The sequence below is a fragment of the Impatiens glandulifera genome, chromosome 8, assembly GCF_907164915.1.
Source record: "Impatiens glandulifera chromosome 8, dImpGla2.1, whole genome shotgun sequence".
Taxonomy (NCBI): Eukaryota; Viridiplantae; Streptophyta; class Magnoliopsida; order Ericales; family Balsaminaceae; genus Impatiens; species Impatiens glandulifera.
Window position 1 is genome coordinate 25624367 of NC_061869.1, and position 72089 is coordinate 25696455.

Genomic DNA, 72089 nt, shown 5'->3' on the forward strand with positions numbered 1-72089 from the left:
AGATTACAAAAATTTTCATACAAAATTCTTCTTCAAATAATGTTCTCCTTAAACCAAACTGTTTTTCCAAAAAAAAAAAACCGGCCAAACAAACATAAGATTTTTAAACCGGCCAAACAAACATAAGATTTTTAAACCGGCCTACTTCTTACTTCTTGCATGGTTTTGAATATTTATTCTAAATAATCAAAAAGGGAGAAATTGTTAGAAAAATTAAGTAAGTTAATTTTTAAACCGGCCTACTTCTTACTTCTTGCATTGTTTTGAATATTTATTCTAAATAATCAAAAAGAGAGAAATTGTTAGAAAAATTAAGTAAGTTAATTTTAAACCGGCCAACGATTACAAGTTTTGAATATTTATTCTAAATAATCAAAAAGGGAGAAATTGTTAGAAAATAAACCGTTAAGTCATATCAAGTATATTAATTGATTTAAATATAAAAATAGGTGTTGTAGCATAGTGGTAAACACTCATGCCTGTCACACATGTGACCAGGGATCAAATCTCACCGACAGCAAATAGTATTTAAAGTTTTGCTATTTCAGGGAAGCTGATCAAAATACCGAAATTTACCTGTAGGAAAGATCGGCTCGGCCGTGGATACCTGTTAGGATTCAGCAAATAGAAGGATAAATCAGAAAGACAATCTTCCAAGTACAGACAACTGTCTAACTAACAGTTACCACATTAAGTAAAAGACAAACCCAGCCGGTTTGTCCTATACACTGGAAGAACAGACTATCAACTCTGTGAGGTTGACCGCCAGGTCTGAAAAGTTGACCGTCAGGTCTGAATCACTGAATCTCTACTCCACCAATCAAATTCAAGGAAATGAAATATGACCGTTGGCATATTTCACCTATAAAAGGAGCAGCTGAAGAGGAGTAAATGCGGGACACAAGTGACACAGTGAGCAATTAATTTACAAGTGATAAGATTGTGTTCTCTCTCTAGAAAAGACCTAAGTGCTAAAGTTGAAGTGTGTATTTACCACTATACTAGAGCACCTTCTTGTTATATTTAAACCAATTAATATACTTGATATGACTTAGCGGTTTAACATATATATTTATTTGAAATTAATTTTATCTATTCATTAAATTTTTCATAAGTTCTAACAATTATATTCTAACAATTTCTTCCTTTTTGATTATTTAGAATAAATATTCAAAACTCGTAATTGTTGGCCGGTTTAAAGAGCTTATATTATTTGTTTGGTTTGTTGAAAAAGTTGAGGAAAATTATAAACGGTTTTGTATGTTCTAACACTAACTTATGTTAAAATATATTTTATATGTTATATCTTATAGTACTCTTACCAAACTCCTTATTAAAGACTCTACAATTAAAGAGCAACACACTTAGTCTCTTGATTTTCATATTTCATCTATTAAATGTACTTAAAATCTTTAAATATTCTAACCTTTTAGTTTCTCTTATTTTTGTATAAATTCATACTCTTGTAATTTTAATAACACACAGAAATACATTCTTAATCTACATCAAGTTCTTGTTTACTTATCTTTTATAACTTAGTATAGAGTCATTATTCGTTTTAACAAACCTTTGTATTCATGGCCTTTTCTTCATCTTTTTTTCGCTTCAACGACTCATCTCTTTCAAAATCTCACATCCATTAAACTCGATCATAAAAACTTTTCTTATTTGGAAATGTCAAATCTTACCTACCTAAAAGGTTATGGCCTATATCTATATGTTACTTGAACTAATTATTCCCCTGAAGCCTTTTTCCAAGCCGATACTGCTGATGGATCTAGTGTCCTCATTCCAAAACTTGCTTTTACAATTTGGGAGGAACAAGATCAGAGGATACTTTCATGGCTTCTTTCTACTTTTTAAGAATCCATCTTAGCCTAAGTGGTTGGTGAATCATGCACTAAATCTAAAGCCCTTTGGTCTACTTTAGAATGCACATTCGCGTCTCAAGTTCGTTTAATACAGCTTCGTCTTCAACTTCAGATAGTAAAGAAGGACTCACTCCCGATGGCCAAATATTTATTGAAAATAAAATTAATCATCGATAGTCTCGCTGATGCTGAGAAAAACATATCTCTAGAAGATTTCATCCTTTATTCTTTGGGAGGACTTGGTCCTGAATACGAATCTCTCACTATAGCTGTAACCACTCGCACTGATCTCATCGCCATCGAAGACGTCCAAGGAATTCTTCTTACACATGAGATTCGCCTTTAATCACTCCACTCTAACTCTTAAACCGTTAATCTTGCTTTTGGATCGAGATGGATTTCGAAACCATCTCACTTCCAATGATCGCGACTTTCGGTATCCTTTACGAGTGATTATAGTGTATAAAATGAAACTGTCAATAAATTAAGCTCCAATAATTCTAATGGATATCAAATAAAAAGGTCTTCAAGTTCATCTAAATTTTCACACTCTGATCAGACTTCTACTATCGGGTTAGGGTGTCCTTCTACTAATAGGCCTTTTACTTTGGGTCATGGGCCTCGTAGGCCCAATAGAAATAAAATGCAATGTCAATTGTGTAATCGTTTTGGTTATGCGATTAATGTTTTTCGATCGGGTCTATTTTGTAAGATTTGCAACTTTACATGTCTTTTGATTGAAACTTGCCGACGTCGTTAGAATCAAAATTCAACGACACACTCTGTTATAATGGATACACCTCCTCCTGTTTATTACTCGGTCTGGTATCCCGACTATGGTGTTACTGACTATCTCACAATGAATCTTGACAATTTTAGCATCTCAACTCCATATAATGGTACATAAACTATTAAAATAGGAGATAGTAACCCTCTTCATATTTTTAATATTGGGAAAGAATTCATTCCATGTTCTAATAAAAACCTTCATCTATGTAATATATTACATGTCCCATTAATAACCAAAAATCTTCTAAGTGTTTCCAAATTTTATGTCGATAATAATATATTTTTTGAATTTCATCCAAATTATTGTATTGTCAAGGATCAGGTCACGAAGAGGGAACTCTTTCGCGACACACTTAAAAAGGGTTATATCGCCTAAACTCAATCGTCAACCCTCCGTCCACTCATCAAGCTCTTATTAGAACTCGTTCATCTGCCAACTCTTGGCATCATTGTCTTGGACACCCTTCATCATTAACATAAACCTTTATCATGTCTTCTTTTCATTTACCTATTATTGGCAACAAGAAATTAAGTTTTTGTGAATCTTGCCAATATGGAAAAGCACAAAAAATTCATTTTTCTGTTTCTCAATCTCGTTGTAAGTCTCCATTAAATTAATACATTCTGACGTTTAGGGTCCAGCTCCTCTTTTCTCTACTAATGATTTTCGATATTTTTTCCATTTTATTGATGACTACAACCGCTTTACTTGGCTATATCCTATTTATAGAAAATCTTATGTCTTGTCAACTTTTATGAAATTTAAGACACTTGTTGAAAATCAATTCAACACATCTATCAAAGCTCTACAATCTAATTGAGGAGCCGAATATAAGAGTCTGAAATATTATCTTGAAACTCATGGCATCATCCAACACCGTCTATCATGCCCTTATATAAGTGAATAAAATGGTGTTGCTGAATGCAATATTTTACACCTTACAAAAATGAGTGTAAATCTTCTTGCTCATGCTTTTATTCCCCTATCGTATTGGGATGATGTAATTTTGACAAGTATGTATCTCATTATTTTCTTCCTTCAAATGGTAAGCCTCGTTAATCTCCCTTTGAAATTCTTTTTAATCGTCCTCCTACCTATCTATTCCATAAAATTTTATGGATGTTCTTGCTTTCCGCTCACTCGATCATATAACTCTCACAAAATGATCTTCGAACTCTAAAATGTATTTTTCTTGGCTATAGTCCAAATCACAAAGGTTATCGTTACCTACACCTTCCTTCCGACATAACATCTCTCTCGTCACGTCACTTTTGAAGAACAAACATTTCCATTTATAAGTACATTATTAGATTCTACCAATCTTTCTACACCATCGGTCTCTCCAACACCGCACTTTCATTTTATTCCACTTTCATCACCTTCAATCTCCCCAATTTTAACATCACAAATCCCTGAAGTACCATCTTCTCAAATATTTGAACACTCATCATCATCATCAAACTCCAACCATCCATCTTCACCAACCAACTCGCAAACATCAAACTCCTATCAACCATCATCAATAACCAACTCATCTCATACATGAACTTTCCGTCGTTATACATGCTCCTGAATGTTCCTCTCATCATATGATCACACGTGCCAAAACTCGTGCCCTTCACAATGCCAACATTGCCACCATCTCCACCTCTCTCCATCCACATGTTTCTCCACCACCAATAAAGATACTCAATGGCGTTCTGCCATGGCAAATGAGTTTAATGCTCTAATTCAAAACAAGACGTGGTCTCTTATTCCTCGATCCTCACAGAATATCGTGGGTTGTAAATGAGTTTTCAAAATCAAACAAAGAGCTGATGGTTCCATTAAACGTCACAAGGCTCGTTTTTATTGAGATTTCATCAATAAGAAGACACTAACTATCTTGACACATTCATCCAGCTGTCAAACATACTACCATCCAAACCATCCTCTCACTTTCCATCACTCATTGATGGCCTATACATCAACTCGAAGTTAACAATGCCTTTCTACATGGAACTCTACACGAAGAAGTTTTAATGTCTCAACCGCCTGAGTTCACTCATCCAAATTATCTTAATAATGTGTGAAAACATCACAAAGTACTCTATGGACTCAAACAAGCTCCCCATAAATGGTATATTACCTTGAAATCTGCTCTTCTTTCCATTGGTTTTCAAGAAACCAAAAATGATTCTTCTTTATTCATGGACCACTCTCCACAAATTACATCGTTATTTTTTATCAACGTGGATGATATTATATTCACTAGTAATTCTTCCTTTCACATCTCCTCAATCATCTCTCAACTTAACCATATTTCCACTCTTAATGATTTAGGTCCACTACACTATTTTTTGGAGATTGAAGCTCATATATCTACCTCCGACATTTTTCTCTCTCAATCAAAATATATCAATGACATTCATATCTGAGCCAATATGAGTGAGTCAAAACCTCTTAATACTCCAATCTCTTCCGGGTCATCTTTATCTCGCCTTGATGGCGACACTCTTTCTGAACCAATTTTGTACGGCAACATTATTGGTGCTCTCCAATATTTGGTGCATACTTGACTTGAACTAGCATTTGGTTTCAACCGTGTATGCCAATTCATGCAGTCTCCTACCACCACTCATTGGTCTATAATAAAAAGAATACTCCGCTACCTTCGTCATACTCCTCATCATGAACTCCTCATTCGTCCAATATCTTCTCTCGATATATCTTCCTTTTCTAACTCCGACTGGACTAGTTGTCCGGACAATCATCACTCCACAACTAAGGACATAATCGACAACCTTCTGGTTGTTCAAGATTTTGGAAGAGGAGTGAAACCCGTGACCAGGTTCATCAAAGACATCAAAGGAATGCGCAAAGAGGAGCATCATAACGGAAGATCTTCTTCTGGGAGCAGATCATTTTGACCAGGTTGTTGAAGAGGAATTTCGACCAGTTGATGGCTACACCCCTTGTGATGACCACCATTATTTAAAAGACATTCGTACAATAGATGTAGGAGGAGTCTTTTGCAAGAAAGGATTTGGAGATAATGTCGTTGAGTAGGCCATACTAAACTCTCAAGAAGTTACTCTTCCCGTGATACTCAACAGGAAGAGTTTCCTCTTCGGAGGTTTGATCTGAAAAGACATTCATCATTTCAGACAGAATCTTATTTGAGGAAGGAGGAAACTCATGGATTCCTTTGGTTGGGAGTCTAAATAACAAGCCAAATGTTTCTTCAGAGAAGTAGATGTCTTTGCCAAGAATATTCGCACAAATGTATTTAATGTGGTAAAAGCTAGCAGATTCGAAGAACTCACGAACAACTTGTTCGTGATAAATGCAGTGAGGGCGAAGAAACTTTTTCAACCTAGAGGCTTTCAATGATTCAAACATTTGAATCATTCCAAGAATCGTCAGAGTAGAAATAGATTTGAAATCTACTTGCAAGAATTTTGGAGTAAAAGAAGTCATTTTGTTAGGATGAACACAAGAATTTGATGATTCAAATTCTAGAGAGAGAGACAAGGATTTAGGAGTACTTAACCATTTGAGTGACACTATTCATTAAATATTAGAGAGCTAACGTGAAACAATTAATATTTAATGATTATACCAACCGTCAAAAAATTTAGAAACCTATTCCCAAGGGACACGTCTATCAATTAATATTAATCATGAAACTGCACAGTCAGTATTAGACGTATAGAAGAACGTTATCAGAAATTTTAGTCACTTTTGAAAGGTTGAGAGACACTTGTCTTCAATCTATTTGAGAAGTGACTGGTTTATTTTTGGCGGAAAAATAGTACATAGACAGATACCTTTGCAGATGACAGCTGTCCAGATAGCCAGAAGATGAAAAGTCTAAGTACACAAGTAGTTAGACATTTAATCTACTTTTCACATTCTTCACTTTTAATTGGGAAATCTGTCTATTAGACGCATAAGTCTATTAAACGCAAGCGTCTAATCACGTGTCTTATAAACATCTAACGTCTATTAGACGTAGACATCTAATTATGCATGAACAACACGTATTAGACGTGTGTTTGGTTAGATGTGAGCATCCAATTGCTCTTGTCATAAAAACGTCTAACATCTATTAGACATATATGTCTATCCACGCGGGTTAATTAATCAAGATGTGAGTTCCCGAGAGAAGATAAAAACTTCTTGAGTAGACGTACGTCTAAGTGGTTATGATTCTTAAACTTCTAGTCCATTGGACGTATTGAGACCTCTGTCTTCATGTCTGTCCATTTACGTTTGACCTAATTTACCCCTCAATTTATGCACATAACAACATCAATCAAGATCAATAAGTCCTAAAATGCTTCTAAAGTGAGAAAACTTAGCTTCAGGTAGAGGCTTCGTGAAGATGTCTGCCATTTGTTGATTTATTGGGATGTATTCAAGACGAATCTATTTCTGATTGACATGCTCTCTGATAAAGTGATGCCTGATTTCGATGTGCTTTGTCCGAGAATGCTAAACTGGATTATAGGTGATTGCGATAACACTTGTGTTGTCGCAGAAAATTGGGGATTCTTCAACTTTAATCTCATAGTCCTTAAGCTGTTGTTGAATCCACAGAACCTGGGAGCAACAACTGCCAGCAGCAAAGTACTCTGCTTCAGCTGTAGACGTGGCAACCGACGTCTGCTTCTTACTGAACCATGAGATAAGACGATCTCCAAGCAACTGGAAAGTTCCACTCGTGCTTTTTCTATCAATTTTGCACCCTGCATAAACTACATCTGAAAAACTAGTCAAATTAAAACTGGAATCTTTCGGATACTACAGTCCCACATTTTGAGTTCCCTTTAAATATTTTAGAATGCGTTTAGCAGTAGTAAAGTGAGAAAGTTTAGGATTAGTCTGGAATCTTCCATAGACACCAAAATTAAATTGGATATCTGGTCTACTAGCAGTAACATATAGTAGTGACCCAATAAGACCTCTATAGGTTGTGACATCTACACTTTCACCACTATCATCTTTGTCCAATTTACTAGAGGATCTCATTGGAGTGGCTGCAGCAAAGCAGTTCTCCATCCCAAACTTCTTTAGTAACTCTTTGGTACACTTGGCCTGATTGATGAACGTTCCCTTCTCCAGCTGACGAACTTGGAGACCGAGGAAGAAAGTTAATTCTCCCATAATACTCATTTCAAATTTGTCATGCATCCATTAATTGTATGGTTCCTTTCTCCAACTGAGAAATAAATGCAGAATTGGCCATTTCACCCATTAATTGATGTCTTGTCCTTCGAGGAGAGAAAGGATTTCTAATGATCAATTTTGGTGGATGATTCTTGTTCCATCTGAAGTTGAATCCAAAGGGATTGTTCATCTGACCATGTGACTCCACAACGTAAGAACTCTCAACAATTTGTTGAACTAGATTTTATACGTCTTGTTAGATTTCAACCGTATCAGCCACAGGATCAGACAATGACATCCGTTTATCTAGAGTTTCTTCCTCACTTATAGTCTCAAGACTAATCGCTTCTAATCTATTAGAAATGTCAATGGGATCAATGGAGTTACTCTCAACAGGCTCATCAAATATAACATGAAGGGATTCCTCAACAGTTTGAATTATGTTGTTAAATACTCTTTAATCCTTGCTTACCGAGGAATATCCCAACATGAATCCAGCATCTGCATTGGCATCAAAAGCGGTCAAATAAACCATTCTATTGTTATGAATAAAACATTTACACCCGAATACTTTGAAGTATGAAACTATGGGAATTCTCCCATAATATAGTTCATAGAGAGTTTTATCAAAACATTTTTTAATTATTGACCAATTTTGTGTGTAGCAAGCTGTGTTTATGACTTCTTCCCAGAACCTCTAAGATACGTCTGATTCAGCTAGCATAGATCTCGCAGCTTCCTTCAGAGTCCTCACTCTTCTCTCAGCAATGCCATTCTGCTGTGGAGTTCTGGCACTAGACAACTCGTACCTAATCCCAGACTCCTCGAGATAAGAGGAAAGGTATCTGTTTGTGAACTCAGTTCCCTGATCACTTCTAATGCAAGCAATATTCAAAGATTTCTGATTCTGAATTCTTTTAAATATTCTAATCAAGTTTTCAGCAGTTTTATCCTTTGATTGTAAAAATGCTACCCATGTAAACCGTGAAAAATCATCAATAACAATTAGGGAAAATCTCATTCCTCCTAAGCTCTTTATAGGAATTGGACCAAACAAATCCATGTGTAACAATTCTAAGCAACGATTGGATTGAGATTTCCCTTTACTTTTGAACGATGATCTGCCCTGTTTGCCTATCTAGCAAACATAACATATCTTGTCCTTAGAAAACTATAATTTAGGTAATCCAATAACTAAATTGTTTGAACAAACATTGTTGATGGTTTTAAAATTCAAATGGTTTAATCTTTTATGACATAACCATTTCTGGTCATTCTTGGCAATCATGCACATAGGATCAGATGATTCTTTTTGCCAATTCATTTTATATGGGTTTCCTACTCTACTACCAGTTAATAAAGTTTTTCCATGTTGATCCTTAACTAAACATGCATGAGGTTGAAAATTAACTGACAAACCATTATCACACAATTGACTAATACTAATCAGGTTATAGCACAAATTGTCAACAAGTAACACGTCATTAATGGTTAGATTACCATGGATAATCTTACCCTTACCCATGGTCTTACCCTTCTTGTTGTCACCAAAACTAATCTTAGGTCCAAAACAATCTGCTATATCAGTGCTGTCTGTTTCCTATCATATGCCTGGAACAACTGCTATCAAGATACCATACAGATTCCTCGAGACCATCATTCACTTGTACCTACATAAAATAATATTTACAATTTTTTGGTACCCACATTCAATTGTGTCCTCGGTAAATCAGTCCCTTAGGATTCCATATTTGAGTTATTTTGATGGATTTCCCATTTTGTGTTGTGATTAATGCGTATGATTTTGACATAGAAGACGTCTTTCTTCTAGCCACTAATCCCTTAGTCTTTGAAGATGATTTTCTTTTAGAAATTCTTGACTTCTTGCCAAGTTTTAGATTGCCAGACTTACTACATGCTTCTAACTTATTTTTCAACCAATTAATAGTCGGCAGAACATAAGTTATTTCATTCTTCAAAGCTTCCTCTTCATGAATGGGATCAGATTCAATATCAGTTAAACTCCCTTTTACAAAGCTTATTGGCTTAAGCTTGTTAACTGCTGAGTTTGACTTTTTGCAGGATCGGTTTGGGTCATTGCCATCAAATCCTAAACCGGATCTAGATCCAGCAGGATTCAACAGACTAATCTGATGTTTGACAGCTTCTTCAGACCTTGACAAAGCACTAACAACATAGTTTAACATTTTGCTTTCAGAGGAAAGAGTTTGAATCTGTTAGGATCTAGGTCACGGCTTGCGGACTGAGGTCTGGCCGGTTAGCGCGTCTCACTCAAAGGTTGGTGATTAATCCGGTTAGAGATTAACACCGGGGTTTCAATACTACACAAACTGTCACAAACCCTTGAACTGAGTTCAAGTGCGGAAGTGGTTTGTTTTAGGTTGAAGCAGCACACACACTGGATGGACAGAACCAGATTTAGATGAGGTCGGTTTGGGGTTTGCTGGGTCGGTTTTGGGATTCAATAAGTCGGTTTAGGCAGAGTCGGTTAGAGAACAAGACCGGTAGAAAGTAAATAACAAGACAAAATTTTATGGATATTCGGAGATAAACTCCTACGTCACCCCTTCCTCTCGATACCGCGAGAAGGATATTCACTAAGGAATACACAAACACAATCCGATCGAGACTTATTTTCTGCTCGATAAACACTCGTACAATTCTCACCGAAATTGTAATCACACTTCAAATATGCACTTAAGCTCTAAATCTTGTAGAGAGATAAACTTGCAATAAATCTTAGAGCTTATAGTTGGTAGAACTTATGACCGTTTTTCACTTGTTGTTGGAGCTACATTTATTCCTCTTGAGCTCCTTCTTTTATAGGTGAAATGTGTCAACGGTCACATTTCATTTCCTTGAATTTGATTGGTTGAGCATAGGTTCAGTGATTCAGACCTGGCGGTCTAGGCTTCAGACCTGGCGGTCTAGGCTTCCAGTGTGTAGGTCAAACCGGCTAGATTTGTCTTTTACTCAATATGGCAACTGTCGGTTCGACAATTGCCTGTACTTGGAGAATTGCGTCTCTGATTTATCCTGGAGTGGAAAGATCCTGTCGGACGATCTTCTGCAGCCTGCAGCTTTTCTTCAGACTTGTATGAATATGGCAATACTAAATTCTGTCCCTTCGGTATCATCCTCAACAGATACTCGAAGTATCTATTTGTACTGGTCGGTTGTTTATGTTACCCGGATGACTTCCAGTTTTTCCATGACTTCAGATTGACCGAATGTTCAATGATTTTGGCCTTCTGATTTGACCGGTTTTATCTTCTTGTTCGGTCAGGTTTTTGTTCAATTGGGTTGCTTGACCGGTTGAGCAACTTGACCGGTTGAATTCTTTAACTATTCCTGCACAAGAGATTTGTTTTTGTTAAGTTATTTTAACCGATCTAATTTTATCTAACAATTTCTCCCTTTTTGATTATTTTATTTAAAATATTCAAAACTCTGTAAGAATGCAAATGTAGGCCGGTTGTTTTTAAAAGTTTATTTGGCCGTATTTTTGGAAACTGACTTGGAAGAATTTTTCGAAAAATTTTGGAAAATTTTTATATTTTATCTAACAAGGAAATTTTTTATATTTTATCTAACAATTTTCCCTTTTTGATTATTTTATTTAAAATATTCAAAACTTTGTAAGCCGGTTTCCAAAAATACTTGATATATATATGAAATATACTAAGGTAAAAATACTTGATATATATATAAAGTTAAGCTAAAGTAAACATAGGAAATATAAGTAAAGAAAACCCCTATTTCTTCGATCTGGGCGGCAGAATCTGTTCCTTGAGCATCTCATTCTCGGATGAGATCTCTACTAATTTCTTTTCAAAAACATTTGATTCAGACGTTTTATGTGAAAAAGAAATATTGGCCTCATATTTTACTTTCATTTCATAAAAAGAATCTGATAACTTCTTGTACTCAATGGCCATTTCATTGAGTGCAGTAGTTAACTCTTCGTTGGTAAATTCTGGTGTAGAGACATCATTTACTTTGGATTGATCGTTTTCCATCAAGCATGTTATAGTTTCAGTATCCTTTTCAACAGGAGAGTCCTCTAAATCTCTGTCGGCCCATTTGAATTTGTTTTCAACGCACATGAAAACTTTCTGGTCCTTTTGATTTTAATTGGCTTGAACATTTCGACCATAGATCTGAGTCAGCTTCTCCCATATTTCTTTAGCAGAGGCACAAGACTTGATCTCGTAGAATATTTTTATGTTGATCGATTGATACAAAATATTTTTGGCCACGTTGTCCAAGTTATTGGTCATCTTATCTTCAGTAGTCCACTCACATATTGACTTCGAAATTTTTATGTTCCATCAGTAATTACGCTCCACATATCACAATCAAGAGCAACCAAGGAGCTTGCATTCTCATCATTCAATATTCGCAGTTATCTCTTGCCAAAATAGGGATCTCATTGATGATAAACATGATTTAGGTTTTTGATGCCTGAGAATATAAACATAGCTTTGATACCAATTGAAAGGATCGACGTAATCGATAAAGACGGGGGTTTGACTATTGATGACGGCTTCAGATAAACGGTTTGATAGAAATCCTATTAGGGATTTAAATTACTTTGTATTCTTCACAAACCCTTGTAAACTCTTGAACGATTCAAGAGCGGAAACTTTTTCTCAGGTTTGAAGCAAAGAATCAAAGAATGAGAAGATGACAGAATGTAAATAACACAGAAGTTTGTTTATGGATGTTCGGAGCAAACTCTCATACGTCACCCCTTCTTCTAATCACCAGAAGAATTCACTATATGTTTCTTAGAATCAAATACAGTTGCACGACTAGCTCTCTGTTGAACAAAATAAACTCTATTCAACTTACAATATATTGAAGTATATCACTCAACTAAACAATGCTTTGATTCTAACTCTCTCTTGATAAACACACAGTAAAGCAAGAAAGCAACTCTTTTGTATATTAGTTTGTAAGTTTGCGTATGATTCTCTGAGTATCGATAGATCGATGATTCATCCATTGTCCTTGAAGATCTTAAATAGAGAGCAAGTACCAACGGTCGAATCTTCTATAATGACACGTGGCTAACTTCCATTGGAACGCTTCCATAGTACACAACAGAGTCTGAGCACCAGGATCGTGGTCGTACCAATATGGTAGTGCGCCAAATATTCTTTTAGGATATTCCTGCAAGAAACAAGTAGTGGGAAGAATATTTGCTTACGTAGCATTAATCAATTGGTTGCAACTAGCTGTCGTACTAATCTTCATTGGAAAGTGGAGCAGAAGTAGCATATAGCTAGTTGAGCGTGAGTAGATGGATGATAGCTTCAATCAACTACTTAAGCATGGCATTAGATGTTTTTCACTTAGACGACCTCGTCTAATGAAATTAGACGCTCCTGTCTAATAGCAGGATCCATTAAACCACATGGTCTAATGGGATTAGACGACACGTCTAATTACTGTTCCTTTCAGACTAATCTGAAGGAGTTAGACTGTACGTCTAACTCTCATCTGTTAGACGACACGTATAACTATGTCTCCCTTCAGACTAATCTGATGATTAAAGGTCAAGGGTACAATCAATACATTTTGATGATTTCAACATGAATTTAAGTCTGATGTTCTTATGTTAGAATATAATAATGACCTTCTATATATAAGAAATGAGTGATAGGTCTAGACTCCAATAAATGGTCTAAGGGTGTTAGGTTTGAAATGAATTTGATGTTTGAAAATCAAGTATGATACTTGATAGATTTGCAAGATGAGATAAAACAAATGAAACAAATGTTTTTAAACTCAAAACTAACAAGAATAAAAATATATATGTCTACAAGGCAATGATAGTTGTCATATTCAAATTCATAGTATATAGTAGCTATTATGATATTAGATAGCTACTTTCACTAGTTTTTATAATTAAATATATTATGATATTTTTAGCTATTGTGACTGTATGATATGGAAAATAAATATCAAAACATTTTCCTAAATGTTTTTGGGAAGAGGATGTGTACATGACACAAATTGAATGTTTTAAAGATTCAAATGATGCTCGAATGATATACACGCATCAGAAGTCCATTTATAGACTAGAGGAAACTTCAAGGAGTTGACACTTTTGAAAATTTGTCACACATAACAATCAATGTTTTGCAGAAACATAGTGAAACACATATAAGAATATCATGAAGTACTTGAAAAAAAACAATAATGATATCTTAATATTTGGAGATATGGAAATTTGATCGTATAAGACTATATTGATGCAAACTTTTAGAATTAAAGTCTCAAATCGTGTTATGTCTTCATCCTTAATAGAGGAACTATGAGCTGAAAGAGTCCCATTTAGTATAAATTAGATTCTACAATAGAGACTTAGTACATTGCTGCTAGTGTAGCAATAAATGAGACCGTACGGATGAGAAAGTTCCTAGATGAATATTGTGTTGTTCCTAGCATTTCAGTATCTATTGACATTTATTTTGAAAATAATGATGTCATAGCCTATACAAAGGATCCAACTTCGAACTCTAAATATATACACATTATGAAGAAATGTCAGCTTATAGGACACATCATCACTATAAGTGAAATTAAGAAGGTATATATTAATGACAAGATTACAGCTTAGGCACTGAAGTGAGAGTCATCATTATCTGAGTCAAGCGAGAGCTTCTTCTTCTCAAGTGAAGAACTAAGGGTCTCAAATGCATTGGAGAATGTCTTGGAGTTTGTTTTTATATTATGTGTGTTAGACACTAATTTTATATTTGACTTGATGGTTTTGTGATATGATATTTCATCCTGTTAGAGTATAATATAATTTATTTATAAGATATTATCACAATATTATTAATTATGATAATATCAATATTATATTATTTAGTTTCTTATATGTCAATTATAATGTTTATATAAGAGACATAATTTATGTAACCATGTATAACAATTCAATACAATATTTCTTTCTTTAGTTTAACATGGTATCAGAGCCTTGTTATCGTTCTTGAGTCAATATAGTGATAGTCCTCTGTTGCTTCCATCAATGGCTACTTTAGCCATTGATGGAAGGCTTTAATCATTTATTATTAATATTATTTTTGTCGGTGGTCTTAAGCATCTTATCTCATGTTTTGGATTTCATTTGAGTGAATTTGTTTCGTCTAGTTGGATTTAGATTTTGGTTTCTTGGTGGAAATGAGTTTGATTGTTTTGTTCTTAAGTGAGGAGGGTAACTTGGACGGATTGAAGGTTGGTTTGGTTGAATTAGCTAGTTTAGAAGAATGTTGATTTTATTATTTGTCTTGGAGGAGAGGAAATAAGAAGTGAGTTTTTGAAGTTTGGTTTGATTGGTCTTTGTTTGATAGTCTTTGTTTGATTGGTTTTGGTTGTTTTGTTGAGTATAGGGAGTTGAATTTGGTTTGGAGTTTCCCTATGTTTGTGAAATTTGATTTGATTGGTTTGGTTTTGGATGTTGTTGAAAATAGTGAGTTGAACTTGGTTTGGGTTTTTCCTAAGTTTGTAAAGTTTGGTTTGATTGGTCTCTGTTTGATTAGTCTTTGTTTGATTGGTTTTGATTGTTTTATTGAGTATAGAGAGTTCAGTTTGGTTTGGTGTTTCCCTATGTTTGTGAAACTTGGTTTGATTGGTTTGGTTTTGTTTGTTGTTGAAAATACTGAGTTGAATTTGGTTTGGGTTTTTCCTTAGTTTGTAAAGTTTGATTTGATTGATTTGTGGGTTGTTGATTTTAGTTTGGTTTTTTGGAGGAGTTGTGAAACTTGGTTAGATTGGTTTTGGTTTGGTTGTTAATTTTGTTTGGTCTGAATGGAATAAGAGCTGTTTTTTGGGCACAAAATAGAAGAGAAAGAAGAGATGAAGATTAAGAATGATGCGTAACTTCTTATCGTCCGTGCTTTCGTTTTCTGACTGTCAAACTCTCAATGCTTATTGTTATTGCATCATGAATTTGAGTGAGGATGTTAGAGTATAGTATAATATATTTGTAAGATATGATCACAATATTATAATTTATGATAATATGAATATTATATTATACTTTAACACATCCTTATTTATTATTTGTTGGATATTAAATAATATATCCAAATAATTCATTATTAACAAATGTGATAATTTTAAATGTTCTAGTGAATAAAACCCCATTAAATGAATTGAAGTTGTTATTATTAAAAGTTTATAGTCACCATATCATCAAATAAGATATTAAGAGACAAATGTATTTGCACAACTATATATATATAATGATGATGCTTAATTTTTAAAGTGTTCGGATTGTCGGGTCGAGAGCTGTGGTTAATTTGAATATATATGTGAGAGTAAATGGATACTTGTGTAGGATTGTGGGTTGACCCACCCATAAACTTAAAACGGTTTAAAATAAAATTAAAAACAAATACAACCTTTTAACGAACTAAACTAATAGCACTTTATATTTTAAATTAAACACCAAATTAGATGAACATGAGACATTTTAACAATATAAGTACAACTTTTTAACTATCTAATCTATATATATAACTAACTAATTAGATGAGAGCGTTCTTTTTTTTATTTTAATATATTATTCGTGATTTATTAAAATTTTAAACATTGAATTTTTTGTGATTGATTAAAAATTTAAAAATTGAATAAATATTATTAATATTATTTTATTTTATTTATATTTTTATCCTTGTGCAATCATACGAGGATTTTCCTAGTTTGTTTAATGACAAGTGAGAGATTGAAGGAATTGTCTCTTTTAATTTAATGTGTGAGGAATAGTTTTGGATATAACAATTATTGAAAATATTTTAATTTAATTATTTTAGGACTTGTAATGTTTTTTCTAGAAAACAAATACAATAAGGTAAAAATCTATAACTATTATAATTGAGTTTATTGAGGTCACACTAAGAATTGACATATTAGATCAAAGCAAATAATGATTTATTATTAACAAATATATTAGATATTATTAATAATAAATATATTATTTATTTAAGAAACAAAACAATATATATAATTTAATGGGTTTAATTATACAATTAAGATTTTAATAGAATATTATTTATCTATAAAATAAATAATATATAATTAAATAGTTTAATTATAGTGTTAAAATTTTAAAAAATATATTTACTATTTATGTAATAAAATAATATATATAATCAAAAGGTAATTAAAGAAAAATTTCATTATTTTGAATATTCTCTCTTTAAATATTCTATGACCTATTTAATAATTCAAAACCTTGTGACGATGCGAGATCAATTAAAAGTGGGATTCAACACAATTACTTGAAGTTGTTGTAAAATACATGTATAATCACTTTTCTTAAAAATGATTGTAAGTTATATGAGATTACCATCTTTTCAATTAAACAATAATAGTGAGTGTTACCCCTGTTCATTCGTTTAAGGAGTCGTAAGAAATTATAACATTGGCTATTATCTCCTTCGGTATCCATAGGGCTGAACCAGTTCATACATTAACATTGATTTTCTAATAACAATATGCATTAACGATCTTATCAATTTAGCATATAAATCACGAGATTGGATCTGAAATTCCACTTAAAACCTAATAATCCAAATATATAACTTGAATCAAACTTTATGATGCATTCATTAGTTACTTAAACACAAATGTATGCCTTCTTACAAAATGTAAATAACTTGTTTCAAAGTGTAAATAACTTGTTTCAAAGTATTAAAGGGTATGATTAAGGGTAGGTTATTAAGATATACTTTATTTATTATACATATCTTATATCTTATCGAAAGTTTCGGTATAGAAATATGTATAAATTATTTTACCTGAATTTTGGTATACCTTAATTTCGGTACGATATTATATTATACATTTCATATTTGAAAAAACATAATAACTTAAACAAAAAAACAATTTAATATAGTTACTAAACAAACGTTACACAAAATCAAAAATTAAAGTTATTTATTACAAAATAAAACATTCTTTTTTAAATCTAACATTTCTAAACACTAGCTGACGTTAAAAACTAAATATAAAAACTGAAATTATCAATAATAAATATAAGTGTATAGTATTTCTTTTTGAAAAACGACTTAGCCTAATTTCATTAAAAATTCTCAAAAATGGGAAAAAACCACAAGTTTAAGAGATCATTCTAGACAGGCCTATAATTAGTTTGAAGTCATAATATTCTGAATAAAAGCTCAAATGCTAAAAATGTAAATGAATTATCTGATTACAATGTTTTCAATTCTAGTGAGTTTAAAAAATAGTAAATTTCAGTTCTTATAGATATTCTAGTTCTACTCTGTGCTTGGAATTCTTCTCCATGTTCCTGCGAGGGCGCTGCGATCCGATATAATATCTTTCCATAACTTTTCAACGCTCCTGCGGGTTCTGTCATATACCCTTCCATTCCATTCTTTTCAAATGTTATACACCACTGCTCCAAAGCCGTACTTGAACACGCTTGTTGCAAATTTATTTCCCTTGGATTTGAGTAGTGTCGCTTCTTTGATTTCATTCCATTTGCTCGGGAAACTGATCAGCTCCAAGATTTTATAGAATCTGTCTCAAAGCTCTCGAATAGGTGATCTATGGTTTTCATTTCCTCTGTATAGAAGACAGCTCGCGGCCGGGATGCTCATATACTTGTTGATATGATCACGAGTGCCGAGTCTTTCCTAGAATGCGAGCCATAGGATTAACTGATGTATAGTATTTAAGTTAGACTAAAGTGGATAGAGATTCAGAACGGTCTTCAATCACATTTGTATCTACAATTTGTTTTATAAATTAATAATACAATTCATGTTAGATAATAATAATTATAATAATAATAAATATTAGTTAATTTAGACTTAATTAATAAAAATTTCTCACTTTTTTTAATTTGTTCATTTTAATTGAACAATTCAAGTTCATCGTATGTAAGATCCTTTCTTATGTTGAATTCATCACTTTTAGTCCATTTATGCACACCAATTCCTCCACCATTTTAAGACTCAAATTACTCTTAAAAATATCAACTATCATTTTACCCAAGTTAAAAGCAGACTCACTAGCATCACTAGCAACCATTGAGGATGAAATTGTAAAAATATCCTTGACAATAATTAAAAGGATTGAGTACTTAGTTTCACTCCTTTCCACCGCTCTAAAATATTGAAAATTTGATTGAATATTTGTTCAATTTTATCGTTAAGGTATATATAACATATATTGAATAATAATAATACATTATAATTATATTTTAATTTCATTTTTAAAGTTTATGTTTCTTTAATTAAATTTATATTAAATTTATTTCCTCATAAGTATTATATATATATTAATTGATAAATATTATTTTGGTATATCTCAATATACAAAAAAATTAAAAAATTTCTTACATTTACCATACAAATAATTTTATATCGGTACCATACCTTATATTTTTTCGATATGATCTTATGGTACCATATTTTTGATACTTATAATATCGTAATTCTCCTCCTATGCATGATCCTTACATAAGATAACTGATGTTAACATGAAAAACAGTTAGTTCGCATCTAAAAAATCATTAGTCTTATGATCATGAGACTAGTCATAATTGATTCTAGACATTTACTTTATATTATTTGATTTGAACAAATAAAAAATAATTTTATAAGTAGTTAGTATAACAATTACCAAAACAAAATTATGAATAATTTATTAAGAGAACAAATCATGAAGTGCTAGCAATAATGAATAATTGTTTTATGACATCAATTATAAATGCCTTAATACTATTTAAATATCACAAACATTTTTACAAAGAAGAGTTCACATAAAATATATAAACTAAGGAAAATGTCATATTAATTTTTAAAACAATAAATTTAAATATATTATGTGAAAAAGAGACTCATTTAAGTATCATTTAATCATCTCACTTTATATACTCATAGTTAAATTTTGGGTCACACTAATTCAAGTCTTCATTTTCACGAATTAGAGATTTACACTAGTATAATTAAAAAAAAGTATATCAACACTAGTTTTAGATGGGACTTTAATGAGGGGTTATACATGTAAAATGATTGTAGGTCTAAAACTAGGCTTAAAGTTTCTTTTTTTTTATAGTTACTAATTAGACTACATCGAAATAAGCCCATAAAAATCTTGTATCCCTAACATAAATGGGTTTTGACACGCGTGTATTCGTGACATTAGTCGCTTTCGACTTTTTAACTGTAATACATGTATTTCAAATAAATGTAGTATGCCGTAAATAAAAATATGATTGAAAGACTTCTCTTTTAAACAATAAAAGGCATGTGTATGATCTAAAACGACAGAATTTTCTTTGAAGTGTATCTTGCATTCAATTTGTATATATATATATATATATAATTACTCTAAATAAATAAAATTTAGAAGAAGACGTTGCGACATGAATCAAGTTACATATGTAGAGAGTAAAGGCGTCGATGGATTCTATAAATGGCGGCATCGACGCGAGGTTAATGACTGGATGTCTATCGGTAATCCCTATTTCTTCCCCTTCCTTTTTTTATTTTCATTTTGAGCCAAAAATAACTTTAGCCCATGAAAATGTAATATGTTAATTGTTTAGGTAAAGTATTAGCTATGATCTAAGGTCTCGTGTACAATTGTGCGTATATATAATTTTTTCTAAATAAATAATATTTTTTTTGTGAATTATCATGATTCTAATTCTAAAATGATGGAATATCGATTTTAGTTATATATATATATATATTGGTCGTCATCAAGATTTCAATAGTCAACCACATGACGATGCATTGAGATGAATGTCTATCAGTAATCCTACTTCTCTCATTCCCATTTTCTTTTTCATTTTAAAGAAAAAAATGAAGCCAATTGTGATAGATTAATTATTTACCAATATGGAAGAGCTAGCTTTGATATTAAAACAGTTTATTTGAATTAGATCTTGCATTTACTTTGTATATATATAAACCTAATTAAAAGTTCTTTAGTCAAATTTCAATCTTTTTTTTATTATAAAATATTTTAAACTTTTATTTTATGTTTGAATTCAAAGATTTTGGTTTGGAAGAGTTAGATCCTATGTTTTTAGATTTGTTTTTTTTTGTTTTTTTTAACATGTTTATTTAAAAAGTTACAAGGGTTGATAAATTTATTATTGTGATGAATCTCTTAGTTCATTTTTATAAAATTTAGGTTAATATATTGTACATCTTATTATATTTTATCTATAATTATTTTGAATTAAAATGGTCTTTGATTTAAATGATTAATTTATAGTTATACAAAAATAATTTAATTTATTATTTTAATTAAAAATCATTTCTTAAATTTAAAATATGCATGAAATTTAAATTATATTATATATATATATATATATATTCTAAATATGATAATTTAAAATATGATCTTAAATATATTTTTTAATCTATTTTTGTCTCTTAAACTTATTCCAACAAATTTATAACTCCTAAAATAGTTTCTTACGTATGATATGCTTCTCAAAAAATAAAGATTTTGTAGATTTGCTTTAAAAAAATGTATATTAAGAAACATAAATGGAAAATAGTCATGTTAAAACGATTCTGCAAAATATTTCATTTTTGTGTTTATCTTGATTAGTTTCAAATTTATATTTATATGAGTTAAATAAGTCATTCCTTAAATTAAAATATGCATAAAATATGAATCATATCTACATGTATTACTAGACAATTGAAATCTTATCTCTTTACTAAAATGTAACATCTTATTCATATCTTTCTTATCTCTTAAATTTTATCACTATAAATCTACTTTAAGTATTTTTTTTGTGTGGATATTCATAAATTTAAGATTGTGTTAAATTTGCTTGTTTTAAAAAAAGTATACTAAAGTTCTTAAAGTAACATAAATGAAAAATAATTAAATTTATATAAAAATGTTTCTACAATATATATATATTTTTTATCGTTGTATCTCCACATTTATATAAATTATAAATGTATTTATTTATCAAAATTAATCGATAATTATATTTACACACAATTGTAGCTATAAATTAATTAAAAATATTGTTTCTAAATAATTATTTTGTCAATTCTCATAAAAAGAACATAATAATATGGATGATTTAGGGTTATTTCCAATTTTGTTTTAAATTGTTTAAGAGTTTAAGTTATAAATAATATTATTTAAGTGTTTATTTATGTTTATGTATAATTAAGTTTAAAAAAAAATAGGAAAAGAAACATCAAAACATTATAAACCATATTCTTAATGCATAAAATTTATAAATATATGGTAAATTTAAATTAGAATATTCACCTATTAATTATAAATAATATTAATTAATCATATATAATTTTTAGATTTTAAACTTTGCAAATTAATAAACGAATATTTCCTTGCTATACACACAGATAAAAATATAAACAAAAAAATTAATAATAAAAGTATAATAATATTTATTATTTAAATTTTTTTAAATAAATCACGAATAATATATTAAAATAAAACTCTCTCATTTCACATTTTATTTATTTCGATAAAACAACTAATCTTCTCTCATGAACCTCTTATCTCTTGAACATACACTTTCACTTTGGTCAATCAAATATTTGATTCATATTTTTTAACATTTAACGTCGTACCCTCACAATTTGATCAATCAAATATTTGTTCATATTTTTTAATCACTTTCAATTGTTACCAGACTATTAATCACCGGCAAATCATAAATTAATCACATTTGGTTAAAGTGTTGTACTTGTTTTTGTTAGGTTGCAAGTTAAAACATACATATATAATCTTTTATTTTATTTTAAACCGTTTAAAATTTATGGGCGGGTCAACCCACAATCCGACCCAAATATCAATTTACTCTCACATATATATCCAAAATAACTACAACATTCGACCCAGTTTTCTACACTTTGAAATTAAACATTATTATATATATATATGTATATTAGTTACATAAAAAGTCGAATTTATATTTGTTAAGAATGTCCCACTATCATTAAATTTAGTGTTCATTTTGAAATATAAAGTCTTATTATTAGCCTAATTAGTTATTGAGTTGTACTTGGTTTCGTTAGGTTTTAAGTATTAAACATAAATATAACATTTTTAATCATTTTATGTTTATGGGCAGTTCTACCCATAATTCAACTCAAATATTTATTTACTCTTTTTATATATATATATATATATATATATATATATATATATATATATATATATATATATATATATATATATATATATATATATATATATATATATATATATATATATATATATATATATATATATATATATATATATATATATGAAGTTGAGTATAAAATCTCTTAGTAAATTTTTTTTAAGATATAAGTAGTAGTCTTCAACCTAACATGGTTATACGTGACAATAATTAAATTGTTCAATTAATATATTAAATTATTCAAATAAAATAGTTGATAAAATGTTTCGAAGTTAAATCTACTATTTTTAATATATATATTTATAATCTTGAAAACTAATTTAATTTCATATATTTTTATTAATAAAAATTGAACTCATAAACTTCATTATCTTAATAACAGAACGATTCTTATCCGTTCATTTATGAATTCAATTTTATTATTATATATATATATATTAATTAAAAATCAACCAAAAATATTTATTTTGTTGACTCTTAAAATAAATTCACTTTGATAAATATTGTACTCTTAATAAAATTCAATTTTTCTTATCAAACATAGTGAAATATCTAATTTTGAATAAATTTAAATGAATATTTTTACTTAAAAATAAAATCAAAATGATTATTACTGGCGGCACAGGCTAGCTATTCTAAAACATAAATTCGAATAAAAAAACTCAAAGTAGTTGATTTCAAAATAATTTACAAAATAGTTTGTTTTAAGCAAAATCTTAAATAATTATCTATCCTCTTCTATTTCGCATTAAATTTGAACCCATCAAAAAATAAAGTGTTTTGAAGCAAAATCTCAACTTGCTATCCTTCTTTTTCATGTTATTCTCTAACTCATGAGTTTGCCCTATAAATATAACAACAAATATATGTTTTAAGCATATGTAGATCAGAGATATCGAAAGAGAAATACATTTGGTCTAATGGAGGATGGAATAGATTCTTCAAACATGACAGTGGTATGCAATTATAAATATCATTTGTCCACACTTCCTTTTATTTTAGTATTTAATAAATACATTTACATTTTTTTGGAGGGCTCCGGACATAACATGGAATTGGGTATCAATGAAGTACATTTCCTGGAAAAGTTCGAAATGCCCAAATCAACCCAAGAAAAGTATAAAGCTACCAATTTTCCAATAATATTGCTCAAGATTGGCACTTGGGAGGTGAGGTTTTTGTTGGATCACAAAATCTTGTTCTCCATTGACTATGTTGTTGTGTTTAGTTATATTTGATTTCTTTTAGACCATTTACATTTTTTTGACAATTTGTTATAATAGTTATTGGGTTAAAACAAAAGAATGACTCTCGTTAAGAGGTTGATCATATAATCGTTTCTTTAGATAATATTTGGAATTACACTAATACTAATTAACTTAAATTAATGATTATGCAGAAACTTTTAAGATACGAAGGTGAGTTGAAGGCCAAATGTTACTATTCAACTAAGAAAATCGCATGGGAAATTTTGGAAAATAACTTAAAAAGTAAGATGGAGATTCATTTTAGTGACATCGATGCAATGAGGGCGACTATGATTGAGAATCAACCCGGAACTATAGAATTATTGGTTAGAGCTACCATTCCATTCTTTATTTTTTAATATGCTCCATTTGATAGTTTCATTAATTATCAAAATAAATCTAAACTTGAAACATGATTTGATTGAAAAGGTGAGATTTTATGATAATATGCCTTTTATTTTTTAGTTGAACAAATCTCCTCTATTCTTTCGAGAGCGTGACCCAGTACCGATGAGGAAAACAACTTGGGAGGAATCATTTGATTTCACACAAGGTCAAGCATCCATTTTCAGGTAAATTTAGTTTTAATTAAAAAAACGAATGTACCTTATACAAAGAATATTGTAACAAAAGTGGAATGATGTCTCATTTCATATTTGTTATACATATTTAATATCAACTTATTATTTCATAGTCAAGGATTGAGCTTCAAATCCCATGCAAAATTGGGTTAATTAAGATACATCAATTTTATCTTTATCAAATTTTGTTTTCTAGGATTCATCATGTCACGTTTCCTCCTGGAACACTTGATAAACACTATGAGACGCTCTTGCAAAGTGATTCTCGTTTGATGGATATTAGTAAAAATGTGTTTCCCGTGATAGAATTTCCGTACTTCCAACCCAACAATTCGAATACTTCAAATATCCAATTTGGTATGGGAATATTGCCCCAATCTGTACCCTCTCTAGAGATGTCAGATCCATTACCCCAAATGTTAGCTCCACAATATGACCCATTGCCCCAAATGTTTCCTCCACAATATGACCAGACTAACTACAACCTACATTCGATGCATTCGAACTCTATTCAGATGCATGATCACTCGAACTCTATTCAGATACATGACTCATCATTACAAAATCCAGGTAACTTATTACTCATATATGAAATAAACGGAACTATGATTTGCTTATTTTGTTTCTTCTATTACTTGTAGGTATGCATTACCAACAAAGTTCCACTGTCAATAATTTCGGTGATACAATAGAAACATATGGTGCACCTAACACCCTACCAATGAGCGACCAAATTCCATTAATGTCAAATGTTATGCCTTCTATACAAGAGGAAAATGTACAATTCAATGGGGCAGTAAACAACAACAATGAAATACTACGAAACATTGAGCAACACTTATTTAGTGACGAGTCACCAATGGTAGACTTTAGTGACAATTCACTTCCTCACAATCAAGTGTCTCACAACCAAGATAGTTATGTTAATAACACCTTTGACGATGATCATATTCCTCATGAATGTTTTAACCATTAATGCCCTCAGACAATGACGTGATTAAGGATACAACAATTGCAGTACAATCACATCTAATATTAAATATTTTATTATAATGTAACTTTATTTTCGTTTATAAAGATACCCGACTTTGATAATATTATATATTTATGAATTTTATAAATTGCAAGTCAATAATTATATATACTATATATAATATAATATCTATATTTCAATGTTACTTTTGAGATGGATTGATGAAATTTAGTTTACTCAAATATTTTGTGTGTTTGTATATTAATATTTTTTATTTAAAAATTAAATATTATTTATGAATTATAAATTTATAGAAATGTCTTAAATAGTATTGAAGCATAACAAATTAATTGTGATTACATTTTTTACTAAATGAAATAAATTAGACAGCATTATGTTTTTTTTTCATTTGACATTTTTCTTTTATTTAAGTTGTATTTTTTTTGTTCTTCAATGACCTTTATATTCAATGTATTTTTAAAAAAAAGTTCTAATTATAAGGTTCAAAAATATTCTCTAGAACTAAAAGAAATGTTAAAGTTGTACATTATTCACATTCATTTGGTTTGAAATAGATATTCAATTGCTGCATTATTTGTTTCTCTCTCATGATGTGTTTGCTTCATTATACTAAATCTCATTTGTTTTTATGCATAAAGTATTGTTTGTTTTGGATATATTCTCAATATAAATAATTGTTCCAAAATTTGTTTTGTAACTAAATTGTTCTTCCAATAAATTATAAAATTAACTTGTTCTTTTAAAAAGTTTTTAAAATTTATCTTTAATCTAGGGACCATTTTACATGTATCTTTTAATACTGTAAGCATGAAAATTTGACTTACCCTATTTTCAAAATAATATTATTATGTTTAATAATATTAAAATAATATTTTGGATTTTTATATTCAAAATAACTTGAAAGAAGGAATTAAAACGTAATTAAGGATTAATTATTGTGATAATTAAACATTAATTAAGAGAACTTTTCAAAATTCCAAAAATAAGTTGAGGATAAAATATTTGTATATATTTTACCCAAATTAGACCAATGAAGGGGTTAAAAATATTCAATTAGGATTTATTCATGATTTATGTTTAATTCATGACTTAAACTAATTAAATAAAATACCCCAAAATTCCCAAAAATTCCCAAAAAAATAAAATATGATCATAATTGTTATTATGAATCTAGAAATATTTTTTGTGAAATTTTTGGTAAAAAAATAGATTTAAAAGGAATTAAATTCGATTTTTTAATAACCTTTTAAATAAAATTAAAAATGCATAATCCTGTGTGGCTGATTTTATGTTTAATTCATGACTTAAACTAATTAAATAAAATACCCAAAAATTCCCCAAAAAATAAAATATGATCATAATTGTTATTATGAATCTAGAAATATTTTTTGTGAAACTTTTGGTAAAAAAATAGATTTAAAAGGAATTAAATTCGATTTTTTAATAACCTTTTAAATAAAATTAAAAATGCATAATCCTGTGTGGCTGACTTTGCAGCAGGATTCTGGACCATCAGATGAGCGCCCAAATCTCATCCGACAGCTCAGAGCGCGCCAGAAATCTAGCTGTAGCAGAACCACGTGCGCGCGCCCGCACCGGATCAACTAACGGGATGGACTAACCCCATTAGTCAAGACCGTTGACCGCGGACGGAACGCTGACGGCGTCAGGCGAAACGCAGGGTTCGCCGGAATCACGACCTCGCCAGCGAGTTTCTTCCAGAAGCTCTAACTTCGGCTACAGGCGATCAAATCCGTTGATTTTTTCGCTCACGTGATCCTATCGTCAGCGCCTACGTTTTCCCCTTATCTAGAAGCCTTATCTTCCCCGGGATAAGGCTGCCACGAATTAGGGATAAGAATGCCAACGATCAAAGAAAACTCAAATTGGCTTTCTACAGCCGACCTTCGAGCACTATAAATACTCCCCTACCCCTCTACTACCAATCCATCAAACAATAACCAGGAATTACACATCAATTCAATCCGATTGAAGACCTGCAAAATCCGGCGAAGAACAATTTTTTTCAAAACTTTCTCCAGCGAGCCAAGCTTCTATCCAGGCTTCTGGATCACTTCCAGCAACTCCCAGGAATGTTTTCCAGCTGTTGGTATGATTCCAGAAGCTTTGAATATTGATTTGTAATTGAAAATTTTGAATTTCTTCAAAATTTCTTGTTTGATCACTTTGGTCGTGTTCTTATGCTTGTATATATGATTTCTTTGTATAGAATCATTATATATATCATGTGTAAGCTTTTTGTTGAAAGAAAACCGATCAAATCAACCTAGAACAGAATTTTGCAAAAATCAGTTTGAAAATTTGATTTTTTGAAATGTTGTGTTCTTGGTTTAAACTTGGATTTGTTGATCCAGATTGTTGTTATATATGTTTATAAACATGTTTGAATCATTTCCAAACAACTGTAATCAAGTTTTGATCATGTTTGATAAAAATTGAAATTTGAGAAAAAAGCTTGAAAATTTGAATTTCAAAACTTTGTGTTCTTGCTTTTAATCTGATTTTGTTGGTTCAATTAGTTGTATTACATGTTTGTATACATGATTAGATGATTCATAAGTAACTGTAATCATGTTTTTATCATGTTTGATCAAATTGAAATTTTGGAAAAAAGGTTAAAATTCTGGATTTTTGAAATTTCATTTTCTTGCTTCTAAGTTGGATTTGTTGATTCAATTAGTAGCTATACATGATTCCTAACATGTAGGGATGAATTTCAAGTAACTATTTCACCCTTTTGATCATGTTTGATCAAATTTGGTATTTGAAAAAAGTTAGATTTTGATTCAATCTTCAAAAACCATTTTAATGATGTAATGATGTTCTTGTTTTGGTATGGATTAACTATATTCATCATTTCAAAGCTAATGGAACAAAAATCAGGCCTTGAAATGGCCTAATTTAAAACATCCCACAATTTGACCTAGAAATGATGTTTTAAAATTGTTTCTCTTATTATCTTCAAAATCGTGATTTATGTTAGGACTTTTGTTCTTCATGATCATATGAACCTACTTCAACTTACGGATTATGATTTGGACATCCCAATTAAAAGTTATGGCCTTCTGAAGTTTCGGACCAAAACAAGAACACCAGGCCCTGAAATTTTGCCTTCGGGCCGAGAAAAACAGGCCAGGACCGAGCCGCGCGACCGAGGAAACCGCCCAGAACTGTGCCACCCGAACGAGAAAGTTGTCTTAAGACCGACGAAACTAGCCTAGACCTAATTAACCTAGGACAAACCTTTCTACTTGACCTAGGATTGACCTTGACACCTAACCTAGGACTAACAACTAAACCTAGTCTCATCTTAGCCTAGGACAAACCCTAGCCCTAGCCTAGTATCAATCCCCCACTTAACCTAAGACTGTTATAGCCCTAGGCCTAAGTCCGAACCCTTCCTCAAAATTGAACCTCTTCAACCTTACTAAGCCCAAATTGACCAGATCGGACTCGAACCTAGGGTTTAATCCTTAGGCCCGTTTGGTTCCAATTTTCAAAAAAATCCAAAACAATTTTGGAACCAAGCCCCCATTTTCTACAAAATTGTATTTTCAAGGTCATAAAGTAACTCTCAAGATTCTCTAGGATGTGTCCCAAAGCAATTTTCTTTTGCTAAGTCTTGTTTGGTTATACTCTCTAACATCTTTTTCTGATATTTTCAGGTTTTGTTAAATCTGAACCCCAACGCAACAGGTACACACCTCCTTTAAATAATCTTGTACAATTATTTAAAGTCTATCCTCATTTAGGACCCCTGAACTACTAATTAAAGATAAGGAATGTTATAACTAGATTTATAGAAGCCAGACTTTGTCTATTTTAGAAGGATTTTGAAAACCGTCCTTAGGCGGGCACAAAGAACATAGCGCGAAAGCCCTTTCTCGAGCGTAAATAGACAACGAACCACTTTTTTTCAGAAACTTTGACTTTCAAATGATTAATCTTTAAATTGATTATGTTTAATTGATTTAAATCGGACCAGGTTAAATTGTTATTCAGCCTCCTAGATTATTAATGTTTGAACAAAAGATTAATTATTTTACATAATTAATTTATTACTGCTCCAGGTATTCTCAAAATCTTTTAAAAATTAAATGTTTCATTTTAAAAGATGCCTGGTACGCAAACCAAGGTTGAAATCATTGAACCTCGAGCTGTCTCGCGGTAGTCCTTCCATATTGCCACGTGTCTCACAAACACGTGATAAGCTATGGAACGGGACATAGACCGAGGGGAATAAAACGGTGATACAAATACTATTTTTGATCATACACTACAAAAAACTGCTCATTTGTAACAGGTGCACCGCAACTATCTTTGCATTAAAAACGGTCTTTAACATTTGTCTTAGACTATAGACAATCGGAAAGTATGAGAAGCAAACGACCCACCGATGATTGAAAGTATTATTCAGACTACAAAAATCCGAGACGAAAAATTCGATTCGGCTAAATAGGATGCCAAGTCGAACAAAACGCAACATTAACTCAACACTACGTGATAAAAAGGAAAACAAGGCACCCTCCAATACTAAAAAGGCCATCGGAGTGAAAAAGATTTAAAAGACAACTTAAGTTTAGACATTGAGATATAGAAATGGAAAAAATGGAAACCACTTAAACTACCTCCTAAATAACATAATGAGTTAAGAGCTAACTTTTTTATATAAGGAATTTTTATCTTTTTAAATAACCTTACAACTTCAAACAAGCTCTCAAACCTTTCAAACTTAAAAATAATATCACCTTCAAATTTTAATCTCCATTATTATTATAGTATTTCAAATAAAATGACAATTAATATTTACTCTTGTAAGGATCAGGATCGCTGATAGAGGACCGGGGTCTAGCCAAAGGAGACCTCTTAAAACACACAAAACTGTTGGCACTAATTCGGTTAAGAATTAACATCGGTCTTAACACCACACAAACTGTCACAAACTCTTAAACTGGGTTCAAGTGACAAAATAGATTGTTTCAGCTTGAAGCAACGCACAAAGATCAGTTAAAGAAGAGAATGGAGAAGAATTGGTTAGAATGTTAGGAAAACTGGTCCGGTTGGTTTAAGGGAAAACCGGTTCAGTTGGTTTAAGGAAAAACTGGTTCGGTTGGTTTGTGAGAAAACCGGTTCAGTTGGTTTGGTGACCAAAAATAAATGAAGAACACAAAACACATATTTTATGGATGTTCGGAGATAAAACTCTTACTTCACCCCCTTCTTCTCAAATAGTGAGAACGATATTCATTAAGGATTATTCCAAAACACAATCGAGTCTTATTTACTGCTCGATGTTCACTTTACAATACTTGTACAGTATTGTAATACACTTTTACAAATATGTAAATACATATAACTTTTCAGTTCGTTCTTATCACTCAATAACTTGGTAGATTTCTCAAGGTATGTTCGCAAGAGTGAAATGATCGCGCAAGGAGTTTTTCTCTCTTTAACTTTGTAATCTGATAGTCCTCTTTTTATAATGGAAATATGACAACGATCATATTTCTCTCTCATCCGGTGATTGGTCAAAAGGAGTCGTGCTGGTCTGGATTAGGTAACTTGCACGCTTTGTCTTTGTACACATGACATTTGTGCAGTGGGCAGCGCCTGCCTCTTAAAGGTTATTTGTGGACATCGGTAAGGTCAGATAATCATTATTCTGCCTCATGCCTGGTTCATAACCTTCTTTTACATATTATCAAGGAATATTTTTTTTGTCTTAACACGTTATATTTAATGTATTCATTATCGTTTGGATGATCTGCCCGTTGGAGATATATGGTAGCTTTACGTTTTTCAAGAGGTTGAACCAGTCGGATATGTCGAACCGTATATTTTCAGTTTGTAGTTCATTTAATAACTGGAGCTGAAAGAATTTAATTAACCGAAGCTCATTTAATAACCAAAGATCATTTATGACCGAAGTCACTCCTCATTTAATGCCAAAGTATTTAATTAGCCGACCATGCTTCATTATAAAACCGGTTTATCGATCTTCACTTCAGGAGCATTAAGTGTCGGTTGACCGATCTCCTCTTCGGGAGCATTAAGTGCCGGTTGATCGATCTTTATAGAGCCGAAGTCGGACTACCGGTCAAGCTACCAAACCGTTTTCCACGGCCGAGCCGATCTCGCCTACAGGTAAATTTCGGTATTTTAATTAGCTTCCCTGAAATAGCAAAACTTTATTTGTAGTCGGTGAGATTCGATCACTGGTAGGGGTGTTCATCGGTTCGGTTTTCAGGTTATTCGAGTTTTCGGTTCGGGTTCTTCGAATTTTTATTTTTAAGCAAATTCGAAAACCGAACCAATTTGAATAAATTCGAATTCGGTTTATTTGAATTCGGTGAATTCAATTTCGGTTCGAATTCGGTCGGATATTCGGTTTAGACCAAATATAGAACATCACCTACCCATAAGATAATTTTTTTAAAAAGAGTTAACAAAATAAATAATTTGTTAAAGAGATCTTATATACTTAAATTATAAAAAAATATAAATCACGCAAACTTACTGACTAACGCTAATATATATTCGATAACTAAACGACGAAAATAAAACAGTGTCGACGACGACAATATATGGCGGTTGAGAGGTGTGGACAACTAGAGAAATGGGAAAATGAAATAGGAATTATGGATTTAATGTAGGGATCTAATAGGAGGCACATGATAATTTAATATATAATATGTAATAAGTTATATAATATATAATAAAAATAAATAATAAAAATGAATTCAGTTTTCGGTTTGGTTTTCGAGTTAAAACCTAAACTCGAAAACCAAACCGAAAACCGTATTTGAATTCGAATCGGTTTAAAATTCGATTCGAAAATGTAATTCGAATTCGGTTTATTCGAATTCGGTGAATTCGAATTCGGTCGGATATTCGGTTCAGACCAAATATTGAACACCCTAATCACTAGTCACCTGTGTGACAGGCAGGAGTGTTTACCACTACACTAGAGCACATTCTTGCTATATTTAAACCAATTGATATACTTGATATGACTTAGCGGTTTAACATATATATTTATTTGAAATTAGTTTTATCTATTCATTAAACTTTTCATAAGGTCTAACAATTATATTCTAACAATTTATTCCTTTTTGATTATTTAGAATAAATATTCAAAACTTGTAATTGTTGGCCGGTTTAAAGAGCTTATATTATTTGTTAGGATCTAGGTCGCGGCTGGAGAATCGGGGTCTGACCGATTAATGCGTTTCACTTAACGATTGGTGATTAATCCGGTTAGAGATTAACACCAGGGTTTCAATACTACACAAACTGTCACAAACCCTTGAAACGAGTTAAAGTGCGGAAGTGGTTTGTTTCAGGTTGAAGCAGCACATACATAGGATGAATAGAACCGGATTTGGACAAGGTCGGTTTGGAGTTTGGTGGGTCGGTTTTCGGATTCAGTAAGTCGGTTTAGGTAGGGTCGGTTAGTATGTAAAGCCGACAGAAAGTAAATAACAAGACAGGTTTTTATGGATGTTCGGAGATAAAACTCCTACGTCACCCCTTCCTCTCGAAACCGCGAGAAGGATATTCACTAAGGAATACACAAACACAATCCGATCGAGACTTATTGTAACACTCGTAAAATTTTCACCGAAATTGTAATCTCACTTCAAGTACACACTTAAGCTCTTTTAATTTAAAAAGATAAAGGCCACTTATAACTTAGGTTGGTACAACTCTTAAATGTTTTCTCTTGTGACTTATTGCTTGTTAGAACTTAGAACTCAGAACTGCATTTACTCCTCTTCAGCTCATTCTTTTATAGGTGAAATGTGCCAACGGTCACATTTCATCTCCTTGAATCTGATTGGTTGAGCAGAAGTTCAGTGATTCAGACCTGGCGGTCTAAGCTTTCAGTATATAGGTCAAACCGGCTAGGTTTGTCTTTTACTTAATATGGCAACTATCGGTTGGACAGTTGCCTGCACTTGGAGGGTTGCGCCTCTGATTTATCCTGGATTGGAAAGATCTTGTCGGACGGTCTTCTGCAGCCTGCAGATTGTCCTCAGACTTGTATGAATATGGTAATACTATGGTCTGTCCCTTTGTTATCATCTTCAACAGATACTCAAAATATCTATTTGCACCGATAAGTTAAACGGATGACTTCCGGTTTTTCATAGTTTCAGGTTAACCGGATGACCAACGGTTTTGGCTTTCTCTTCTTGACCAGTCTTGTCTTCCTGATTGGTCAGGTTCTTGGCCGGTTGTGTTGCTTGACCGGTTGAATTATTTGACCGATCCTGATTCTTTAACCGTTCTCCTGCACAGGAAGTTTGTTTTGTTAGGTTCTTATTTTAACCGGTCTAATTTATCTAACAATTTCTCCCTTTTTGATTATTTTATTTAAAATATTCAACACCATGTAAGAATGAAGATGTAGGCTGGTTTCTTTAGAAGTTCATTTGGCTGGATTTTTGGAAAATGACTTAGAAAATTTTTTTCGAAAAATTGTCTTTTGAAAATTTTTTATCTTATCAATTTCTCCCTTTTTGATTATTTTAATTAAAATATTCAAAACCATGTAAAAATGAAGATGTAGGCCGGTTTACAAAAATACTTGATATATGTATATATAAAATTATACTAAGTTAAACATATGCCATATATAATTAAAGAAAACTTCTATCTCTTTTTCTTGGGCATGTATTTATCCAGCATTTGCTCAGTCATCTTTCCCTTGCCCGGATTGTAAGGATTGGCGCCAGGTCTAGAGGAGGATCCTTAACCACCTGAAGTACCGGTGAAAGGTGAAGCCGGTGGAGCAAACGATCTAAGTGGAATTACTTCAAGGCCTCACGGTCTTTTGATCTGCGGTATGGTTTCGTCATCGAGTTCGTCATCTACTTGTGAAACCGGGTTGGTTGGAGAATCAATAACCGTTTCAGCAACGTTGTCCAATAGCTTTGAAATTGCCGCCCTCTTGGAAGATGCTTTTCTTTTTCTGGTAGTCGGTCCGGATGGGGAAGTAGCCGCCTTTGATTTCTTATGAGCGTCGGCGAACTCATCGAATGCTAGTTGTTGGCCTATTAGTCTAGCCGCATCCTCATTTTGCTAAATCGCTATGGCCGGTGCAATGTTTTCTATCGTTTGCATATGTCCGGCCGGGTCCGCATCCGCCTGTGCCGTTTCCTTTTGAAGCCGAATTTTGCTCATCCAGGGCATCTTGAATCTTTTGAGCCGCGATTTCATTCGCTTCTTCAAGTGCTTTGTCGGCTGCCAGCTTTGCCGCAACCAACTCCGTCAGTTGTTCGATGACCGCCTTTAGATCGGCTTCGGTCTTGGCATGCTTCTCTTTAAGCGTTGCCATTTCTTCGAGTATGGATCCGGCCTGGACACCGGATTGAGACTGATCCCCTTCAATCTTATTCAGCCTTTGATCGGTTGTTATGAGGTGTAGTTCTATCAAACCGACCCTTTGGTTGGTATGAGAGATATCGGTTTCCATCTTCTTAGTTGTGGCTTCCAATGACTTAGTTCTGTCAGTTGTGTCGCTGAACAAAAGATCGGTAAGACCGTATTTGTCCTCAATGGACGTAATCCGTCCAACCGCGGCTTCCAGCTGTTTATTTGTAGACTCAATCATCTCGATGGATTTAGTCGTGGTTTCTTTTATCTTCTTTTGCCACATAAAGATGGCTCTGTTGACAAATTCTTCGATTATGTCCTTGACCCTTTCTTCCGTTACAGCCGGTACCGATGCATTGTCGATTTGCGGAGATGCATGTTGATCAGCGGGTGGTGTACCCGTTCCGAGTTCGGTGTTGTTGATGACGGGTTCCTGTTGAGGGGAGATATGCTCGGTTTCGTTCGGATTCGGACTGCCATCATCCTCAGGATTAGATCTGGAGAAGAGCGACGCCTCTTGGTGCTCGGGTTCCGCTTCCAACCGTGCAAGCTCATCAGTCAGTTCTTGTTCTTTAATGGTAAGCATATCCAGCACCAAGATCTCGAATTGAGAATCCTCCGTCCCTGGGATGTGTTTTTCACAAAGGTGTTGAATATGTTCGGTGAGACCTAGTAACTGGGCATGCGGTTCGACCATCTTACTTATTCGAAGAGCGGTCAAGACGCTCTTAGCCTTTGTAAGGTTGATGACCTCCGTTTCCATCTCGACCAGTTTTTTGTATCTTCGGTCAGCGGGATGTTCCGGTAGCATGTTGGTGTAGAAGATTTCATGCCGGTTCACGGCCCATTGAAAGTAGACGTCTCTTGCATCGTGAGCCTGAACGTAAATTTCGTTCATGATTTGTTTGACGAGATCTTCTCCCATTTGCCGGATGATATCATCCGCGGTTTCATTTTCTCCCGGTTGTCTACCCGAACCGGCATAAATATTATCAGTTCTGGCCGATTGTTCTTCGACCACCGTCTCATTCCCTTTGCCAGACCGATCCTCCTCGGTGTGGTGTGAAAAAGTTCGGCCAGAGCTGGATGCCGAATTTTTTGTGTTGAGGGTGTCGGACTACGGATTAGCGGATCCGGTCGGTTGCTGATCCGCCTTGCTTCCGAAATTTTCTTTAGCCAGAGCCTTTTTCTTTTTAGCTTGTGACTTCATTCGGCCACTCGTATTGTCGGAGACCTTTGTTTTGCCCTGTTTGTCCTCCAGTCTGATAAAATGATGGGATTTTGTGATTTTGCTGGGGGGAATGAAGACACCTGGGCCGGTTTCAGTGTTGAAATGGCGCATCAGTTTGCCGAGTGGAACGACGTATCCCCATGACTGTTTAGATGATGGATCCACCATCTCACATAAGTTGGTGAAAATTACCTTTGCCTAGTTAATTTTAGTGCCGTGAACTAAACCGGTAATCATATCGATCTTTATTTAGGTGAGGCTATCATAGTTGCCTCCCCGTGCTTGAACCGACTTAGATAGAATCTCGCATAGAGGTCTATGTTCCGGTTTGAGGGAGGTTTTCTTACCGGACACTACTATTGGTACCACAATATCTGAAACATCCCGACAAACCGCTTTGAATGTATCCTCGTCTGTAACCACAGAGAAGTCGCTCTCCTCAGTTGGTAGATGGAGGACCTCAGCAACCGACTCCATGGTGAGTTTGAACAGATTTCCGCCTATTGTTGCGGTTATCGTTCCTTCGCTGAGTACGGCGGTTTCGAAGAATTCGGTAACCGCTTCTTGATACAAGATGAACGGTTCTTCCTTTTCCATGCCTTTTCGAACCACTCATAGAACGAGTCGGCAACTTTCCTGGTTATGACCTGGACCTGGTTTATCCCTTCGCCCGGATAGAGCGGAACCCCGAGTTCCATGAGTAGGCAGCTGATTTGGGGAATGAGGCCGGTATGGCGAGTGGTGATCATCCAGATCAAGACATCAAACAACACCCTAGACCACTTGACCGGCGTATCTGTTGTGATAGTAGTCATCATGTTGAAAACTGTAGCACAGTAAGTATTGGTCACATCCTTATCTAGGATGCCTCGACCGATGATATCATTGAGAAGCTGGTATTCAGCCCTCAATGATGACCTAGCACCGTGGTCACTGACCGGACGGTTCGACCTAGAGAAATTCAGAGAGATTTCGGCCTTAAGTTCGGCCGGAACGTGTAGATCGGTAAGCCCTTGCTTCGGAAGGTCGAAGCACCGGGAAAAATCACTTTCCGAAAAGTCAAACACGGTTCCCCCAACCCTTGATTGAATATGGGTGTCAAAGTACGGAGTACCGCGGAAGACCTTTGCGTTGTAGAAGAATTCCAGAACGGTTTCAGGGAAGATGACATGTTTGTCATCTAAAAAGGATTTTAGACCGGTGTCTTCAAGGGACTTGATCATTTTGAATATCTCGTAATGTTCAGTTCCTTAAGCAGAGTTGAAATCAACTTGGAGAATGTTTTGAAACTGAGACATTTTTGGCTTAGTGAGATGATAAGTTTGATATTTGTGAATATTTTGTCTGATGTTTTCCTAACTTATATATAAGTTAAAGGATGACAGTATTATCCAGTAGGTAGGAGTTAATGTAGTTTATTGACCATAGGATAAAATAAATTGCATGAATTAGGTGTATCTACAGCCTAGGAAGTGAGTCATAGGCCTGGACGGTAAAAGATATCGTATCTTCACGTCTTTTAAGGTATGACTATTTTGCTTAGAAAATGTATCTTTTCAGAACAAATACATCTAAATCCAGACAGTTGTTCCACTTTTGTTCGGAGACCAAATCATTCGGGGTATATTATTTCCAAACTGGTCGGTTTTCAGTCATTGGTCTCGATGCGATTAATTAGTGCATGCACTAAGTAACTGGTCGGTTTATTGTGACTGATAGACAAAGCGGTTCTTCAATAAGTACCTTGGTGAATTCGGTTCCTGACAGTTTAGGAAGAGCTGCCGGTTTTGTCTGTCCGAACCAACTTTCCCTTTAGAGATTGAAGGTTTAAGAAATGAGTTGATTAATATCGGTTAAACCGAGTATGTTTCTGAAGTAAGAAAACTTAGCTTCCTGTAGAGGCTTTGTGAAGATATCAGCTACTTGTTGTTCTGTTGATATGTATTCCAGCCGGATATGCTTCAACATGACATGTTCCCGAATAAAGTGATGCCTGATGTCGATGTGCTTGGTTCTAGAGTGTAAAATCGGATTGTACATGATTTCTATGGCACTTGTGTTATCACAGAATATCGGAGACTCTTCGGCGGTGATACAGAAGTACTTCAGTTGTTGTTGGATCCATAAAAGTTGTGAACAGCAACTTCCGGCTGCCAGATATTCAGCTTCTGCAGTTGATGTGACAACCGATGTTTGCTTCTTGCTGTGTCATGAAACAAGCCGATCACCTAGGAATTGGCATGTTCCGCTGGTACTTTTTCTGTCAACTTTACAACCTGCATAGTCTACATCCGAGTAACTTGTGAGGTTGAAGGATGAGTCCTTTCGATACCACAGACCGACTTCAGGGGTTCCCTTTAGGTATTTCATGATTCGCTTAGCGGCTGTGTAGTGAGACTGCTTTGGATTAGCCTAGAATCTTCCACTCACTCCGACTGCAAATAGTATATCCGGTCTACTTGCTGTCAGGTATAGGAGTGAACCAATGATTCCACGATAGGCCGTCAGGTCTACTGCCTGTCCGTCATCATCTTTGTCCAGCTTAATTGATGAGCTCATTGGAGTAGCCGCGGAGGAGCATGTGTCCATTCCAAATTTTTTAGAAGTTCCTTTATGTATTTGGGTTGACTTATGAAAGTTCCTCCTTCGAGTTGTTTAACCTGAAGACCTAGGAAGAAGCTTAATTCTCCCATCATACTAATCTCAAATTTGTTAGTCATCAGGGTTGAGAATTTATCACATAGCTTAGGATCGGTTGATCCGAAAATGATATCATCCACATATATTTGAACAAGCAGGATATGCTCCCTTTTCTCAAATTTAAATAGTGTTTTATCCACCGAACCTATAGTGAAATCATGTTTTAACAGAAATGTGATTAGTGTATCATACCAAGCTCTAAGAGCTTGTTTTAAACCGTACAATGCTTTATTTAAGCGGTATACATGATTAGGTAGGTCAGCATTTTTAAAACCGGGTGATTGTTCAACATATACTTACTCATGTAGGTCACCATTCAAAAATGCACTTTTAACATCCATTTGAAAAACTTTAAAGTTTTTTAAAGCAACAAAGGCCAGAAAAATCCTAATGGCTTAAATCCTAGCTATAAGGGCAAATGATTCCTCAAAATCAATGCCTTCTTCCTATTTGTATCCTTGTGCCACTAATCTAGCTTTATTCCTCGTGACCAAACCGTCTTCATTGAGTTTATTTCTGAATACCCATCTTGTTCGTATGACCGGTTGATCTTTCGGTCTAGGGACTAGGTACCAGACTTTATTACTCTCAAACTGGTTTAACTCTTCTTGCATTCCAAAAATCTAATCCGGATCTGACAATGCTTCATCCACCCTTTTCGGCTCAATCTGGGATATGAAAGTGGAATTAAAGTATTTCTCCAGAATTTGTTGCCTAGTTTGGACAGGTTTTGAAGGATCACCTATAATAAGCCCAGGAGGATGATTTGTGTTCCTTTTGAGATTCGGATCAGAAGTGTCTACCAAATCACCGTTTATTTGATCAAGGCTAGACATATCGGTAGTCTGAACAATGATGTCAGACCGACCGATTTTCTCCGTTTGAACTGAGGTGTCAGCTTCCTGCTGTGTGGCAGCTTGATCCGTCTGGGTTTCACCATCACCCATTTGGTCATGGATAAACTGTCTGAAAACCGGAACCTCATCTTCACTATCAGAATAGATATTGTTGTTTTCCAATCTGTTGTGTAGATCAAAGGATGCTGCAGTGTTACTTTCAACCGATTCATCGAATACAACATGAAGAGATTCCTCCACGGTTAAAGTTCTAGTGTTATATACTTTATAAGCTTTATTGACTGCTGAGTAACCTAGCATGATCCCAATATCGGATTTTTGCATCAAAGGCAGATAGATAATTTTTTCCATTTATGTGAATGTAACATTTACAACCAAAAATTTTATGATACCTAAGGTTAGGGATCCTATCAAAGTATACTTCATACTGTGTTTTGTTGTGAAACTTGTTAATCAGAGACCAGTTTTGTGTGTAACATGCAGTACTGATAGCCTCAGCCCAGAATATTTGAGTAACACCCGAATCGGCTATCATGGACCTTGCGGTTTCCTTAAGAGTTCGGTTTCTTCTCTCGGCCAGACCGTTCTGTTGAGGAGTCCTAGCACTAGACAACTCGTGTCTGGTACCGGATTCATCAAGAAATGCATTTAAAGTACTATTAGTAAATTTGGTTCCTCTATCACTCTTAATGTTATTTATGCGTGTTGATTTTTAATTTTGTAAACGCTTAAGAAATGTAATTAAATTTGATACGGTTTCACGTTTGGATGCCAAAAATATTACCCAAGTATACCTAGAATAATCATCAACAACTACCATAGTATAGAGCATACTACCTAGGCTGACGACCCTAATCGGTCCAAATAAGTCCATGTGAAGGAGATCTAAGCATCGGTTAGACTGAATGTGTCCTTTACTTTTAAAGGTTGACTTAGTTCTTTTACCCATTTGACACGCTGAACAAACCTTATCCTTATTGAATACTATATCAGGAATTTCTTCAACTAGCTTTTACCGCGGATATAGTTTAAGGTTTTGAGGTTTAGATGATTTAACCGTTTATGCCACAGCCAGGTTTGATCGGTTTTAGCCTCCATGCAAACAGGGTGTTCTACTTTATTTTTCCAATCTACCTTGTATATATTTCCTAACCTATTTCCGGTTAGTAGTATGTTCCCCTGAGAGTTTTTAACTAAGCATGCATGTTTAAGAAATTCTACAGTGTATCCAGCATCACACATCTGACTAATGCTTAGCAGGTTAAAATATAAGTTTTCAACTAAAAGTACATTGTCAATTGTTAAATTATCATGGACAATCTTACCCTTGCCCACAGTTTTACCTCTTGAGTTATCACCGAAGACAATCATTGCATCGGTTTCAATTTTGATGTTGGTTAAAAGGTTGTTGTTTCCAGTCATGTGTCTAGAGCAACCGCTATCCAGGTATCACTCAGAATTTCCTAGCCGTTTCTTCATATCCTGCAAAATATACATATTTACAACTATTTGGTACCCACATTTACTTGGGTCCACAAATGATTAGTCCCTTAGGTATCCAAACTTTAATAAGTCGGACAACTTTCCCGGTTATGGTTCTAACTAGTTTTCCTGTATTCGGTTTGGCGTCTTTTTGTTTTTCTAAGAGTTCCTTATTCGGAGGTGGCCTTTGGTTTATCCTATGTGGATCGGCTTTCTTACCTTTAGGTCGGTTGGCTTTCCTTTTCTCAGGATGAAGCCATTTTTCGGAGTCAGTTGGACTTATATAAGTTATTTCGTCGTTCGGTTTTGAATCACCTTGTTCCTCATCATCGGTTAACGAGCTCTTGAAAAATATTACAAAGCGAAGGTTGTCTTTTGTAAGCTTCATTTTGTCCGAATGGTTCCGGTTGGCGGATTTGTTGTCTTTGAATCCAAGATCAAATTTGCATTTGGGATGTCTTTTATACTTAGACAACTGATTCACCATTTCACTGGATCTTTTCCATGCGGCTATTCGATACTAAGTTCGGGCATCTTCTTCTTCGGTCAACTCTTGAACTGACTCCTTGGGCTGTTCGGTCTCAGAGGATAGTTCAGGTGCTATCTCGGTTTCTAGGATTTTATCAGGTTGGATGGTCTTTGGTTCGGTTAAGGTTGGGGCTATGGGGTCGGTTCTAAAGTTGAGTTGGGTTGGTATTAAAGTTAGTAGGTTCTTATACTCTGCTACCATGTCATTTAGTGCATTAAATAGTTCATCTTTAGTAAATTCTTCACAGGGAGAGTCAAATACATGTTCCTCATTTGCCATAAGACATGTGAGCTTATCATCATTGTCATTGTGAGCCCATAAGCTTCCTCCGTCATCGGCTATCAGTGCTTTCTGAACTTCACTTCCTTCACCAGTTTGTTGATAGTTATTTCGGTGATTCTGATCATCCGTTTCCGGTCATCCCGCCTTGGTTTTCTGCATTCCCACCTGAAATATCCCAAACAATTGCAATTATAACATCTAACATCAGATTTATCACCGTAGTTGTTGTTTGTCGGTTGGCTTCTCTTCATGAATCTGCCAAATTTCTGTGCAAGCGTTGCCATTGCATCCTCGGTAAACTGTTCAGCGGTTCTGACCGGTGCAGGAGCAACCGGTTCCGTGGATGTGACTAAGGCTTTTGTAGAGGTTGAGGCTGAAACTTCATCTTCAATCCTAGATCTCATCTCAAACTCATATGCCTTAAGATCTTCATTTACATCGTGTAGCTTCATCTTACTTAGACAGTTTGATTCCCTCATCACCATTGTCTTTATGTCCCATGCACTTGGAAGAGACCTTAACGCTTTCATGATGATTTCCTTGTTGTCATACTTCTTTCCAAGAGTTGATAGCTCGTCTATCACATTTGTAAACCAGTCATTGTACTCCCTCATTGTTTCTCCCGGTTTCATCTTAATGTTTTCAAACTTTTGGGTAGCCACCATTATCTTGTTTTCCTTAGTTCTTTCATTTCCCTCATGAATTTGAATCACCGTTTCCCATATTTTCTTTGCGGTTTTGCAATCTCTGACCTTACAGAAGGTATTCCTGTCCAAACCGTTGATGATGCGGTTTCTAGCATTGTTGTCCAGATTGTTTCTTCTCCTATCTTCTTTTGTCCATTCCTCCCTATCCTTATCAATCTTTATCGATCCTTCAGTCAGGATGAACTGCATCTCGTCATCCATGGTGATTAAGTGCAGGTGCATGCGTGCCTTCCAGTTGACAAAATCGTCACCTTCTAGCATTGGAGGCTTATCGAAAGACATGCTTGCTTGAGTATTAAAACTAACTACTCTGATATCAATTGTTAGGATTTAGGTTACGGCTGGGGAACCGGGGTCTTACCGGTTAATGCGTTTCACTTAACGGTTGGTGATTAATCTAGTTAGAGATTAACATCGGGGTTTCAATACTACACAAACTGTCACAAACCCTTGAACCGAGTTCAAGTGCGGAAGTGGTTTGTTTCAGGTTGAAGCAGCACATACACATGATGAATAGAACCGAATTTGGACAAGGTCGGTTTGGAGTTTGGTGGGTCGGTTTTGGGATTCAGTAAGTCGGTTTAGGTAGGGTTGGTTAGTATGTAAAGCCGGCAGAAAGTAAATAACAAGATAGGTTTTTATGGATGTTCGGAGATAAAACTCCTACGTCACCCCCTCTTCTCGAAACCGCGAGAAAGATATTCACTAATGAATACACAAACACAATCCAATCGAGACTTATTTGCTGCTCGATAACACTCGTACAATTTTCACCGAAATTGTAATCTCACTTCAAGTACACACTTAAGCTCTTTTAATTTAGAAAGATAAAGGCCACTTATAACTTAGGTTGGTGCAGCTCTTAAATGTTTTCTCTTGTGACTTATTGCTTGTTAGAACTTAGAACTCAGAACTGCATTTACTCCTCTTCAGCTCCTTCTTTTATAGGTGAAATGTGCCAACGGTCACATTTCATCTCCTTGAATTTGATTGGTTGAGCAGAAGTTCAGTGATTCAGACCTGGCGGTCTAAGCTTTCAGTGTATAGGTCAAACCGGTTAGGTTTGTCATATGGCAACTGTCGGTTGGACAGTTGCCTGCACGTGGAGGGTTGCGCCTCTGATTTATCATGTATTGGAAAGATCTTGTCGGACGGTCTTCTGCAGCCTGCAGATTGTCCTCAGACTTGTATGACTATGGTAATACTATGGTCTGTCCCTTTGATATCATCTTCAACAGATACTCAAAATATCTATTTGTATCGATAAGTTAACCGGATGACTTCTGGTTTTTTCATAGTTTTAGGTTAACCGAATGACCAACGGTTTTGTCTTTCTCTTCTTGACCGGTCTTGTCTTCCTGATCGGTCAGGTTCTTGGCCGGTTGTGCTGCTTGACCGGTTGAATTATTTGACCGATCCTGATTCTTTAACCATTCTCCTGCACAGGAAGTTTGTTTTGTTATGTTCTTATTTTAACCGGTCTAATTTATCTAACATTATTTGTTTGGCCTGTTGAAAAAGTTGAGGAAAATTATAAACAGTTTTGTATGTTCTAACACTAACTTATGTTTAAATAAATTTTATGTTATATCTTATAGTACTCTTACCAAACTCCTTATTAAAGACTCTACAACTAAAGAGCAACACACTTAGTCTCTTGATTTTTATATTTCATCTATTAAGTGTACTTAAAATCTTTACATATTCTAACCCTTTAGTTTCTCTTATTTTTGTATATATTCATTGTCTTGTAATTTTAATAACACACAGAAATACATTCTTAATCTACATCAAGTTCTTGTTTACTTATCTTTTCTAACTTAGTATTAGAGACATTATTCGTTTTAACAAACCTCTGTATTCATGGCCTTTTCTTCATCTTTTTTTCGCTTCAACGACTCATCTCTTTCACAATCTCACATCCATTAAACTCGATCATAAAAACTTTTCTTATCTGGAAATCTAAAATCTTACCTACCTAAAAGGTTATGGCCTATATCTATATGTTACTTGAACTAATTCTGCCCCTGAAGCCTTTTTCCAAGCCGATACTGCTGATGGATCTAGTGTCCTCATTCCAAATCTTTGTTTTACAATTTGGGAGGAACAAGATCAAAGTATCCTTTCATGGCTTCTCTCTACTTTTTCAGAATCTATCCTAGCCTAAGTGGTAGGTGAAACATGCACTAAATCTAAAGCCCTTTGGTCTACTTTAGAATGCACATTCGCCTCTCAAGTTCGTTTATTGACGCTTCGTCTTCAACTTCAGATGGTAAAGAAGGACTCACTCCCGATGGCCGAATATTTATTGAAAATAAAATTAATCATCGATAGTCTCGCTGGTGCTGAGAAAAACATATCTCCAGAAGATTTCATCCTTTATCCTTTATGAGGACTTGGTCCTGAATACGAATCTCTCACTATAGCTGAAACCACTCGCACCGACCTCATTGCCATCGGAGACGTCCAAAGAATTCTTCTTACACATGAGATTCGCCTTGAATCACTCCACTCTAACTCTCAAACCGTTAATCTTGCTTTTGGATTGGGAATGATTTCGAAACCATCTCACTTCCAATGAAACTATCAATAAATTAAGATCCGATAATTCTAATGGATATCAAATAAATGGGTCTTCAAGTTCATCTAAATTTTCACACTCTGATCGGGCTTCTACTATCGGGTTAGGTTGTCCTTCTACTAATGGGCCTTTTACTTTGGGTCATGGGCCTCGTAGGCCCAATAGAAATAAAATGCAATGTCAATTGTGTAATCATTTTGGTTATGCGATTAATGTTTGTCGATCGGGTCTGTTTTGTAAGATTTGCAACTTTACAGGTCATTTGATTAAAACTTGCCGACGTCGTTAGAATCAAAATTCAACGACACACTCTGTTATGATGGCTACATCTCCTCCTGTTTATGACTCGGTCTGGTATCCCGACTATGGTGCTACTGACTATCTCACAACGAATCTTGACAATTTTAACATCTCAACTCCATATAATGGTACATAAACTATTAAAATAGGAGACGGTAACCCTCTTCATATTTCTAATATTGGGCAATCATTCATTCCATGTTCTAATAAAAAACTTCATCTATGTAATATATTACATGTCCCATTAATAACCAAAAATCTTCTATGTGTTTCTAAATTTTATGTCGATAATAATATATTTTTTGAATTTCATCCAAATTATTGTATTGTCAAGGATCAGGTCACGAAGAGGGAACTCTTTTGCGACACACTTAAAAAGGGCTATATCGCCTAAACTCAATCGTCAACCCTCCGTCCACTCATCAATCTCTTATTGGAAATCGTTCATCTGCCAACTCTTGGCATCATTGTCTTGGACACCCTTCATCATTAACATAAACCTTTATTATGTCTTCTTTTCATTTACCTATTATTGACAACAAGAAATTAAGTTTTTGTGAATCTTGTCAATATGGAAAAGCACAAAAAAATCATTTTTCTGTTTCTCAATCTCGTTATAAGTCTCTATTAGAATTAATACATTGTGACATTTAGGGTCCAGCTCCTCTTTTCTCTACTAACGATTTTCGATATTTTGTTCATTTTATCGATGACTACAGCCGCTTTACTTGGCTATATCCTATCTATAGAAAATATGATGTCTTGCCAGCTTTTATTAAATTTAAGACACTTGTTGAAACTCAATTCTACACATCTATCAAAGCTCTACAATCTAATATAGGAAGCATAAATAAGAGTCTGAAATATTATCTTGAAACTTATGGCATCATCCAACACCGTCTATCATGCCCTTATACAAGTGAATAAAATGGTGTTGCTGAACGCAAGATTCTACACCTTACAAAAATGAGTCTCACTCTTCTTGCTCATGCTTTTATTCCCCTATCGTATTGGGATGATGTAATTTTGACAAGTATGTATCTCATTATTTTCTTCCTTCAAATGGTAAGCCTCGTTAATCTCCCTTTGAAATTCTTTTTAATCGTCCTCCTAACTATCTATTTCATAAAAAATTTGGATGTTCTTGCTTTCGCTCACTCGATCATATAACTCTCACAAAATGATCTTCAAACTCTAAAATGTATTTTCCTTGGCTATAGTCCAAATCACAAAGGCTATCGTTACTTACACCTTCCTTCCGACATATCTCTCTCGTCACGTCACTTTTGATGAACACACATTTTCATTTAAAAGTACATTATACATTCTACAAATCTTTCTACACCATCGGTGTCTCCAACACCGCACTTTCATTTTCTAGCACTTTCATCACCTCCAATCTCCCCAATTTTAACATCACAAATCCTTGAAGTACCATCTTCTCAAATATTTGAACACTCATCATCATCATCAAACTCCAACCATCCATCTTCACCAACCAACTCGCAAACATCAAACTCCTATCAACCATCATCAATAACCAACTCATCTTAAATCAATCCTTCTACTCTCATACATGAACTTTCCCCCGTTATACATGCTCCTGAATGTTCCTCTCATCATATGATCACACGTGCCAAAACTCGTTCCCTTCACAATGCGAACATTGCCACCATATCCACCACCAATAAAGATACTCAATGGAGTTCTTCCATGGAAAATGAGTTTAATGCTCTAATTCAAAACAAGACATGGTCTCTTATTCCTTTATCCTCACAGAATATCGTGGGTTGTAAATGAGTTTTCAAAATCAAACAAAGAGTTGATGGTTCCATTAAACGTCACAAGGCTCGTTTTATTAGGATTTCATCAATAAGAAGACACTAACTATCTTGAAACATTCATCCAACTGTCAAACATACTACCATCCAGACCATCCTCTCACTTTCCATCACTCATTGATGGCCTATTCATCAACTCGATGTTAACAATGCATTTCTACACGGAACTCTACACGAAGAAGTTTTTATGTCTCAACCGCCTGAGTTCACTCATCCAAATTATCTTAATAATGCGTGCAAACTTCACAAAATACTCTATGGACTCAAACAAGCTCCCCGTAAATGGTATACTACCTTGAAATCTGGTCTTCTTTCCATTGGTTTTCAAGAAACCAAAAATGATTCTTCTTTATTCATGGACCACTCTCCACAAATTACATCGTTATTTCTTATCTACGTGGATGATATTATATTCACTAGTAATTCTTCCTCTTACATCTCCTCAATTATCTCTCAACTTAACCATATTTCCACTCTTAAAGATTTAAGTCCACTACACTATTTTTTCGAGATTGAAGCTCATATATCTACCTCTGGAATTTTTCTCTCTCAATCAAAATATATCAATGATATTCATATCTGAGCAAATATGAGTGAGTCAAAACCTCTTAATACTCCAATCTCTTCTGGGTCATCTTTATCTCGCCATGATGGCGACACTCTTTCTAAACGAATTTTGTACCGCAACATTATTGGTGCTCTCTAATATTTGGTGCATACTCGACTTGAACTAGCATTTGGTTTCAACCGTGTATACCAATTCATGCAGTCTTCTACCACCACTCATTGGTCTATAGTAAAAAGAATACTCCGCTACCTTCGTCATACTCCTCATCATGAACTCCTCATTTGTCCAATATCTTCTATCGATATATCTTCCTTTTCTAACTCTGACTGGACTGGTTGTCCGGACAATCATCGCTCCAAAACTAAGGACATAATCGACAACCATCTGGTTGTTCAAGATTTTGGAAGAGGAGTGAAACCCGTGACCAGGTTCATCAAGAAAACATCAAAGGAATGCGCAAAGAGGAGCATCATAACCGAAGATCTTCTTCAGGGAGCAGATCATTTTGACCAGGTTGTTGAAGAGGAATTTCGACCAGTTGATGGCTACACCCCTTGTGATGGCCACCATCATTTAAAAGACTTTCGTACAGTAGATGTAGGAGGAGTCTTTTTCAATAAAGGATTTGGAGATAATGTCGTTGAGTAGGGCATACTAAACTTTCAAGCAGTTACTCTTCCCGTGATACTCAACAGGAAGAGTTTCATATTCGGAGGTTTGATCTGAAAAGACATTCATCATTTCAGATAGAATCTCATTTGAGGAAGAAGGAAACTCATGGATTCCCTTGGTTGGGAGTCTTAAGAACAAGCCAAATGTTTCTTCAGAGAAGTAGATGTCTTTGCCAAGAATATTCGCACGAAAGTATTTGTTGTGGTAAAAGCTAGCGGATTCGAAGAACACACGAACAACTTGTTCGTGATAAATGTAGTGAGGGCGAAGAAACTTCTTCAACCTAGAGGCTTTCAATGATTCAAACATTTGAATCATTCCAGGAATCGTCAGAGTAGAAACCGATTTGAAATTTACTTGTAGGGATTTTGGAGTGAAAGAAGTCATTTTGTCAAGATGAACACAAGAATTTGACGATTCAAATTCTAGAGAGAGAGACAAGTATTTAGGAGTACTCAACCATTTGAGTGACACCATTCATTAAATATCAGAGAGCTAACGTGAAACAATTCATATTTAATGATTATACCATCCGTCAAAAATTTTAGAAACCTATTCCCAAGGGACACGTCTATCAATTAATATTAATCATGAAACTGCACAGTCAGTATTAGACGTATAGAAGAACGTTATCAGAAATTTTAGTCATTTTTGAAAAATTGAGAAACACTTGTCTTCAATCTATTTGAGAAGTGACTAGTTTATTTTTTGCGGGAAAATAGTACATAGTTAGATACCTTTGCAGATGATAGCTGTCCAGATAGCTAGAAGATGAAAAGTCTAAGTACACAAGTAGTTAGACATTTAATCTACTTTTCACATTCTTCACTTCTTATTGGGAAATCCGTCTATTAGACGCATGGGTCTATTAGACGCAAACGTCTAATCACGTGTATTATAAACATCTAACGTCTATTAGACGTAGACATCTAATTATGCATGACAACAATTATTAGACGTGTGTTTGATTAGACGTGAACATCCAATTGCTCTTGTCATAAAAACGTCTAACGTCTATTAGACGTATACGTCTAACCACGTGGGTTAATTAACCAAGATGTGAGTTCCCGAGAGAAGATAAAAACTGCTTGAGTAGACGTACGTCTAAGTGGTTATGCTTCTTAAACTTCTAGTCCATTGGACGTATTGAGACCTCTGTCTTCATGTCTGTCCATTTACGTTTGAACCAATTTTCCCCCTCAATTTATTTACATAACAACATCAATCAAGATCAATAAGCCCTAAAATGCTTCTAAAGTGAGAAAACTTAGCTTCAGGTAGAGGCTTCGTGAAGATGTCTGTCGTTTGTTGATTTGTTGGAATGTATTCAAGACGAATCTGTTTCTGATTGACATGCTCTCGGATAATGTGATGCCTGATTTCGATGTGCTTTGTCCGACTGGATTATAGGTGATTGCGATAGCACATGTGTTGTCGTAGAAAATTGGGGATTCTTCAACTTCAATCTCATAGTCCTTAAGCTGTTGTTGAATCTATAGAACCTGAGAGCAACAACTGCCAGCAGCAAGGTACTCTGCTTCAGCTGTAGACGTGGCAACCGACGTCTGCTTCTTGCTGAACCATGAGATAAGACGATCTCCAAGCAACTGGTAAGTTCCACTCGTGCTTTTTCTATCAATTTTGCACCCTGCATAAACTACATCTGAAATACTAGTCAAATTGAAAGTGGAATCCTTCGGATACCACAGTCCCACATTGTGAGTTCCCTTTAAATATTTTAGAATGCGTTTAGCAGTAGTAAAGTGAGAAAGTTTAGGATTAACCTGGAATCTTCCACAGACACCAACAGTAAATTGGATATCTGGTCTACTAGCAGTAACATATAGGAGTGACCCAATAAGACCTCTATTGGTTGTGACATCTACATTTTGACCACTATCATCTTTGTCCAATTTACTAGAGGAGCTCATTGGAGTGGCTGCAGCAGAGCGGTTCTCCATCCCAAACTTCTTTAGTAACTCTTTGGTATATTGGCCTGATTGATGAAGGTTCCTTTCTCCAGCTGACGAACTTGGAGACCGAGGAAGAAAGTTAATTCTCCCATAATACTCATTACAAATTTGTCATGAATCCATTAATTGTATGGTTCCTTTCTCCAGTTGAGAAATAAATGCAGAATTGGCCATTTCACCCATTAATTGACGTCTTGTCCTTCGAGGAGAGAAAGGATTTCTGATGATCAATTTTGGTGGATGATTCTTATTCCATCTGAAGTTGGATCCAAAGGGATTGGTCATCTGACCATGTGACTCCACAACGTCCGAACTCTCAACAGTTTGTTGAACAAGATTTTGTACGTCTGGTTGGATTTCAACCGGATTAGCCACAGGATCAGGAAATGACATCCGTTTATCTAGAGTTTCTTTCTCACTTACAGTCTCAAGACTAATCGCTTCTAATCTATTAGAAATGTCAATGGGATCAATGTAGTTACTCTCAACAGGCTCATCAAATATAACATGAAGGGATTCCTCAACAGTTTGAGTTCTGTTGTTAAATACTCTTTAAGCCTTGCTTACTGAGGAATATCCCAGCATGAATTCAGCATCTGCATTGGCATCAAAAGCAGTCAAATAAACCATTCCATTGTTATGAATAAAACATTTACACCCGAATAATTTGAAGTATGAAACTGTGGGAATTCTCCCATAATACAGTTCATAGAGAGTTTTATCAAAACGTTTTTTAATTGTTGACCAATTTTGTGTGTAGCAAGCTGTGTTTATGGCTTCTGCCCAGAACCTCTAAGGTACGTCTGATTCAGCTAGCATAGATCTCGCAGCTTCCTTCAGAGTCCTCACTCTTCTCTCAACAATGCCAATCTGCTGTGGAGTTCTGGAACTAGACAACTCGTGCCTAATCCTAGACTCCTCGAGATAAGAGGAAAGTTATCTGTTTGTGAACTCAGTTCCCTGATCACTTCTAATGCAAGCAATATTCAAAGATTTCTGATTCTGAATTCTTTTAAATATTCTAATCAAGTTTTCAGCAGTTTTATCCTTTGATTGTAAAAATGCTACCCATGTAAATCGTAAAAAATCATCAATAACAATTAGGGAAAATCTCATTCCTCCTAAGCTCTTTATAGGAATTGGACCAAACAGATCCATGTGTAACAATTCTAAGCAACGGCTAGATTGAGATTTCCATTTACTTTTGAACGATGATCTGTCCTGTTTGCCTAACTACAAACATAACATATCTTGTCCTTACAAAACTATAATTTAGGTAATCCAATAACTAAATTGTTTGAACAAACATTGTTTATGGTTTTAAAATTCAAATGGTTTAATCTTTTATAACATAACCATTTCTGGTCATTCTTGGCAATCATGCACATATGATCAGATGATTTTTTTTTCCAATTCATTTTATATGAGTTTCCTACTCTACTACCAGTTAATAAAGTATTACCATGTTGATCCTTAACTAAACATGAATGAGTTTGAAAATTAACTATCAAACCATTATCACACAACTGACTAATACTAATCAGGTTATAGCACAAATTGTCAACAAGTAACACGTCATTAATGGTTAGATTACCATGGATAATCTTACCCTTACCCATGGTCTTACCCTTCTTGTTGTCACCAAAAGTAATCTTAGGTCTAAAACAATCTGCTATATTAGTGAGAAGACGTCTGTTTCCAATCATATGCCTGGAACAACCGCTATCAAGATACCATACAAATTCCTCGAGACCATCATTCACTTGTACCTACACAAAATAATATTTACAATCTTTTGGTACCCACATTCAATTGGGTCCTCGGTGAATCAGTCCCTTAGAAATCCATATTTGAGTTATTTTGATGGATTTCCCATTTTGTGTTGTGATTAATGCGTATGATTTTGACATAGCAGACGCCTTCCTGCTAGCCACTGATCCCTTAGTCTTTGAAGATGATTTTCTTTTAGAAATTCTTGACTTCTTGCCAAGTTTTAGACTGCCAGACTTGCTACCTGCTTCAAACTTATTTTTCAACCAGCTAATAGTCGACGGAACATAAGTTATTTCATTCTTCAAAGCCACCTCTTCATGAATGAGATCAGATTCAATATCAGTTAAACTCCCATTTACAAAGCTTATTGGATTAAACTTGTTAGCTGCTAAGTTTGACTTTTTGCAGGATCGGTTTGGGTCATTGCCATCAAATCCTAAACCGGATCTAGATCCAGCGGGATTCAACAGACTAATCTGATGTTTGACAGCTTCTTCAGACCTTGACCAAGCACTGACAACATAGTTTAACATTTTTCTTTCAGAGGAAAAAGTTTGAATCTATTCCTTGAGCATCTCATTCTCGGATGAGATCTCTACTAATTTCTTTTCAAAAACATTTGATTTAGACGTTTTATGTGAAAAAGAAATATTGGCCTCATATTTTACTTTCATTTCATAAAAAAAATCTGATAACTTCTTGTACTCAATGGCCATTTCATTGAGTGCAGTAGTTAACTCTTCGTTGGTAAATTCTGGTGTAGAGACATCATTTACTTTGGATTGATCGTTTTCCATCAAGCATGTTATAGTTTCAGTATCCTTTTCAACAGGAGAGTCCTTTGAATCGTTGTCGGCCCATTTTGATTTGTTTTCAACGCACATGAAAACTTTCTGATCCTTTTGATTTTTCTTGGCTTGAACATTTCGACCATAGATCCAAGTCAGCTTCTCCCATATTTCTTTAGCAGAGGAACAAGACTTGATCTCGTAGAATATTTTTATGTTGATCGATTGATACAAAATATGTTTGGCCACGTTGTCCAGGTTATTGGTCATCTTATCTTCAGTAGTCCACTCACATCTTGGCTTCGAAATTTTTATGTGGCCATTAGTAATTACACTCCACATATCACAATCAAGAGCAGCCAAGTGAGCTTGCATTCTCATCATCCAATATTCGCAGTTATCTCTTGACAGAATAGGGATCTCATTGATGATAGAAATGATTCAAGTTTTTGATGCCTGAGAATATAAACAGAGCTCTGATACCAATTGAAAGGATCGGCGTAATCGATAGAGACGGGGGTCTGGTTATAGATGACGGCTTCCAATAAACGGTTTGATAGAAATCCTGTTAGGGATTTAAATTACTTTGTATTCTTCACAAACCCTTGCAAACTCTTGAAGGATTCAAGTGCGGAAATGTTTGCTTAGGTTTGAAGCTAAGAACTAAAGAATAAGAAGATGACAGAATGTAAATAACACAGCAGTTTGTTTATGGATGTTCGGAGAAGACTCTCCTACGTCACCTCTTCTTCTAACCACCGGAAGGATTCACTATATGTTTCTTAGAATCAAATACAGTTGCACGACTAACTATCTGTTGAACAGAATAAACTTTGTTCAACTTACAATATATTGAAGTATATCACTCAATTAAACAATGCTTTGATTATAACACACAGTAAAGCAAGAAAGCAGCTCTTTTGTATATCAGCTTGTAAGTTTGCGTATGATTCTCTAAGTATCGATAGATCGATGATTCATCCGTTGTCCTTGAAGATCTTAAATAGAGAGAAAGTACCAACGGTCAAATCTTATATAATGACACGTGGCTAACTTCCATTGGAACGCTTCCATAGTACACATCAAACTTTGAGCACTAAGATCGTGGTCGTACCAATCTAGTAGTGCGCCAAATATTCTTTTAGGATATTCCTACAAGAAACAAGTAGTGGGAAGAATATTTGCTTCGTGGCATTAATCAATTGGTTGCAACTAGCTGTCGTATTGATCTTTATTGGAAAGTGGAGCAGAAGTAGAATACAGCTAGTTGAGCATGGGTAGATGGATGTTAGCTTCAAGCAACTACTTAAGCATGGCATTAAATGTTTTTAACTTAGACGACATCGTCTAATGATATTAGACGCCCCCGTCTAATAGCAAGATCCATTAAACCACCTAGTCTAATGGGATTAGACGACATGTCTAATTACGGTTTCCTTCAGACTAATCTGAAGGAGTTAGACTGCACGTCTAACTCTCATCTATTAGACGACACGTATAACTATGTCTCCCTTCAGACTAATCTGATGATTAAAGGTCAAGGGTACAATCAAGACATTTTGATGATTTCAACATGAATTTAAGTCTGATTTTCTTATGTTAGAATATAATAATGACCTTCTATATATAAGAAATGAGTGATAGGTCTAGACTCCAATAAATGGTCTAAGGCTGTTAGGTTTGAAATGAATTTGATGTTTGAAAATCAAGTATGATACTTGATAGATTTGCAAGATGAGATAAAACAAATGAAACAAATGTTTTTAAACTCAAAACTAACAAGAATAAAAATATATATGTCTACAAGGCAAAGATAGTTGTCATATACAAATTCATAGTATATAGTAGCTATTATGATATTAGATAGCTACTTTCACTAGTTTTTATGATTAAATATATTATGATATTTTTAGCTATTGTGACTATATGATATGGAAAATGAATATCAAAACATTTTTCTAAATGTTTTTGGGAAGAGGATGTGTACATGACACAAATTGAATGTTTTAAAGATTCAAATGATGCTCGAACGATATACAAGCTTCAGAAGTCCATTTATAGACTAGAGGAAACATCAAGGAGTTGATACTTTTGATTTGATGAATAGATCAAAGGGTCCTTATACATGTAAATGAATGACTAAACAAGAGCATCTTGTGGTCACATGAAGTTTAATGGTAGTAAGTTAGTCTTCTTTGTCTTGTATGTGGATAACATACTACTTATTGGAATGACATTCTGATGTTAAATTTTGTAAATGGATGACAAAAGAAATATTTTTCAATAAAAGACTTGTAAAAAAGACTAGTACACAGTTAAATTATGATATATAAATTCTTGATAGATGAAAGATTCTAAGTAATTTTTTTATTCAACATAACAAATATCTCGACAAGATGCAGTGTTCTACAACACATGCCAAGCTTGAGAATAAAAACAAGATTTCATAGCTTATGTTGTAGGATTTATCATGTATACCATGATTTCTAGATGTTGTAGACATTTTGAAAATTTGTCACATATAACAATCAATGTTTTGTAGAAACATAGTGAAGCACATATAAGAATATCATGAAGTACTTGAAAAAAAATAATAATGATATCTTAATATATGGAGATATGGAAATTTGATCGTATAAGACTATATTGATGTAAAATTTTAGAATTAAAGTCTCAAATCGTGTTATATGTTCATCCTTAATAGAGGAAATATGAGCTGAAAGAGTCCCATGTAGTATAAATTAGATTCTACAATAGAGACTTAGTACATTGCTGCTAGTGTAGCAATAAATGAGACCGTACGGATGAGAAAGTTCCTAGATGAATATTGTGGTGTTCCTAGCATTTCAGAATCTATTGACATCTATTTTGAAAACAATGATGTCATAGCCTATACAAATTATCCAACTTCGAACTCCAAATATATTCACATTATGAAGAAATGTCAACTTATAGGACACATCATCACTATAAGTGAAATTAAGAAGGTATATATTAATGACAATATTACAGCTTAGGCACTGAAGTGAGTGTCATCATTATCTGAGTTGAGCGAGAGCTTCTTCTTCTCAAGTGAAGAACTAAGGGTCTCAAATGCATTGGAGAATGTCTTGGAGTTTGTTTTTGTATTTATGTGTGTTAGACACTAATTTTATATTTGACATGATGGTTGTGTGATATGATATTTCATCCTGTTAGAGTATAATATAATTTATTTGTAAGATATTATCACAATATTATAAATTATGATAATATCAATATTATATTCTTTAATTTCTTATATGTCAATTATAATGTCTATATAATAGACATAATTTAATACAATATTATAATTTATTTTACGCTTGAAATTATAACCGAGCCTTTCGAGTTTTTTAATTCAAGAAACGGGTTCTTGATTGTTGGGACCAAGGATGGAATTCAATACTCAAACGCAGCAGACATAGAGTGAGGAGAGAATTCGAGATTAAAGAGAGAAGAAACCGGGGTGAGAAGAGAATACCACTAGAATACACCTAGTAGTCCAAGAAAGGGGTTGAGGGCCGAGAGAATAACTTAGAGCACCAAGTTCACAAACTTCAATTCATAGCCCCAAAAAGTGGGGTGGGCATCAACATTTAAAGAGGCTGAATTACCCAAGAGTATTCGGTTACAACTACTTCCAAAATAACAGAATTCAGTTCAAGAGAAAAAAGAGAAAAAGGAAACAAAACATAATTATTCAATAAAAAACATAAACTAGCCCATATGCACACTTGGGCCGAGAAACGGGTGCTGCAAATATTTTAGAACCGAGGTTTTGGTGAGAAGACCCTAAAATAATCTCCCCCTTCAAGGTTCGTCGCCCTCGACGAAAAGAACGTGGATTGGTCAGCCTCTAATGCGCATCTTCAAACTTCAAAAATATCGCTTCGGTTGGGCTTCAAAATGTTCAGCAAGCTTCGCCGCAAAGGACCGTTCTTCTTAAAAATCTTTCGGCAGAATCGTTTCAGTAGTGGAGCTGGTCGGGTCCTCGCGGTCTTTTGCACTGCTGGGTCGCTTGTCAGTCCTCCCATGTGAAGAATTTCTGTGCACCCAAGGTCGAGTTTTTTAGTGTTTAGAGATGGCCTTTGTTGCTGCAATATCTCTAACGCCTGCTGCAAAAATAATTTCTTCCAACTTTGATTAAACTCTATAGTGTTATCAAAAATCCAGGCCAAATCCTTTTCCCGAACCAGCATAACAGCGGCAGCGAACGAGCCATAACTTCTAATTATATCTTCAGGAATATCTTCCAAGGTCATTGCCGCGAGGGAACAGTTTGGCCTTCGGGCTTACTCTTTATTTGCATTTTGGCAGCAGTACTATATTCATCTAAAGTCTTTTCCAGCTGGTTTCCATGCATCAAAGTGGCCTGCGACCGAGGAATCCCATTTAGGACCGTGGTTCTGTCTTGCTTCTCATAAGATATGGTCAGTTTTTCAAATTCCCAAGATGACGGGCCTAGAGTGATCAGCCATTCAATGCCCCATACAATATCATATCCGTCCATGGAAATTACCTTCATTTCTGTCTGATATTCATTGCCTTCCATCAACCACTTCAAGTCTTTGTAAACACTAGAGCATAACACATTAGACCCATCGACCACTCTAACCGATTGCACCCGGGTCGCTATGCTTTTGTGGTCTATTTTCTCCAAAATCATGTTATTGATAAAATTGTGAGTGCTGCCTGTATCGATCATGATCACTACCGGCAAGTTCCCAATTTTGCCAAGAATCTAGAGCGTTTGAAAAGCTTAAGACCCGGTCAAGGCATGTAAGGATATGGTTGGTTCATCCCTTGGGCCGAGAACGAAGGTAAATCATCAAAAACAGGTTCTTGATCAAGTCCTTGGTCTTCTTGATTGGTCGAGACCATGAATAACTTTGATTTACACCTATTGTTTGGTTGCCAATTTTCATTGCAAGAGTAGCATAGGCCCTTCTTTCGCTTTTCATCCATTGAGTTTGGGTCTAATTGCTTAACATGGCCCTAGTTTGCATTTGAAGAGGACCCATATGATGAATTCTTGAAGTCAGTATTGGTGCTCGGCCCGACTGTGTTGATATTGGATGGCGTGGGCAGCAACGGTGCTCCAGCGCTGTACAAGTTACCATTGCTCATTAATGACTGATATGTTGCTTCTTGGACCTTAGCCATGGCCATGGCTTTGTTTAGAGAATCTGGGAATCGCAACCTAATGCATTTTGCAATCTCCTCCCTTAGATCGGACAAGTAGCAATCTATGACGTATTCTCTTGACATGTTGTAGAGTTTTTGAGAGATCGACATGTATCGCATATTATATTCTTCAACCGACCCAACCTGTTTCAAATTCATCAGCTGTCTCATGGGTGTGTCATGTATAGAGGGCCCGAATTGAGTGATAAGGTCACTCTTGAACACGTCCCAAGATAAGGCCTCCATATGATTTCGGTTTTGAAGATATGACCTGTACCACATTCTTGCTTCGCCAGAAAAGTGAATAGGGGCGATTTCTAATTTAGTGTCATCCCTAGTTTTGTCCACCCTGAAAAATTGCTCAGCAGATATTATCCAGCCCTCGACATCCGACCCATCAAACCGAGGAAAATCGACCTTGGTTAGCCGAGTGGGAGGAACATAATGCTGGTCGTGGTTCTGGCCAAGGTGCTGGGGCTTAAATTGTGAAGGACCGTGGCAAGAATTATCATCATAGGGTCTGTGGCAGGGTTCTTGCACATTTCCAGATTCCCCACTCTCAAGGGATGCCATTCGTTCTTCAGCCGCATCAAATCTTCGGTCTATTGCAGCTTGCATCGTAGTTGTTTGTTGGGACAAGTTTTCAATAAGGGCCTTGAGCGCATCCATTTCTGATTGCTGGCGAGTTTCTACCATGTTGAGAATCAGCCAGCTCTAATACCAATATGTTACGCTTAAAACTATAACTGAGCCTTTCGAGTTCTTTAATTCAAGAAACGGGTTCTTGATTGTTGGAACCAAAGATGGAATTCAATACTCAAACGCAACGGATATAGAGTGAGGAGAGAATTCGAGGTTAAAGAGAGAAAAAACCGGGGTGAGAAGAGAATACCACCAGAATACACCTAGTAGTCCAAGAAAGGGGTTGAGGGCCAAGAGAATAACTTAGAGAACCAAGTTCACAAACTTCAATTCATAGCCCCAAAAAGTGGGGTGGGCATCAACATTTAAAGAGTCTGAATTATCCAAGAGTATTCGGTTATAACTACTTCCAAAATAACAGAATTCAGTTCAAGAGAAAAAAGAGAGAAAGGAAACAAAACAGAATTATTCAATAAAAAACATAAACTGGCCCATATGCACACTTGGGCCGAGAAACGGGTGCTACAAATATTTTAGGACCGAGGTTTTGGTGAGCAAACTGTAAAAGTTAGACACTAATTTTATATTTGACTTGATGGATTTGTGATATGATATTTCATCCTGTTAAAGTATAATATAATTTATTTGTAAGATATTATCACAATATTATAAATTATAATAATATCAATATTATATTATTTAGTTTCTTATATATCAATTATAATGTCTATATAATAGACATAATTTATGTAACCATGTATAACAATTCAATACAATATTTCTTTCTTTAGTTTAACATGGTATCAGAGACTTGTTATCGTTCTTGAGTCAATCAAGTGATAGTCCTTCGTTGCCTCCATTAATGGCTATTTTAGCCATTGATGGAGGGCTTTAATCATTTATTATTAATATTATTTTTTGTCGGTGGTCTTAAGCATCTTATCACAAGTTTTGGATTTCATTTTATTGAATTTGTTTTCGTCTAGTTGGATTTAGATTTTAGTATCTTGGTGGAAATGAGTTTGATTGTTTTGTTCTTAAGTGAGGAGGATAACTTGGACGGATTGAAGGTTGGTTTGGTTGAATTAGCTAGTTTAGAAGAATATTGATTTTATTATTTGTCTTGGAGGAGAGGAAATAAGAAGTGAGTTTTTGAAGCTTGGTTCTATTGGTCTTTGTTTGATAGTCTTTGTTTGATTGGTTTTGGTTGTTTTGTTGAGTATAGGGAGTTGAATTTGGTTTGGTGTTTCCCTATGTTTGTGAAATTTGGTTTGATTGGTTTAGTTTTGGTTGTTGTTGAAAATAGTGAGTTGAACTTGGTTTGGGTTTTTCATAAGTTTGTAAAATTTGGTTTGATTGGTCTTTGTTTTATTAGTCTTTGTTTGATTGGTTTTGGTTGTTTTATTGAGTATAGAGAGTTGAGTTTGGTTTGGTATTTCCCTATGTTTGTGAAACTTGGTTTGATTGGTTTGGTTTTGGTTGTTGTTGAAAATAGTGAGTTGAATTTGGTTTGGGTTTTCCCTTAATTTGTAAAGTTTGGTTTGATTGATTTGTGGGTTGTTGATTTCAATTTGGTTTTTTTGGAGGAGTTTGTGAAACTTGGTTTGATTGGTTTTGGTTTGGTTGTTAATTTTGTTTGATCTGAATCGAATAAGAGTTGTTTTTTGGTGGATGGTCAATGGATTGGGCACAAAATAGAAATGAAAGAAGAGAAGAAGATTAAGAATGATGCGTAACTTCTTATCGTCCGCGCTTTCGTTTTTTGACAGTCAAACTCTCAATGCTTATTGTTATTGCATCATGAGTTTGAGTGGGGATGTTAGAGTATACTATAATATATTTGTAAGATATTATCACAATATTATAAATTATGATAATATCAATATTATATTATACTCTAACACATCATTATTTATTATTTGATGGATATTAAATAATATGTCCAAATAATTTATTATTAACAAATGTGATAATTATAAATGATCTAGTGAATGAAACCCCATTAAATGAATTGAAATTGTTATTATTAAAAGTTTATAGTCACCATATCATCAAATAAGATATTAAGAGACAAATGTATTTGCACATCTATATATATATAATGATGCTTAATTTTTAAAGTGTTCGGATTGTCGGGTCGAGAGTTGTGATTAATTTGAATATATATGTGAGAGTAATGAATACTTGTGTTAAATTTTGGGTTGACCCACCCATAAACTTAAAACGGTTTAAAATAAAATTAAAAACAAATACAACCTTTTAACGAACTAAACTAATTACACTTTATATTTTAAATTAAACAACAAATTAGATGAACATGACACATTTTAACAATGAAAGTACAACTTTTTAACTATTTAATCTATATATATAACTAACTAATTAGATGAGAGCGTTCTTTTTTTATTATAAAATATTATTCGTGATTTATTAAAATTTTAAACATTGATTTTTTTATGATTGATTAAAAATTTAAAAATTGAATAAATATTATTATTTTATTTTATTTTTATTCTTGTGCAATCACACGAAGATTTTCCTAGGTTGTTTAATGACAAGTGAGGGATTGAAGGAATTGTCTCTTTTAATTTAATGTGTAAGGAATAATTTTGAATATAACAATTATTGAAAATATTTTAATTTAATTATTTTAGGAGTTGTAATGTTTTGCTAGAAGACAAATACAATAAGGTAAAAACCTATAACTATTATAATTGAGTTTATTAAGGGCACACTAAGAATTGACATATTAGATCAAAGAAAATAATAATTTATTATTAACAAATATATTAGATATTATTAATAATAAATATATTATTTATTTATGAAATAAAACAATATATATAATTTAATGGGTTTAATTATACAATTAAGATTTTAAAAGAATATTATTTATCTATAAAATAAATAATATATAATTAAATAGTTTAATTATAGTGTTAAAATTTTAAAAAATATATTAACTATTTATGAAATAAAATAATATATATAATCAAAAGGTAATTAAAGAAAAATTTCATTATTTTGAATATTCTCTCTTTAAATATTCTATGACCTATTTAATAAGTCAAAACCTTGTGACGATGCGAGACCAATTAAAAGTGGGTCTCAACACAATTACTTGAAGTTGTTGTAAAATACATGTATAATCACTTTTCTTAAAAAAGATTGTAAGTTATATGAGATTACCATCTTTTCAATTAAACAATAATAGTGAGTGTTACCCTTGTTCATTCGTTTAAGGAGTCGTAAGAAATTATAACCGAGCTTGTGTGAACCAATGAACAACACGTGAGGCTCTTATCTCCTTCGGTATCAATAGGGCTGAACCAGTTCACACATTAACATTGATTTTCAAATAACAATATGCATTAACGATCTTATAAATTTAGCATATAGATCACGAGATTGGATCTGAAATTCCACTTAAAATCTAATAATCCCAATATATAACTTGAATCAAACTTTATGATGCATTCATTAGTTACTTAAACACAACATGTATGCCTTCTTACAAAATGTAAATAACTTGTTTCAAAGTGTAAATAACTTGTTTCAAAGTATTAAAGGGTATGATTAAGGGTAGGTTAGTACGATATACTTTCATTTATTATACATATCTTATATCTTATCGAAAGTTTCGATATAGATGAAGGAATTGTGTCCTGTAATTTAATGTGTAATGACTAAACTTGGATAGGACAAATTAACAGATATAATTTAATCTGATTATTTTAGGAGTTGTAGTACTTTGCTAGAAGCCAACTACGATTAATGGGGTTAAACATATAACTATTATAATCGGGTCCTATGAGGTCACACACTTAGAGTTGACCGACTAGATAAACGAGACAGATGGTTAATTATTAATACATATTAGATATTATTAATAATAAGAATTATTATTTATTTGTTAAATAAAATAATATATAATTAATGGTTTATTATGGAGTTAAGATTGTGAAATAAAATAATATATAATTAATGGTTAATTATGGAGTTAAGATTGTGAAATAAAATAATATATAATTAATACATATTAGATATTATTAATAATAAGAAATATTATTTATTTGTGAAATAAAATAATATATATAATTAATGGTTAATTATGGAATTTTATTTAATACAAAAGGATTCACTTATTTACAAGAAAACGGAAGTGAATAGAGAGAGAATTATTCCTCTTTTAAAACGGCTTTTGCTATATTACGGTGAGAACTCCAAGAGGAAGAAATCATTTTTTAATCTAGCAATTGGATTGCATCCCTTTTGTCTTTTTCGTCCTAGCAGTCGAAAGTAAAGAGATCTAGTCGGGCTCGTGTGGACCAAGTAGAGGAGCAACACGTGGGGCTCTCGACTATTCATTACTACCAGATCTGATCTGGTTCACGCATCAAATATATATTTCTATAAACTATATATCATGATTCTATCAATTCTGCATGATCATATGATTAGATGTTTAGATTATATCTATTAATTATTTCGCTATGAACATCTAATTAACCAACAGTGGTATGAGAGCCAGGTTGCATATATTGAAAGGATCAATAAATTAATTGTTAATTTTGATGCGGATCTATATCGATTATATAATTTTACATAGATTAAGATGTAAAACTATCTTTAAGAAAATAAAAGAAATATTTATTTTAATAGGATTATATAAATCTTTGGATCAAATAAATATGATATATTTGTTTTCTAAAAGTTAGGAAATCCCACTTATTAAAGATTAATATTTTCTAGTATGGCCCAGAAATACGATCTGAGCATCGTTATGTTTTCTTATAACACGATCTACGTATCGTTATGTATTTTATAATTTATTTTGATAATTAGATTATTATAAATAATTATGTAATACAAATAAGAACCATGAAGGATGGAGATCCATGAAGGGTGCAATCATGGAGACCAAAGAAGTTTAGTTCTTTATATATATATATATATATATATATATATATATATATATATATATATATATATATATATATATATATATATATATATTTTGCATCTTAGGGGCCATACTAGGATCACAATTTTCATTGCATTGTTTTTATTTATAATAATTTTCACTAATAAATAAAAGACAATCAAAACTTAAGTTCCTAAAGAAAATTGGGACAATGCCTTTCCGTGTCATGACCCATGAAGTTTATGGTTTTGGTTGGATAGGTTTCGCAAAAGCGAGGGTGTCTTTCCTATACCTTAGGCTCTTGAGGATGAATCTATACGGGGATTCATAAACCTTGATACGGTTATACCCAACAAGAGACTAAAAGGCAATGTTTTGGATCTTGAGGCATGGGGATGAATCCTAAATTGGATGTGGATCATCAACCAAGAATTATAAGAAGTTATAATTAGTAATTGTTACTTACCTTGAACACACAAGACCTAAGGCAGTGCAAAAGTACGTTGGGGATTGTCTGTAATGGGATCTTGGAATCATTTTATTCATAAGGGACTATAAAAACTTGAATAAAATGTGCATTCACTTATTTTAAATTGTTCAATTATAAGTATTTTGCAAATTTCAAAACATAAACTGATTTGTATGTCATTTATATTTTGTAGAATATGTCGAACGATAATTTGAAATTCTTTCTGCGCTCAATTGTTGAGAAAACCAAGCTTAATGAGTCGAACTTCCTTGATTGGGAAAGGAATCTGAGAATTATTCTCAGGTCTGAGGGACGTGAGGACGTCCTAACTACCCCTATCCCTACTATGACCGAAACCTCATCAGATGAAGAGAAGGAAACATCAACTCGGGTGAAAACTGAAGCATTACCTGTTACTTGCCTCATGCTAGCTGCAATGGAGCCTGAATTGCAAAAGAGGTTTTTGCATTCTAATGTTTATACTATCATAACTGAACTGAAAACGTTGTTTCAGGATCAGGAAAGAATAGAGCGATATGAGACTCACAATGCTATACTTAATAGCAAGCTTGTGAAGGGAAAAGCAGTGAGTCCTCATGTGATTAGTCTGACTGGGCTTTTCAAGAGGATGGAAAATCTGGGGACCCCATATGACCAAGAGTTGGCCACTGATATTGTTCTTAGATCCTTATATGATGGTTTTGCACCATTTAGAATGCAATACCATATGAATGGTCTAAAGCATGATCTGAATGAGCTCCATAACATGCTTAAAAATGCTGAAGGCAATATTATTGATGACAAGAAGAAGGAAGTTCTAAATGTCAACAATGGGAAGGGGTTTAAGAAGGTGGATAAGAAAAAGAACAATAACCAAGGGAAAGGCAAGCAATTTGCCAAACCCAAGGATGGTGAGAAGCCAAAGATGGCAGCTGATCATGATTGTTTTTACGGCAAGGCCAAGGGACACTGGAAAAGAAATTGTCCCAAGTACCTAGAAGACAAGAAGAACGGGACTGTGAGTTCCACTTCAGGTATTTATGTTATTGAGATTATGACAACCGATGTTCTCACATTAAATAATGATCCTACTTGGGTATTAGATACTGCATGTGGTGCTCACATTATTTCATATGTACAGGGACTTAGAAATAAAAGACAAGTGAAGAAAGGAGAGATAAACCTGCGCGTTGGAAATGGAGCAAGTGTTGCTGCACTTACCGTTGGAGATTTAAGTCTATCTTTACCTTCTGGTTTAATATTAGAACTGAATAATTGTTATTATGTTCCTTGCATTACTAAGAACCTTGTTTCGGTTGCTGTATTACATTCTGAAGGTTTTGAATTTAGAATTAAAAATGGAAATATTTCTGTTTTTAAGAATGATATTTTCTATGCGACTGCTCCAATGAGTAATGGACTCTTTGTATTGGATCTCAAATCAGAATTGTATAACATAAATAACAAAAGACAAAAATTAAATAGTTTGAGTGAGGCCTACATGTGGCATTGTCGATTGGGTCATATTAGTGTGAATCGCATGAAGAAGATCCACAAAGATGGGCTTCTAAAAGACATGGATTTTGAATCCATTGATACATGTGAATCATGTCTGATGGGCAAGTTGACAAGGTCACATTTCAAAGGAACGTTTAAAAGGGCTACTGAACTACTGGGCGTAATACATACTGATGTATATGGTCCAATGAGCACTGAAGCTAGAGGTGGCTATAGATACTCCATCACATTTACTGATGACATGAGTAGATATGGGTATATTTACCTTATGTCACATAAATCAGAGTCCTTTGAAAAGTTCAAGGAATTTCAAAACGAAGTAAAGACTCAAAGTGGCAAGAAAATAAAAGCACTTCGATCTGATCGTGGTGGTGAGTACTTGAGCCACAAATTTGATCATCATTTGAAAAACTGTGCGATAGTCACACAGTTGTCTACCCCAGGAACACCTCAACTAAATGGTGTGTCTTAAAGGACAAACAGGACTTTGTTAGACATGTCCGATCAATGATGATTTTTGTTAATCTTCCGGTATCCTTCTGGGGATATGCCCTCACTACCACTGTACTTACACTAAATAGGACTCCGTCAAGAACTGTAAACAAAACTCCATATGAGATATGGACTGGAAAGGTTCCAAAGTTGTCTTTTCTGAAAATATGGGGATGTGAAGCTTATGTAAAGCGTTTACAAACAGAGAATCTTGCCCCAAAATCAGATAAATGCTTTTTTATATGGTATCCAAAAGGAAGTTTTGGATATTACTTCTACAATCCAACTCAACAAAAGGTGTTTGTTGTAAGGGATAGTGTCTTTTTAGAAAGAGAGTTCCTTTCCAACAAGTCTAGTGGGAGAAATATTCATCCTTAAACAGTTCAAGATGATGAAGAGCAACAAACTCAACAACAAAATGACATGCATGATGTCGATGCAGAGATGATTACTTTTGAAGACTCAGGGCCTCGGAACATCCAAGAACCAGAACAAGAGGATCTACAAACAGTTGTAGATCATGTTCCGGATTTAGTTGTTGAACAAGTTGAACCCACTCGTAGATCGGAAAGGCCAAGGGTACAACCAAGACGTTATGATGATGTCATCTTAAATGTAAGCCTTGATGTTCTTATGCTAGAACATAGTGAGCCTTCGACCTATAAGCAAGCAGTGACGGGTCCAGACTCCAATAAATGGCTTGACGCCATGAGGTCTGAAATGGATTCGATGTTTGAAAATCAAGTATGGGACTTGATAGATTTTCCAGATGGGGTAAAACTTATAGGAAGCAAATGGATTTTCAAACTCAAAAATGACAAGGATGGAAATGCATCTATTTACAATGCAAGACTAATTGCCAAAGGTTTTAGACAAATTCATGGTATAGACTATGACGAGACATTTTCACCAGTTGTCATGATTAGATCCATTAGGATAATCCTAGCTATTACTGCATATTATGACTATGAGATATGGCAAATGGATGTCAAAACCGCTTTTCTAAATGGTTTTTTTTAAAGAGGATGTGTACATGACACAACCTGAAGGTTTTGAAGATCCAAATCATGCTGGAAAGGTATGCAAGCTTAAGAAGTCCATTTATGGACTTAAGCAAGCATCCAGGAGTTGGAACTTTCAATTTGATGAAGAGATCAAAGAGTTTGAATTCATTAGATGCGAAGAGGATCCTTGTGTTTACAAGAAGTTTAGTGGGAGTAAGGCAGCCTTCTTAGTCTTGTATGTGGATGACATACTAATTATTGGGAATGACATTCCGATGCTAGAGTCCGTAAAAGAATGGCTGAAGAAATGTTTCTCAATGAAAGACTTATGAAAGGCCGAGTATATACTTGGAATTAAGATCTATAGAGATAAATCTAAGAGGCTTCTTGGATTAAGTCAAGGAACTTATATTGATAAGATTCTTAATAGATTTAAGATGCAAGATTCCAAGAAGGGATTTTTACCCATTCAATAAGGTGTATATCTCAGCAAGACGCAGTGTCCTAAAACACCTGCTGAGCTTGAGAAGATGAACAAGATCCCATATGCTTCTGCTATAGGATCTATCATGTATGCCATGGTATGTACACGTCCAGATGTTGCATATGCTTTGAGCATGTGTAGCAGATACCAATTAAGTCCTGGAGAAGCACACTGGAGTGCAGCTAAGAATATCCTGAAGTACTTAAGAAGAACAAAGGATGATTTCTTAGTATATGGGGGAGATGAAAAATTGATCGTACAAGGATATACTGATGCAAGCTTTCAGACTGACCGAGATGGATTTGAGTCTCAATCGGGTTATGTCTTTATCCTTAACGGAGGAGTTGTGAGCTGGAAGAGCTCCAAGCAAGGTACTATAGCAGATTCTACAACAGAGGCTGAGTACATTGCTGCTAGTGAAGCAGCAAAGGAGGCCGTTTGGATGAGGAAGTTCCTAGATGAACTCAGTGTTGTTCTTAGCATTTCAATGTCTATCGACATCTATTGTGACAACAATGGTGCCATAGCTCAGGCAAAGGAACCGAGTTCGAGCTCCAAATCCAGACACGTTATGAGAAAGTATCACCTTATTCGACACATCATCACTATGGGTGATATTAGGATGTGTAAGGTGCATACTGATGACAACATTGCAGATCCATTAACCAAACCTATGCCTAGGCCCAAGCATGAGAGTCACACTAGGGCTAAGGGTCTCAAGCACATTGGAGAATGGCTTTGAGTTTGCTTTTGTATTACATTATGTATTTATGAGTGTTAGAAACCAGTTTTATGTTTGACTTGATGATTTTATGATATATGATATTTCATCCTTATTTATATTGTTTTATCGATATTGAATAATATGTCTAAATAATTCATTATTAATAAATGGGATCACCTTATGTGTTCTGGTGAATGAAACCCCATTAAGTGAAATGAAGTTTTGAATTATTAAAAGTTTATAGTTTGAAATCATCAAATAGACATTGATGATTTTATAAGTTACTATATTGTAAGCTGACTGATAGCGTCAGGTTTCATGGGCTATAAGGTCATGGAGATGTCTAGTCAATTACATATATGTGTATGGATGATACATGTAAGACTGACCCACCTTAAGACTCTCCAAAAGAGATTGTAGAGTTTTAAGTTAAACCATGTTTAGTAGATTCCTCAGACATGAGTATGTTGTGGCCTCACTTGATGATTGGTATTTATTTGACACTGTTAAACGCTTTCCGTAAAAGGGAGTTATAAAGGCAGTAGTTGGGATAGCTAAAAATTGAGTGGGAGCAATATTCATACAAGAATGGAGAAGTCCTCCTACTTCATGTATACTGTGATACATTGAACAGGAATGGTGTCTCGGCCACTTGAAGAGCGAGAACTGAAAATGCATGGCCATGCTCGGATGGATTAATATGAATCATCCGTTTAATTGACAGTTCAAACTCAGAGTTCAAGAAACATATTTGATTGAAAGGTATGAATGTTACCATATAATCAAATAAGACATTAAGAGACAAAGGTATCTTATATTGCAAACTTGTTTAAGGACAAGTGGGAGATTGAAGGAATTGTGTCCTTTAATTTAATGTGCAATGACTAAACTTGGATAGGACAAATTAACAGATATAATTTAATACGATTATTTTAGGAGTCGTAGTGCTTTTCTAGAAGCCAACTACGATTAATGGGGTTAAACCTATAACTATTATAATCGGGTCCTATGAGGTCACACACTTAGAGTTGACCGACTAGATAAACGAGAAAGATGGTTAATTATTAATACATATTAGATATTATTAATAATAAGAAATATTGTTTATTTGTGAAATAAAATAATATATAATTAATGGTTAATTATGGAGTTAAGATTGTTAAATAAAATAATATATAATTAATGGTTAATTATGGAGTTAAGATTATGAAATAAAATAATATATAATTAATACATATTAGATATTATTAATAATAAGAAATATTATTTATTTGTGAAATAAAATAATATATATAATGAATGGTTAATTATGGAATTTTATTTAATACAAAAGGATTCACTTATTTACAAGAAAACGGAAGTGAATAGAGAGAGAATTGTTCCTCTTTTAAAACGGCTTTTGCTATATTACGGTGAGAACTCCAAGAGGAAGAAATCATCTTTTAATCTAGCAATTGGATTGCTTCCCCTTTGTCTTTTTCGTCCTATCAGTCGAAAGTAAAGAGATCTAGTCGGGCTCGTGTGGACCAAGTAGAGGAGCAACACGTGGGGCTCTCGACTATTTATTACTACCAGATCTGATCCGGTTCACGCATCAAAGGTATATTTCTATAAACTATATATCATGATTCTATCAATTATGCATGATAATATGATTAGATGTTTATATTAGATCTATAAATTATTCCTCTACGGATAACTAATTAACCAACAATAAAAATATGTATACAATATTTTACCTGAATTTCTGTATACCTTAACTTCGGTACGATATTGATATTATAAATTTCATATCTAAAAAAACATAATAACTTAAACAAAAAACAATTTAATATAGTTACTAAACAAATGTTACACAAAATCAAAAATTAAAGATATTTATTATAAAATAAAACATTCTTTTTTAAATCTAACATTTTTAAAAACTAGCTGACGTTAAAAACTAAATATAAAAACTGAAATTATCAAGAATAAATATAAGTGTATAGTATTTGTTTTTGAAAAACGACTTAGCATCATTTCATTAAAAATTCTCAAAAATGGGAAAAAACCACAAGTTTAAGAGATCATTTTAGACAGGCCTATAATTATTTTGAAGTCTTAATATTCTAAATAAAAGCTAAAAAGCTAAACACGTAAATGAATTATCTGATTACAATGCTTTCAATTCTAGTTAGTTTAAAAAACAGTAAATTTCATTTCTTGCAGATATTCTAGTTCTACTCTGTGCTTGGAATTCGTCTCCATGTTCCTACGAGGGCGCTGCGATCCGATATAATATTTTTCCATAACTTTTCAACGCTCCTGCGGGTTCTATCATATACCCTTCTATCCCATTCTTTCTAAATATTATACACCACTGCTCCAAAACGTACTTGAACACGTTTGTTTCAAATTTATTTCCCTTGCCTTTGAGTAGTGTCGCTTCTTTGATTTCATTCCATTTGCTCGGGAAACTGATCAGCTCCAAGATTTTATAGAATCTGTCACAAAGCTTCGAAGCAATACAACAGCTCCCGAATAGGTGATCTATGGTTTTCATTTCCTCTATATAGAAGACACTTCGCGTCCGGGTTGCTCATATACTTGATGATATGATCACGAGTGCTAAATCTTTCCTAGAAGGCGAGCCATAGGATTAACTGGTGTATAGTATTTAAGTTAGACTAAAGTGGATAGAGATTCAGAACAGTCTTTAATCACATTTGTATCTACAATTTGTTTTATAAATTAATAATACAATTCATGTTAGATAATAATAATTATAATAATAATAATAAATATTAGTTAATTTAGACTTAATAAATAAAAATTTCTCACTTTTTTTAATTTGTTCATTTTAATTGAACAATTCAAGGTCATCGTATGTAAGATCTTTCTTATGTTGAATTCATCACTTTTAGTCCATTTGTGCACACCAATACCTCCACTATTTTAAGACTCAAATTACTCTTAAAAATATCAACTATCATTTTATCCAAGTTAAAAACAGACTCACTAGCAACCATTGAGGATGAAATTGTAAAAATATCCTTGACAATAATTAAAAGGATTGAGTACTTAGTTTCACTCCTTTCCACCGCTCTAAAATATTGAAAATTTGATTGA

General features: G+C 33.9%; 2 protein-coding genes across 2 annotated transcripts; one reads left to right on the plus strand and one right to left on the minus strand.

Annotated features, from left to right (window-relative positions):
• The first annotated feature begins 24063 nt into the window (after positions 1-24063).
• On the plus strand, positions 24064-25818 carry LOC124913216. Its single transcript, XM_047453813.1, has 5 exons — positions 24064-24183; positions 24414-24587; positions 24727-24833; positions 25039-25412; positions 25484-25818. The coding sequence occupies exons 1-5, from the start codon at positions 24064-24066 to the stop codon at positions 25816-25818; spliced, it is 1110 nt and encodes a 369-aa protein (XP_047309769.1).
• Positions 25819-34933: 9115 nt separating this feature from the next.
• On the minus strand, positions 34934-36160 carry LOC124913217. Its single transcript, XM_047453814.1, has one exon. The coding sequence runs from the start codon at positions 36158-36160 to the stop codon at positions 34934-34936; it is 1227 nt and encodes a 408-aa protein (XP_047309770.1).
• Between the last annotated feature and the right edge of the window lie 35929 nt (positions 36161-72089).

Excerpts from the sequence above, each read along its gene's own strand:
- LOC124913216 (XM_047453813.1), top strand. The coding sequence starts at position 24,064 with ATGGAATTGGGTATCAATGAAGTACATTTCCTGGAAAAGTTCGAAATG. Across the intron at positions 24,184-24,413 it reads TCAAGATTGGCACTTGGGAG|AAACTTTTAAGATACGAAGG; the intron begins GTGAGGTTTTTG and ends ATGATTATGCAG. Across the intron at positions 24,588-24,726 it reads CCGGAACTATAGAATTATTG|TTGAACAAATCTCCTCTATT; the intron begins GTTAGAGCTACC and ends TTTATTTTTTAG.
- LOC124913217 (XM_047453814.1), bottom strand. The coding sequence starts at position 36,160 with ATGGGAGAAGATCTCGTCAAACAAATCATGAACGAAATTTACGTTCAG.